This window comes from Miscanthus floridulus, chromosome 9, assembly GCF_019320115.1.
Source record: "Miscanthus floridulus cultivar M001 chromosome 9, ASM1932011v1, whole genome shotgun sequence".
Classification (NCBI taxonomy): Eukaryota; Viridiplantae; Streptophyta; class Magnoliopsida; order Poales; family Poaceae; genus Miscanthus; species Miscanthus floridulus.
The window spans coordinates 37,298,723-37,370,811 of NC_089588.1; the positions used below are offsets into that span (position 1 = coordinate 37,298,723).

The 72,089-nt window shown below is 46.7% G+C and overlaps 2 protein-coding genes and 2 pseudogenes across 2 annotated transcripts; 2 read left to right on the plus strand and 2 right to left on the minus strand.

Moving 5' to 3' along the window:
• Positions 1-1,986: 1,986 nt before the first annotated feature.
• Positions 1,987-17,258, plus strand: LOC136479672 (disease resistance protein RGA2-like; annotated as a pseudogene).
• A 14,965-nt stretch (positions 17,259-32,223) lies between these two features.
• Positions 32,224-44,175, minus strand: LOC136483654 (MEIOTIC F-BOX protein MOF-like). Its single transcript, XM_066480779.1, has 4 exons — positions 43,068-44,175; positions 42,803-42,961; positions 42,560-42,713; positions 32,224-32,681 (listed from the first exon to the last, which is right to left on the minus strand). The coding sequence occupies exons 1-4, from the start codon at positions 43,953-43,955 to the stop codon at positions 32,662-32,664; spliced, it is 1,221 nt and encodes a 406-aa protein (XP_066336876.1). The 5' UTR covers positions 43,956-44,175; the 3' UTR covers positions 32,224-32,661.
• A 1,182-nt stretch (positions 44,176-45,357) lies between these two features.
• On the minus strand, positions 45,358-48,912 carry LOC136481754 (MEIOTIC F-BOX protein MOF-like; annotated as a pseudogene).
• A 4,654-nt stretch (positions 48,913-53,566) lies between these two features.
• Positions 53,567-54,313, plus strand: LOC136479673 (uncharacterized). The gene has a single exon (XM_066477455.1). It carries the CDS (start codon positions 53,567-53,569, stop codon positions 54,311-54,313), a length of 747 nt encoding a protein of 248 aa, XP_066333552.1.
• Positions 54,314-72,089: the final 17,776 nt, after the last annotated feature.

Consider the following 72,089-nt stretch of genomic DNA (forward strand, 5'->3'; position numbering starts at 1 on the left):
GGAATAGGGACTGTTCTAGCTGCCTTGAATACATTGAATGGACGTGAGCATCCAAAAGTTGGGAGGCCTGAGGATAGCGGAAATGGTTCTTTTAAAATTTAAACTTAGGACTATTTTTAATCTCCACTGGAAAAACCATAAATCTTAGTTTTTTCTAGTGTGCTCTACTCTCTAACCCTAATAGAGTTTATTTTTGAAAAAGAAAAAAGAAAAAAACCATAGAGTTTTGCAACGTAGAGCCAAACCAGTTAACCTATACTAATCCAGAAAAAATGTAAAGACCGCACAACAAGTCAAATACATTGTGGAATATTAAATATGGTAGGTAAAGAGAAGTCTAAGGGAGAGCAAAATCGCTAAGATAAGAATGTGTCCAATGATATCAGTTACCAAGACATAACCCCTAATCTATATTTAAGCTCCTTGCTGCTCGTTGGACGATGGGTCAACCTAGAAAGAGTAGGGAGATGGAGGCAACAAATGGCTTGCGTGCAAGCATGTGTGTTTAGGCTAGTGTGGCAGGATACGGTGTCCAAACGACCCTAGTCCATGAGTCATTTGAACATTATTTGATACTTTATAGACAATAATATCATGTTTTATAGTTGGGGGGTCATGCAGTCAATCCTTGATAGATTAGGGGGTTATATAGACTTTTGAATATGTCACGTCAGCAAAACCAATTTTAAAACCGCCTTAGGGAGTTATTTAGACGGTTTTCAATAGTTCAAGGAGTAGAATACCTGGTTTTATAAGTGAGGGGTTGAGGTAGACAACCATCGATAATTGAGGGGGTTAAGGTTGACTTTTTCCAATAGTGTTTTCAACAAGGGCCTAAACTGCAGTTTAAAAAAAAAAGGCCTAAACTGTTTCTTACATGGGCTTTATTTTCGAAGTCCTCGTCTTAGACAGTCCGGCAAGGCGGCAATCTGAATCCTCTGTTCCCTGCGTGGGCAACTTTCCATCTCCTCTGCTCTCCGTTAGCATCTCGAATCCTGCTCCCTGCTCGCTGGGTGCTGGCAGCACGGGCGCCCGCTACCTGTTCGAAGAAATGCTGAAGAACGACGAGGGAGCATCTCATCCCATCTGCACCCTCCCGCGACACGTGCTTTCCTCTATGACTCTGCCAGAGGACGAGGCAGTTTCGACCTGCGCGCCCGCTCGCCGGCAGCTAGGGCGGTCTACAGAATGTGGAATGGAGGTCCACCGTCCGTGCCCGTCCTGGGCGTCACCAATACGGATGGAGCATGGAAGAGGGTCCAACGGCGGACTGCTTGCTGTTTGCGTTACGCAGAAGAGCCAAACTGTGGCACACCAGCCTGCCATTTGTTCGACAGAATGCCTGAGGGCGTGCTTCCAGCAGCAAGAAGACTGCTGCTGCTGCTGCTAGTGGGCGTTAGCGTCCTCCGGGAGGATCCCATACCATCCGGCAACGTCATCCACAAGGTTGTTTACTACAACTATCTGGCTACATCCGTCGATGCTTTAACCTGCTGCCATCTTGTAACTAATGGGAGGTTGTTGGGAATATACTGTATCATTTTATGATACTTCTGCTTGTGGAACATCTGCTGGACTTGGGCTCGTATGGCCAAGCCGCCAAGGAATGAGGGAGATGGGAAATCACCGTGCAAGTGTAAGCAAACCAAAGGCACGTCACAAGATATTCCGTTGTTTTTAAAGTGCAAACTCATGTACATTTGCAGACATTCAAATTGAAGACCCAGAGAATTATTAAGACATGGAAGGGCAAATCTAGAAACATTTGAACATGGACGCGTCATTAGTCCACTACTTTCTATCGACAACAAGTACTAGCAAGAGTAGTGCTTTAGCCTTTAGCAGTGGAGGTGCTGTTCATGCCCCACCACTCTGATGCCCGGGTACAGTTTCAAGCTTTCGTTTGGCAGGATGTTTCGCTTTGCTTTTCTTTATCATTATTGACTAGACTTTTGTTGGCCAGGGAAGTTTCGCTCTGCCTTTCTTTATCATTATTGACTAGACTTGTGTTTGGCAGGGAAGTTTCGCTTTGTTCACAGACTTGTTGAAATGCCTCTTCCTCACTAAAGTTATAGGACACAACTGGCTTCACTTCACTACCACTGGAGGTTTGGAGCTACCAAAGGCACCATTTTTCTCTCTGCTGTCTCGATAAGCTGCATCACCTACCTTCTGCGGCTCTGCATCCGGCATCCTGATTCTCCTGAACCCAGAAGTTCTGTGATTTTTAGAGTGTGAAATGCAGTGTCATGTCTCGAGTTATGGAGTAGAAGAAAGAAGCTGTCTGAGCTGAAATTCGAGGTACCTACTTCGATCCAGCACAATGTCTGATGAATAGTTCTGCACATCAATCTCATGTGGTTTGCTCAGTAACCAAGTCGATTTTTCCCCCTTATGAATCTTATCAGTGAGTTCTGTACATACCAGACGTCTGATTGCCGTTGCTCAGATTTTCTGGAGCCTTTGGTATGCTGATCTTTGACTGTATTCTCACATATATCCTTGTGGTTGGTGATGATATTATACATATATCCCTGTATTTTCTCAAACATGCAAACAGTTATTTCATAACTTTATTTATTCTCTTGTTGACAATTAATGTTTGTACATTAACAGTAGCAGTATCGTAGAAGCTTGTAAAACTAAGTATGACTGTTGGTTGCAATTTCATTCACAGGGACTTCACAAGAGTGTTTATGAAATATGACCGGACTAGAGGCTGCCTTAGCATCTGGACTGCTGAAAGTCGTAGGCAGCAAGTTAGTTCCACTGATTGCCAGTGAATTTGCCTCCATAATGGGTGTAACAAAAGACATCTCTGAGCTGCAAGATATACTTGTGGAGATTACAAGCTGGCTGTTCATAGTTCGTGATAGAATAGAGAGTGAGCCATCCTGTCAATGGATTTTAAATGTTGCTTATGATATCGATGATTTACTAAATGAAGTCTTGATAGAGGCCGAGAAACACAAGATGGGCATCAACGGTGATAACTGTTCTATAGCTGATTATTTCTGTGCAAAACCAAAGTCATTTCTATTCTGACGCAAGGTGGCTCATAAGATCAAGGCAATTAAACATAGATTCTCTGAAATTGTAAAGCAAAGAAGCGATATCACTACTATACTGAATAATTTGCCTTCTTATCAGCATGTTCCAAGTAAAAAGAGGACAAATGGGGAGCTGTACTTGTTGAGCAATGTTGAACAATCGAGAATACCCATAAGGAATCTGGAGAAGGATGGCATCATAACAAAGCTTATAGAATCTAATGAAGGAGAGAATGACTGGATTGTTTCTATTGTCGGGTTAGGTGGGTCTGGCAAAACTATGCTGGCCAAACAAATCTGCCAAGATGACTGTTAGAATAGGCGCCCTAATGGGCTGGCCTTGGGCCAGGCGCCTAGCCTGTTAGGCTGGCTGCCTTAGGGGTTAAGATAGATAGATTATATTGATAAGGCAAGGATCACCGTTGATTGGGTGTTTCTATAAACCCTATTGATCCTTGCCTATATATTATACCCTGTACCGCTGCTAGTCTATCAATCAATTCATGAGACCTATTCGCTCTCATGGTATCAGATGCCTAGGTTTAGGTCTCCTCTTCCGCTACCCACTCCACGCGCGCCGGCCCCTCGCCGCGCTGCGCCCCTCTGCGCGCCGGTACCCACCGTGCTGTGCCACCATGCCCTCCACCCCTCCAGCAACCCCCAGGGCTGGGGACGATCTGGACGCCTCCTCTGCCACCATCCAGGCAGACGTCGTCGCCCAACGCCTCGCCGCGGAGAAGGCCAACGAGGCTGCCGCCGGTGCTCAGCGTCTCGAACGCGAGCGTCAAGCTGCGCGTGATGCTGCCCTAGCACACGCCCTACAGGCCGAGGAGGAGGCCACAACCGCGACTAAGGATCGCGACGCCGTCGCCCAGCGCGCTAGCGAGGCACTGGCGCTCGCTGCCAAGGAGCGGGCAGCCGCTGCTGCCGCCGTTGCTCCGGAACCCTCTGGCGCCGCACCTGGAGGCACTTCAGCGCCGCCACCCGATCTTCAGGCTGCCATGCTGCATCACGAGGCTGTTGCCCTTCTGCAGCTCCATGCTCAGGCTGTTGCGGTCAGCAACATTCGGAACCACATCACCACCATCCTCGACATCGATTCCGGTAACTTCAACCGCTGGCGTGATCAGTTTCTTCGCATCCTCGGCAAGTTCTCCCTCCAGGATCACGTTCGAGAGGAACCTCCAGCCCCAATTCCTCCTGATTGGGCTCGGATGGACTGCGTCGTCAAGTCCTGGATCATCGCCACGCTCACCGACGACCTTGGCGAGATCATCTCCGCCCAGGGCTCCACCGTTCGGCATGCCTGGCTCACCGTCGAGTCGTAGTTCCTTGGCAACCGCGAGGCTCGCTCCATCCACCTCGAGACGTGGTTTCGCAACTTCGTCCAGGGCGACCTCTCCATCACCGACTACTGCCGCAAGCTGAAAAAGATGGCCGATGATCTCACGGCCCTTGGGGAGGTCGTCACCAACCGCACGCTCATCCTCAACGTGATCCGTGGCCTCAACGAGCGCTTCAGCCACGCTGGGACGCTCCTTCGTCGTGCTCGACCGTTCCCCACCTTCCTGGAGGCTCGTGACGACCTCATCCTCGAGGAACTCACCATGGAGACCCTCAAGGACGCACCTGCCACTGCGCTCGCCGCCTCCACCACTCCCAGCCCTGCCCCTGCGTCCTCCGGCACGGGCGCTGGTGGGAACTCCAAGCCATCTAACAACCGTCGCAGCAAGCGCGGCGGTGGCGGCAAAGGCAACAGCGGCGGTGGCCCTCCTGGACAGGGGTCACGCCCCACTGGTGGCGCACAACAGCAGCAGCACCCTGCTGGAATGCAGCAGCAGGCGGCCGGTGGGTGGCCATGGCCCAGCGTCTACAACCCCTGGACCGGGACCATTCAGATGTGGCCAGGGGGACCTCGTCCACCGCTGGCACCCATCCCAGTGCCTCCTCACTTGCAGGCGTAGCAGCAGGCACAACAACACGTGCAGCAGCAGGCCTTCCTCGCCCAACAGCAGCAGCACGCCCTTGCTGCTCACCAGCAGGCCACTGCCCTCCCTGCTCCTGATGGCACTGGACAGTGGGTCGCCCCTGGGTATTACAACCTGGTGGCCGGCCTCCCCTCTTGGGACCCGACGGCCCTCGCCTCCGCCTTCAGCACAACGTCGCTGACCCCTCCTACATCCAACGAGTGGTACTTCGACTCAGGTGCTACTTCACATATGACATCTCAGTCCTCCTCTCTTTCACATGTTCTTCTCCCGCGGTACCCTACTCCTTCATCCATTGTTGTCGGTAATGGCTCTCTTCTTCCTGTCACGGCCACTGGCTCTACAGAGTTGTCTCGTAATTTACGTCTTAATACTATCCTTGTGTCACCACAAATTATTAAGAATCTTATCTCTGTTCGCCAATTTACTACCGACAATAATTATTCTATTGAGTTTGACCCCGCTGGTTGTTCTGTGAAGGTTCTTCCATCTCGGACCGAGATCGTCAGGTGTAATAGCTCTAGGCTGCTATACCCTCTGCGCCTACCCCCAGCACACTCCCTTGTCGCCCAGGCTTCCTCCCCGTTGTGGCATTGGCGTCTTGGCCACCCCGGTCATGAGGCGTTGTCGAAGCTCGCGTTTAGTGTCTCCTGTCATATTCAGGATTGCTCAGAGTTATGTCATGCTTGTCAGTTAGGGTGTCATGTTCATTTGCCCTTTCATGAGTCCACCTCTCGTGCTTCTAGGAAGTTTGATCTTATACATTGTGATTTATGGACCTCTCCAGTTGTCAGCATTTCTGGTTATAAATACTACTTGGTCATACTTGATGATTGCACTCATTATTTGTGGACGTTTCCTTTGCGGCTTAAATCTGACACTTTCAGCACGCTTGCTCACTTCATCGCTCACGCCTCCACCCAGTTTGGTGCCCGGGTCAAGGCTGTTCAGTGCGACAATGGGAGAGAGTTTGACAACTCTAGCTCCCATCAGTTTTTCCTCGCTCAGTGCATCCACCTTTGCATGTCCTGTCCCTACACATTGTCTCAAAACGGTAAAGCTGAACGCATTATTCGCTCCATCAATAATGTTGTTCGCTCACTGCTCTTTCAGGCGTCCAAGCCTCCGTCCTACTGGGTAGAGGCCCTCTCTACAGCCACTGTTCTGCTCAACATACTACCTACCAAGACTCTATAGTTTTCCATGCTGCACCTTGCCCTGTTCGGAACGCCACCAGCATATGATCATCTACGAGTCTTCGGTTGCAAATGTTACCCAAACATGTCGGCTACTGCACCCCACAAACTCGCCCCTAGGTCTGTCCTGTGTGTCTTCCTAGGCTATTCTGCTCATCACAAAGGGTACCGCTGCCTTGACCTCTCCTCCAATAGAGTCATCGTCTCCCGGCACGTGATCTTCGATGAAATAGCCTTTCCCTTTGCTGAGCGCCATGGTCCTAGTGCTCCAGCGGACCTACAGTTCCTCGATAACGATACTATTGACCCTGTGCTCCCTCCTATTGGACCGATGCACAAGTTTTTGTCTGCAGGAACACCACCCTAGCACCGCTGATGTCTCCAGCGCCCCTGCTGGTCCCACTACAACTGTGCCTTGGGCTCCCCTGCCTGCTGATGATGCTGATGATCCACCGGCGCCCGCGCTCTACATTCCACCAGCACTGTGGGCGTCGGGGACACCTACCGCGCCACGCGCGGCCACAGCGTTACCTAGCACGCCTGGAGAGGCCTCCTCGCTCTACATCCCACCTGCCCTATGTGCAGGCACAGGACCCCCCCGAGGTTCCCACCTCTCCGATCGGATCGGGCCTTCACGTACCACTACACGTGTCGACCTCGACCGCTGGCTACTCCTGTACCAGCCATCCCGACACCGCCTACTCCGGCTGCTCCTGCACCGGCCGCCCCTGTAGTGGTCTGCGCAATGTAAAGCAGGAGGGTTTCATCTTCTCTGGGAGCAGTGAGGACCGGAGGTGACGTAAGGTATTGTTTTAGCTGTGTGAAGGCAGCGTCTGCTTCCTCCGACCACTCAAACTTCTCGGATGCTTTGAGCAGTTTAAAGAATGGTAATCCTTTTTCGCCTAGTCTTGATATGAAATGACTGAGAGCGGCCATGCATCCGGTAAGCTTCTGAACATCCTTCACCTTTTTGGGCGGCTTCATGTCCAAGACAGCTTTGACTTTCTCCGGGTTAGGGCGTATGCCGTCGTGACTGACGACGTTGCCAAGTAGTATGCCAGAAGGAACACCAAAGATGCACTTCTTTGGGTTTAATTTCTATTGGAATGTATTAAGGGCTGCAAAGGTGCGTTCGAGGTTGTCAACAAGGGTACATGCTTCCTTGGTTTTGACAACTACGTCATCAACATAAGCCTCGACAAGGTTGTCTTTTATCTCGTCTTTGAGGCAGGCCTATATGGCGCGTTGGTAGGTAGCCCCGGCGTTCTTGAGCCCGAACGACATGGTTGTGTAGCAGTAAGCGCCGAAAGGCGTGACGGACGATGTCTTGATCTGGTCGTCCTTTTTGAGAGTGATCTGGTGATAACCAGAGTAGCAATCGAGAAAGGAAAGCAGCTCGCAACCGGCCGTTGAATCTACGACCTCGTCTATGCGAGGTAAGCCGAAGGGGTCTTTAGGGCAGTGTTTGTTGAGATCAGTGTAATCAACACACATTCTCCATTCATTATTCTTTTTGCATATAAGAACTGGGTTGGCTAACCACTCCGGATGATACACTTCTTTAATAAATCCGGCTGCCAAAAGCCGTGTAACTTCTACCCTAATCGCCTCCTTTTTGTCGTGAGCGAACCGTCGTAGCTTCTGCTTGATAGGTTTGGCCTTGCCGTCGACATTTAAGGAGTGCTCGATCAAGTTCCGAAGTACACCGGGCATGTCAGCAGGTTTCCATGTGAACACGCTCACGTTGCTCCTCAAGAACCTGACGAGCGCGTCTTCCTATTTAGGATCCAGGTTGGCCCCGATAAGGGCCGTTTTGCTGGGATCACCGTTGACCAGCTGGATCATTTTGTGCTCTTTGGACTTGACGTTCTTGCGTGGGGCCTCGAGCTCTGGGATCTCTAGGTGGTCGGCCGGGGTCTTCTTGGCGTCGAGCATGGTCTTGGCCATGTGAATAGAGAGGTCGTGAGCCTCTGCTATTTTGAAGCTGTCATCCTCGCAGGTGTAAGCTGCGTACACGTTGCCCTTGAGAGTTAGAACCCCCTTCTTAGTAGGCATCTTGAGCACCAAATACCTGTAGTGAGGTATGGCCATGAACTTGGTGAGCGCTGGTCGACCAAGGATAGTATGGTAGGTGCCTTCGAAGTCAGCGACCACGAAGTTGACGTAGTCGGTGCAGAAGTGGTCTGGGGTACCAAATTGCATAGGTAGCGTGATCTGCCCAAGAGGAGTAGAGCTCTGTCCGGGGAGAACACCCCAGAACTGTGCCTCGTATGGCTTGAGATCAGCCAGCATTATCTTCAGAGCTGGCAAATTGTTCTTGAACAGTATATCAATGGAGCTACCGCCGTCAATCAGCACTCTGTCGAATTGGACCCTGTTGATACAAGGATCAAGGGCCAGAGGAAAACATCCTGGCTTAGGTATTGCGGCCCATTGGTCCTTTCTGCTGAAGGAGATCTCGTGGTGAGACCAAGGAGGGAGCCACGGATCGGCGATGAGGTTGTTGGTGTTGGCCACGTTCAAGCAGGTGCGGGCGAGTAGTTTGCGTTCTCGTTTAGTCTCGATGGACACTTTGCCTCCAATGATGGTGTGGACACGATCGGTTGGCTTGTCGTACTTGTGACGGGGATCTGCGTCTTCATCATCGTTGTCCTCGTTGCGTTGTTCCCCTGTGTCGTTAGGCTTGTCGGACATATCCAGAGCCTGTTGACACGTGTAGATAGACTTGAGAACATGGCAATTCTCCATGGTATGGTTTGACGTGGGGTGGAGCTGGCAGGGTCCTTTCAGTGCTTTGGCGTAGTCTTCTTCGTAGTTGCGACGTCCGCCACCTTTCTTAACGGTGTTGACCTCACCGTCGTCTTCCCGAGGATGCTTGCCCCTGTAATCGTCACGGCGATTACACCGCTGATTACGCTGGTCGCGGTGGTCACGGGGGTCGTTGCGCTGGTTGCGGCGATCAAAATTGTCATTCCGACCACGGTTGCCGCGGTAGTCGTCGCGGTGTGGGGGGTGGTCGGAGCGTGGAGCCCTTGCTGCTTCTTCGATGATTATCTTTTTAGCATCGTCGGCATCTGCATATTTCTTGGCAGTGGCCAGGAGCGCTGTGACTGATTCAGGTCTCTTGCGGAGGAGCTTGTCCCGTAAGGCATCATGGAAGCGGAGACTAGTGATGAAAGCCTCGATTGCCTCGTTGTCGGAGAATGATGGGACCTTGATGCGCATCTCCAAGAAACATCGGACATACTCGCGTAGTGGCTCATCTCTCCGGTCTCGAATCCGCTGCAGATCATATTTGTTGCCGGGTTGCTCGCAAGTGGTAATGAAGTTGTTGATGAAAGCTTGCTTGAGCTCTTGCCAAGAATCAAAGTAGTTCGCCGGCAAGCTGACCAGCCATTGGTGACCTGCATGGCCAACAGCGACTAGGAAGTAGTTAGACATGACATGCTCGTCAGCCATGGCTGATCTGCACGCGGTTTCGTAGAGCATGACCCATAATTCAGGGTTCTCCTTGCCGTCGTACTTCTGAAGTTTTTCGAGCTTGAAGTTCTTGGGCCATATGACTTGGCGAAGATGCGGAGTAAACTGCTTCAAACCCGGAGGGTCGTGGGCAGTATCATATTCCATACAGCGATAGCTTTCGTGGGATGCACGATCGTTGGCTCTTTGGTTGATGTGATCGCGCAGATCGCGTTCTCCGAGGTAATGGCAGAGATCGTTATTGCCATCACGGCGATCTTGGTTGCCACCCTGATTAACCCTGCGACCATGGTTATCACGGCGATTATCGCGGTTGTCTCGGCGGTTGCCGTCCCAGAAGTCGCGACGGTTGTCATCCCGACAGCGGTTGTCGTCCCGACCACCATCATGGCCACCGTTTTCGCCTTGATGGTTGTCTGATGGGTCGTTGTTGCGCGAACCACGTTGGTTGGGTGGCTGTGATCGACTTGAGTACTGGCGGCTGTGGCTTGATTCGACTGAGACAGATGGAGCCCGGGCTTGATTTACAATCTCTACGGTCTGGGCCATAGCAGCCGTCAGGTAAGCTTGTATATCATCACGAACTGCCTGTGTTTCCGGGGTGTTGGGTAGTCGTTGCATTGTGGCCATAGCAACAGCTACGTTGGCGCTTGGAGTCCTAAAGACCTGCTTGTCCCCCACCCTGTCAAAGGCATTGTTAAGATCGCGTGGCTGGACCCTTATGCGTCGGGCCTCCTCTTCTGCCTCGGCTTCGATTTGTCGGCGATTAAACCGGTCAATATTGCGTGCTTCACGTGCCAGCCTTTCTTGTTCTGTCTCACCGACTGCCGGTGGTTCGTCATTATTGACAACATTGATCAAGTCTCCTCGCCTTGGTGGGAAGGACATGAATCGTGGGTATCCCAGGGCGTGGTCTGGGATATCTAGATCGTATTCAACGCCTTCATTGTCATGATGCTGGAGCTCGGTGCGAACGAAGGCATTAGATGCGATGCCGGACGAAGAGCTTGAGCCACCCTCTTGAACTATGTGGACTGATCCTTCTTGATAATCCTCAATCCGGACCATGTTGACGAAGTTGCGTGGCTTTGGCCGAGGTCGATGTTTAAAACACAGATCCAAGCAGCGTTGTATATTGTACGCGTAGTTGGAGGTAGCATTTCGTAGGCCGTAGGGCTGGGCCTGGTAGTTCTCCGTCGAGGCTTTGTACTCAGAGAGCCAGAGACCCGTCGCGGAGGCTGGCCGGCGACGAGCGGAGCGCCCTTCAGGAGTAGATGTGACCACGAGATCTGTACCGAGTCGTGCAGGACGACCGGCCCGAGCTGGTCGGGTAGATCTGTTGTGGGTAGCGGTTACCTGCTCATTAGGTTGACTTTGAATTGAACTTACCAGAGTTAGGGTTTCAGCAAGTTTGGTGCCAACCCGATCGATGGAGTCGAGCAGGTTGGTGTTGTCGATCTGCTTCCCTTTATAGCGAGGGAGCGGACGACAGGTTGTCGGCGTGGCTGAAGGCGATGCGAACGTGGTCGGAGCCAGATCCACCGTGGTCAGAGCCGTAGCCGATGCAGGTGAAGCAGTGGTCGATGCGGATTGAATCCATGCCTCCTCCGTGATCATGGCGATGAAGTCGTCGGAGCCAGTGGTCTAGGTGATCTGGCCGACGGTGAACGTGAGGCCGTTCGGCGTAGCCACGGAGCCGGAGATGATGACCATCTTGTTCGCTTAGAGAGCAGTACGCACACCCCCTACCTGGCGCGCCACTATCGATGAAATATGGTCGGCAGTCTACCTAGGGGTATGCCCAAGGTAGTAGATTGTCGGTAGACAGATGCGCAAGCCACAAACAAGACGGTGACGCACAAGACAAACACGAGGTTTTATCCAGGTTCGGCCGCCGCGAAGGCATAATACCTACGTCCTGCGTCTGATTGTATTGTTGTATGTCAATGAGAGATGTTTTTTAGAGGGGTCCCCTGCCCGCCTTATATAGTCCGGGGGGCAGGGTTACAGATCTGGAAACTAATCCTAGCCAGTTACAATTGCCATAGGTGTCCGGATAAGGATTCCTATTCTAACCGACCAGGATCTTGCTTGATCTCCAAATCTGCCTTGATTCCTTGCGCGGGATTCCGAACAGGCTGGCCGGGCCGCGCGTCATCTTCTAGTGGACCAGACCCCCTGATCCGGGCTAGCCCAAGCCTAGCCGTAAGGGTATAGGGGTTAATACCCCCACACTACCCAAGGGCGCCGTTGTTGTCACTCCAGTGATGAACCAGCACGCTATGGGCACGCGGTCGAAGAGCAGCTATCGGATGCCTACCGCCTACCACGCCGCCCCCTCTCTGCAGTGCCAAAGACCTTTCGTAGCGCTCTCACTGACCCCAATTGGCGAGCGGCTATGGAAGAAGAACACAGTGCTCTCTTGCAGAATCACACTTGGGACCTCGTGCCTCGACCTCCTCGGGCCAACGTCGTCACTGGCAAGTGGATTTTCAAGCACAAGTTTGAGTCCGATGGCTCCCTTGAGCGGTACAAGGCACGCTGGGTTCTTCGTGGCTTTACCTAGCGGCCTGGTGTTGACTTCGATGAGACGTTCAGTCCTGTGGTGAAGCCCGCTACTGTCCGCACGATGCTCTCCTTGGCGCTCTCTCACAGTTGGCCCATCCACCAGCTAGATGTGAAGAACACCTTCCTTCATGGCAATCTGTCTGAGATTGTGTATTGCCAGCAGCCGTCCGGGTTCAAAGATCCAGCTCACCCGGACTTTGTCTGTCTTCTGAAGAAATCCCTATATGGCCTGAAGTAGGCTCCTCGCGCACGGTACAGCCGGATGGCCTCATTCCTGCTGTCTATTGGGTTTGTTGAAGCCAAGTCAGACACCTCACTTTTTATTTACCAGCGTGGATCAGATACAGCCTACCTGTTGCTCTATGTGGATGACATTGTCCTCACAGCTTCCTCACCCGGTCTTCTTTGGCGGATTATCTCAGCGCTTCAGCAGGAGTTCGTCATGAAAGACCTCGGTGCATTGCATCACTTCCTTGGTATGCAGGTTCAACGAAGTGGTGATGGCCTCCTCCTCTCACAATGATAGTATATGTTGGACATTCTGGAACGTGCAGGGATGATAGAGTGCAAGCCGTGCTCCACTCCAGTTGACACCAATCCGAAGGTTGTTGCAGCTGATGGGGCCCCTGTGTCTGATGCTACAGACTTCCGTAGCCTTGCCGAAGCTCTCCAGTACCTGACGTTCACCCGCCCAGACATTGCATATGCAGTTCAGCAAGTCTGCCTCCACATGCATGATCCTCGTGAGCCTCACCTTGCTGCCCTGAAGAGGATTCTTCGCTACGTTCGAGGCACTCTTCACCTTGGTCTCCTGCTGCGACCGTCTACTTCGACTGATCTTGTCGTCTACACCGACGCTGACTAGGCTGGTTGTCCAGACACTCGCAAGTCCACCTCAGGCTATGTGGTGTTCCTTGGCGACAACCTTGTTTCCTGGTCCTCGAAGCGCCATAACACAGTGTCAAGATCCAGTGCTGAAGCCGAGTATCGCGCGGTGGCCAACGGAGTTGCAAAGGCTACTTGGCTCCGCCAGCTACTTCTGGAGCTGCATGCCCCTCTACGACGCGCCACACTGGTGTATTATGACAATATCAGTGCCGTCTACATGACCTCTAACCCGGTTCAGCATCAGCGCACCAAGCACATTGAGATCGATCTTCACTTCGTCCGGGAGCGAGTCGCCGTTGATGATCTTCGTGTTCTGCATGTTCCCACCTCTTCGCAATATGCAGATATCTTCACCAAAGGGCTGCCTACTTCAGTTTTCACGGAGTTTAGGTCCAGTCTAAACGTGCAGAGTGGCTGACGATTCGACTGCGGGGGCGTGTTAGAATCAGGGTTTACAATACTGGTAAGAAAAAAATTTCGGTCCCCAGCGATAAATACGAAATTTCGGAAATTTCGAAAATTTCGGTTCAAATTTAAATAAATTTAAATTGAGTTTTAAACAAATTTGGCATCATTTCACTAGAAAAACTCTATAATCCATCATCCATCATAAATTTATATAACATCGACGAAATAACATAATATATCACAGAAGTAGAGCCGCGGTAATACAGTGTGCTGACGGTGGGCGAGCTGCATATACTAGTGCCGTCCAATGTGTGAGTGAGAAAATTAAATAAATTTGAAGAAATTTAGGGCTTTGATAAGACTAGATATGGAGGGTCATTTTAGTGTGGTTTGGTGTAATTTTAGAGTGAAAGATGAATTTAACCGAAAAATTTTGACCGATAAAAAAAATTTCGGACCTTAGCGAAAAAGACGATATTTCGCCGAAATTGTAAACCCTGGTTAGAATAGGCGCCCTAATGGGCTGGCCTTGGGCCTGGCGCCTAGCCTGTTAGGCTGGCTGCCTTAGGGGTTAAGATAGATAGATTACATTGATAAGGCAAGGATCACCGTTGATTGGGTGTTTCTATAAACCCTATTGATCCTTGCCTATATATTGTACCCTGTACTGCTGCTAGTCTATCAATCAATTCCTGAGAGCTATTCGCTCTCAATGACAAGATAAAGCAGCACTTCAAATCTACAATATTTTGGGTTCTTGTGTCTGAAGAATTTGATGTGGAAGAGCTTATCGGCAAGCTTTTTGAAACTATCCTTGAGCAAAAATCAGATCTCCATGCCCAACAGCACATGTCCATGCAATTTCAAGCAAATTGAGAGGCAAGAAATTTCTTCTTGTCCTGGATGATGCTTGGCATGATGACCGGCTTGACTGGGAACAATTCATGGTTCTTGTGAACTGTGGAGCACCTGGAAGCAAGATTCTGCTAACTACTCGTGATCAAAAGGTTGCAGAAGCAGCAAAATCTAGGAATATATTCATCCTGGCTTTCTTGTCAGAGGTCGAGAGTTGGACCTTGTTTCTAGAGAATTCTGGGTTGGTGGAGGATGATTTGGAGTCTTAGTTTATACAGGATGGAAAAGAGATTGTGAATAAATGTGGTGGGGTGCTGCTAGCAATCAGAACTCTAGGTGGTGTCCTCTATGACAAGAGGGAAATAAACACTTGGAGGGCCATAAGAGAAAGTAACTTATGGAGTGTTGATAGTATAAAAGACAGAGTGTTTGCATCACTGAAATTGAGCTACTTTCACTTGCCAGATCATCTGAAGCAGTGCTTTACATTTTGCTCTATATTTCCGAAAGGCTATGAAATCACAAAAGACCACTTGATTGCCCAATGGATAGCCCATAGATTCATTAATCCAATGAATGAAGAGCTGCCAGAAGATATTGGAAGTGCTTACTTTGATTCTCTTACAAAACTCTGCTTTCTTCAAGATGCACCAAGAAATATCTTCACTTGTCAACTAGTATACAAGATGCACGACCTGATTCATGATCTCACTCGACAAATTTTACAGCATGAAATGGTGACATCTCTACAGAAGAATGTGGCACCAAACTGTGTTCTCAGATGCCGATATTTATCTTTGACTTCAACTACCGAGAAGGTTTCCAGTAACCTATTTGACAAGGCCCATGCTCTCTATGTCTCTGGTGGTAACATATCTTTTGACAAACCAATGAAGAAGTGTTGCAACATCCGTAGTGTTGTTCTGGACTATACAACTGATACACCATTCCCTCTATTCATACTAAAGTTTGAATTTCTTGGTTACCTAAGGATATGTAATATTAATTGCACGGAATTTCCACAAGCTATCTCAAGCTGTTGGAACTTGCAGGCACTTCATGTTATGGAGTGCAAAGGCTTTTCAACATTACCTGAGTCTATTGGCAAGCTTAAGAAGCTGAGAACTCTAGAGCTGTTGATGGTTAGTGACCTTAGGAGTCTACCTCAATCTATTAGTGATTGTCAAGATCTGCGATCTTTGCAGCTATATTCCTGCAACGCACTCATTGAGATACCCAGTTCCATAGGTAAGATTGAAAAGTTAAGTGTGCTTGATATTGTCAATTGTGTATGTGTGCACAATCAGCTGCAAAAAATTACTTGGGAGCATACAAATATGGATAGAATTAATTTATCTGGTTGTCATAATCTCAGAGATCTTCCAAGTGTCTTTTCTTGTCGTACATTGCGCACTCTGGATCTTACTCGAACCAATATCACCTTGCTTCCTAAATGGGTCACATTAATTGGTACTCTGGAATGCATAAAGCTTCAATATTGCATGAAGTTTGTGGAGTTGCCCAAAGGCATAACAAACTTAAGAAGGCTCGAAGTATTGCACTTAAATGGTTGCTCAAAACTTCGTTGTATGCCATCAGGGTTTGGTCACCTGACTCGTTTGAGATGGCTTGGCCTGTTTGTTGTGGGATGTGGTGGAGATGATGCAAGACAATCAGAGCTTGAAAATCTTGATATGATTAGTGGTTGGCTGAGAATTTGTAACCTCAAGTATCTGAAGGATCCAGGTGAAGCCAACAAAGCTTGCTTGAAGAAGAAGAATAACATACATTCGCTGACATTGAATTGGTCTCGTGAAACGGAAGAAGAATTAGTGTCAGATATTGAAGACCTGAGCGTGCTGGACTCTCTTGAACCACCATCAGGAATTGACTTCTTACAAATTATTGGTTATCAGGGTCCCCATTTGCCATGTTGGATGAGGAAGCAACATGATTCTTCTTGTTTGGAATCCATTATGCCAAATCAAACCAGCCCACCAAAATTCCTTTGGCTAACCGAACTATCACTCGAACTCTTGCTGAACTTGAAGTCTCTGCAAGGACTTGTGGAGTTGCCGTCATTGAAGAACTTATTGTTGATTGGAATGCCTAATTTGGAAGAGCTGTGGATTACAAATGGTTTGGAAACTGGTGAGGAACAGGTAGGAGTGCAGTATTGTTTCCCTGTGCTGACCAATCTAATTATAAAACGCTGCCCAAAATTGTTTGTGAAACCCTGGTTGCTGCCATGCTTGGGGTTGACATTCGAAGAAAGCAATGAACAGCTGCTGTCCCCAGGTAGTTTGTTCTCCTATCTGCCTACACCTCCAGTGTCATCCTCCTGCAGCGTGCTTGTGGCAGTTCCTACTCTCAAGGAGCTGAGGCTACACAGAGTGACGGGCTCAGCATTGGTTTGGCAAGTTTTACAGCACTTCACCTCCCTCCAGCTGCTACACATCGTGGAATGTTCCACTCTTTGCACGCTGCCTGAGGGGATCCAGCACCTCACCTCCCTTCAACAGCTCGAATTGGTAGAATGTGATGCATTGACATTGCTTCCAGAAGGGATCGGACAACTATCTGCACTTCGATCACTCCGTATCTACGGACGTTCTGCCCTTGAATCCCTGCCCCAGTCCATAAAACGTCTTACAGCCCTGCAGACATTGTACGCTTTTGGCTGCCGTGGCTTGACCAAGCGTTATGAGGAAGGAGTGGGGGATGACTGGCACCTTATCTCCCATATTCCTGATGTAACGATGGTTGATATGGAGCTTCTAGCCCAACGTCACAGAGCATATGCATCTATTACCTCTTTGAGTTAGGTGGTATGGGTAATTCTACGTCATCTCTTAGCACTCTTTTACAGGTAATATGGTGATTCAATCCTAATATACATATTCGTTATTACTAAAATGAAATATTACAGACATTTTAGCCTAATAACCCGTATTAGCAACAGCGGCTAAATCATTTCTCACTCTCCAGTATCTTCCCTCTGGCATCAATGAATCTTGATCTCATATCATACGCATGAGTTCATGACATTGGTAATGTCCAACCCTTGGAATGATCTACCTGTTATAGACTTGCCCTTTTTGCAAACATTTTAGGTTAGGTTTTTGTGACTCCTAGAATCACTCAGAAAATAAACTATGGCATTGGATTGGTTTCATATTTGTCAGGAAAATATGTCATATTTTTTTTGGAAAGTTTGAAAATTGATTTTAAATTTAGTAAATCATTTTAGTTTCGAATGTTTAGTTTTTTAAAAGCTTCTGGGTCTGGTGTTTGTGTGAGGTTTCATTTTTATACAAACTATGCTGAAAGTTTTTAATGTTTTGACTAAACCCGAAAGAAAACCGTTGGGGCGTAACTCTCCTAGCGACGCGCTATATCGGAACCCGGGTATGGTGTTAAATGGGTAAGGGCCGGGTCGGCACCCCTTTGGTGACGCGCCGTGTCGCGATCTGGGCATGGTGTCAAGTGAGTAAGGATCGGGTCGTCGCTTCCTTAATGGCGCACTACATCGGCGTCCGGGTGTAGTAAAAAATGAGCAAGGGTCTTCACATTTGAGTCGACGGGTGCGAAGGGTAAGGAAGCTAGTCGAACCAACTAGGATCCGTTTAGGTAGTTGGAATGTAGGGTCGCTTATAGGTAAGTTAAGAGAATTAGTTGATACCGCGACTAGGAGGCGTGTAAATATATTATGCGTTCAAGAGACTAAATGTAAGGGTCAGAAGGCGAAGGAGGTGGACAATACATGTTTCAAGCTTTGGTACACAAGGACAGTCGCGAATAGAAATGGAGTAGGAGTTTTGATTGATAAGAGCCTCAAGAATGGTGTGGTGGGAGTGAGAAGGCAAGGAGATAGGATTATCTTAGTCAAGCTTGTCGTTGGTGATATGGTCTTGAACGTAATTAGTGCGTATGCCCCCCAAGTAGGCCTCGACGAGAGTGCTAAGAGACAGTTCTGGGAAGACTTAGAAGGCCTGATTAGAGTTGTACCTAGTAGTGAGAAACTTTTTATAGGAGGAGATCTTAAAAGACATGTAGGTACTACAAGCGCAGGTTTCGAGGCAGTTCATGGAGGTTTTGGGTATGGTAGTAGGAATCAGGAGGGGGAGAAAGTTCTGGACTTCGCGGTAGCTTTTGACCTGATGATAGCCAACACTTTCTTTAGAAAGAGAGAATCTCATCTAGTGATCTTCAGTAGCGGACAACACTCTAGCTAGATTGACTTTGTCCTCGCAAGAAGAAAAGACAAACGAGCATTTTGGGTTGCAAGGTGATACCAGGGGAGTGTGTTGTTTCTCAACATAAGCTTTTGGTGGCAGACTTTCGTTTTCAGGTGCGTGCCCGTAGGGATAAACAAGCTAAGATTGAAAGAACAAAGTGGTGGAAACTGAAAGGGGAGACGTCAGAGGTATTAAGGGAAAGGGTTATCAAAGAGGGCTCTTGGAAGGAAGAAGAGGACATAAACAACATGTGGGAGAAGATGGCAACCAACATTCGAAAGGTGGCCTCAGAGGTGTGTGGAGTAACCAAAGGAAGTGGAGGCGAGGCTAAAGATACTTGGTGGTGGAACGAGGAAGTCCAAAGGGCTATTAAGGAGAAGAAAGAATGCTATAGATGCTTGTACCATGACAGGAGTGTGGACAACATAGAGAAGTACAAGGTGGCAAAGAAGACTGCAAAGCGAGCTGTAAGTGTGGCAAAGGGTAGAGCGTACGAGGATCTTTATCAACATTTGAGTACGAAAGAAGGAGAGAAGGACATTTATAGGATGGCTAGGGTTCGTGAGAGAAAGACAAGGGACTTCAACCAAGTTAAGTGCATTAAGGATGAAAGGGAGCATCTCTTGGTGAAGGAGGATGAGATCCGATATCGATGGCAAGAGTATTTTGACAAATTGTTCAATTGTGAGAATATGGACACAACCTTTCAGTTGGATGACTCTTTTGATGACACCAATAGACGCTTTGTGCGGAGAATCCAAGAATATGAGGTCAGAGAGGCATTGAAAAGGATGAAAGGAGGTAAGGCGATGTGACCCGATGGTATCCCAATCGAGGTGTGGAGATGTCTCGGGGACATAGCTATAGTATGGCTAACCAAGCTATTCAACCATATTTTTCGATCGAACAAGATGCCTGACGAGTGGAGGAGAAGTATATTAGTACCGATCTACAAGAATAAAGGGGATATTCAAAGTTGTACTAATTACCGGGGAATTAAGTTGATGAGCCATACTATGAAGCTATGAGAGAGAGTTATCGAGCATCGCTTGAGAGCAATAATGCGGCTCTCTATGAACCAATTTGGTTTCATGCCTGGAAGGTCAACCATGGAAGCCATTTTCTTAATAAGACAAGTTATGGAGCGGTATAGGGAGAAGAAGAAGGACCTACACATGTTTTTAATTGACTTGGAGAAAGCTTATGATAAAATACCAAGGAATGTTATGTGGTGGGCTTTGGACAAACATAAAGTCCCAACGAAGTACGTCGGGCTCATTAAGGACATGTACAACAATGTTATGACTAGTGTTCGAACAAGTGATGGAGACACGAATGACTTCCCGATTAGGATAGGACTACATCAAGGGTCAGCTTTGAGCCCTTATCTGTTTGCCTTAGTGATGGATGAGGTCACAAGGGACATACAAGGGAACATCCCTTGGTGTATGCTTTTCGTGGATGATGTAGTGCTAGTTGATGAAAGCGGGACAGGAGTGAATCAGAAACTGGAGTTATGGCGGAAGATTTTGGAGTCCAAAGGTTTTAGACTCAGTAGAACTAAAACTGAGTATATGAGATATGACTTCGGCACAACAACTCGGGAGAAGGAAGATATTAGTTTGGAAGGTCAAGTAGTACCTAGGAAGGATACCTTTCGATATTTAGGATCAATGCTACAGAGAGATGGGGATATTGATGAAGATGTTAGCCATAGAATCAAAGCAGGGTGGATGAAATGGCGCCAAGCATCTGATGTCCTATGTGACAAAAGGGTACCACAGAAGCTAAAAGGCAAGTTTTATAGGACGGTGATTAGACCTGCTATGTTGTATGGTGCAGAATATTGGCCTATGAAAAGACGACATGTTCAACAAATAAGTGTCGCGAAAATGCGTATGTTGTGTTGGATTTGCGGTCATACAAGAAGGGATAGAGTTCAGAACGATGATATATGTGATAGATTAGGGGTAGCACCAATTAAAGAAAAGCTTGTCCAACACCGGTTGAGATGGTTTGGACATGTCCAACGGAGACCTCCAGAGGCACCGGTGCGTAGTGAAACCTAAGTCAGGATAGTAACGTGAAGAGAGGCAGAGAAAGACCGAAGTTAACTTGGGTAGAGGCAATAAAAGGAGACTTGAAAGGATTGAATATATCCAACGACTTAGCCTTAGATAGGAGTGCTTGGAAAACAGCTATTCACATGCCTGAACCTTGATTGCTTCTGCTGGGTTTCAACTCTAGCCTACCTTGTTTGTGACTTAAAAACTTTGTTGTTGTTGTTGTACTATGTTTAATTATCTATAGAACCAAATTTACAGGTCTCACAACCTTTGTTTGGTTGCTGAATGCTTTGGGCCGTTAGTTTATTCTCCAAATTTTCCTTGCCAATATGTTGTTTTGAATTATCTTCAGGACATATACAGGAATAAAATTCATGGAGGCATGCAGTTACTCAGGATTCAGGATCCAGCCTATCTTTGTCCCTCGTAGCACATTATACGGCTTCCTTTAGTTTAAGATAAGAATCTCCTGTGGAGATTTTGCTTGCTTTGGAATTATAAATCTACCCAATCCATCAGCAAGGAGGTAATGGATTTACTATTTGCCTTTTTGTACCATACTACCATTTGCTTTTGGGAATCCTTCGCATGAGTTAGGTATTGAAGAGAGTATTTGCTATGTGGCAGGCCCACATGTAATGGATGCAGTTTAATGAAGTGGACTAACCTTGTGTGCATCTAGCATTTACTCCTTGCCTTCCAAGAGAAGGGAAAGAGCTCTCAAGCCAATGATTCAGACTCCAAACAAGAGAAGCTCAACAATAAAACAGGAAGAGCCAGCAAGATAGAAGAGGAGAAATAAAGGGAGAACAAGGTGGCTGGAGAGGAGACCAAGAATGAGATCAAGTGGGGCTCATCCTCAAGATTGTGAAACTCTAAATCCGCAATTTTGGTGCCTCCAATATTTTCTTCGGAAAAAGTCCATTTTTGGCCCTCCAACTATGGTTGCAGTTTTATTCTAGCCCTCTAACTCGAAAACCAGACACACGCAGTCCCTTAACTCTCAAAACCAGTTAAAATTGGCCCTCGCGCTCATTCGACCGCGGTTTCCGCACGGTAAACCCGCCCCGACCCCGCCTGTCAGGCCTTTCCCTCTCACTGCTAGGTTAGGACCACCTGTCATCCCCCTCCCTCTCTTCGCGGGCCCCGCCTGTCAGGCCTTTCCCCAACCTCCCGCCGCATCCTTCTCTGTTTGACTGAGCAGCCAGACGTGGCGCGCCCTCATTGGGTGCGTGACGTGGCCAAGCACTCCGCATTGGCTGGCTGGCTGGCTTATATGCCGCGGCCTTCGAATCCTTGCCCGTCCTCATCCCTTCGGTAGAAAGCAAATGAAAGAAAGAGGGCGAGAGAGAAGAAGGGAGAAATGGGGAAAGAGAGCAGATCAGAGGGAGTGAGAGCTCGGCGGCGCAGGGCGCCGGCGGTGAGGTGCCGAGGCGGCTGCGCCGGGCGAGGGCGGAGGGAGGCAGGGCGCGTGAGGGAAGATGGGAGGAGCAGAGCAGAGGTGGGAGAGGGAGATAGCAGAGCAAGCAAGCGGAGAGCGGCCAGAGCAGGGCACCAGGCGGCGGCGCTGTTCGGCGGCGTCGACGGCGCTCTGCCCCAGTGCGGTCTGGCTGGGTGGCCTTGGTAGCGCGAGGTGCCGAGAGGAATGGAGAGGCAGAGGAGGAGAGGCGAAGAGCAGAGGGGAGTGCGAGCAAGGCCATGACGGTCCTTGTCCGCGCGTCGAGAAGAGGAGGGAGCTCGGGAAAAGAAGAGCAAGCCAGAGCCCGAGCTCGATGGGAGCGAGGATGGCGAGCTCAGCAGCCATGGCCGGCTTTTATAGCCGAGGAGCGGCCACAATACGGCGGTTCGGCGGGGAAAATATATCCGGTGTCGCCGGTGGTGAGCTGTCGTTCCTATCCTCGCGTGTCTGGGTCGTCGTCCGAGTCCGGTCGCAGCCGCGCCGCCGGCCACCGTCGCGGCTGTGACGTGGCCCCAGTGCGGCTGCTCCCCGGCGTGGGCGCGGCCGACCCAGGCGCAATCGGGGGGAGCCCGGAGCAGGCTGGCCACGGGCACACGCGACGCGGCCGTGCTACTTGCGGCTCTACGATAAAGCGGCGCAGATGAGCGAGCGAGTGGGGACTAGGCCGGCGGTGAGGAAGGTGAGCGCCACTCGCCGTTGCCACTCGCACATGCTGGCCCTATGTCTGCAGCGAACGCGCGCCGCTACTCCTCCGTCGACCCGCGCTGCCTCTTCCTCGGTGGTTAACTGGTTATGGCGTCGGCCACGGACCCCACGCAGCTCGTGGTGAGCCGCTGAGCTCTCCCCAATCCCGCCCATGGTGCCACCGCTTGCGCCGCTGCCGGAAGCTCCGGTGACCCCCGTCTCCGGGCACTGCCGAGGCAGGCCACGAGCGCCCCTGCGCCACTCCCCGACGCACGCACCCGCACGCGCGAGCGCGTAGCCGTACAGGGCGGGAGGTTGGGGAAAGGCCTGATAGGCGGGGCCCGCGAAGAGAGGGAGGGGGATGACAGGTGGTGCCAACCTGGCGGTGAGAGGGAAAGGCCTGACAGGTGGAGTCGGGGCGGATTTACTGTGCGGAAACCGCGGTCGAATGGGCGCGAGGGCTAATTTTAACTGGTTTTGAGAGTTAAGGGACTGCGCGTGTCTGGTTTTCGAGTTAGAGGGCTAAAATAAAACTGCAGCCATAGTTGGAGGGTCAAAAAATGGACTTTTTCCTATTTTCTTCTATCTTTGGTGATGTCCTTCAATTCTCTAAGCCAGCAACACTCAAATATTATTGGTGTTTTCAATGTATGAATGCATCTTATCGTGTTCTAAATGTATGTGATTGGCTTGGTTTTGTTGTTTTACCCCAATTTGTGGCGTTTCACTACAAGAAACATGACCTTATGTGCTGAATACGTTCTGACAACAGAGCTATTCGTCATTGGGTCGTTCCATTTTGTAGGGATCGTTATGGCTAAGTAACGGAAATTGTCACAAATTAGTCCAATGGCCTATTGTGATGAACATTTATTCATACGAGGCCAGCCAGCAACAATCATAAATTTTGGTATGTCAGGTTTTTTCAATACACAAAGAAAATCTTATACAGTTTGAAGTAACTAAAACTACGCCTCTTCAACTTTCAAGTAAATTAGTTAAAGAAATATAACTTACATGCATTGTTTTTTCAAATGCACTTCTCAATTCTAAAAAAAAAATGCACTTCTCAGATTATTAAATAAAACCACCAAATAAGCATGTAAGTTGGCTATAAATAATCTATAAAAACGATAATTTTGCATCTCACCATCACATGGGTGAGCATTTGTTTGTCCCTAACTCTACTTTATCTCTCCTTTGTTCAAATTTGATATTATGCCAGTTTCGAGTTCAGCCAAACCTTGACAAAATCTCTATCCAGCTCACAAATTAGTCCTTGGACTGAATATCAGATATCCCCGTGGGCTATTTTCCTTTTCTTTGTTTCTCCTTTGTCTTCCCATCACTCTAGACTAATCCTACATTGGTATGGATGTAAGTGGGCTAGCCCGCGACCCGTATATAGGTTTAATTTTATTTGTTTTCAGCGGCAACCCACAAAATTAAGCCTATATATGGCGGCTTCACAGGCTAACCCACTTGCATCCCTACCTATTGGCCTAGCTTGCTTTCCCTCTATCTTCTCAGCCCGAGTGATGTAGGGAAGGAAGCTGGGTCAGACATTGATTTAGTCCAATGTGGAGGAAAGATGAGGCTTTTAGGTGAAGTAGGTTCATCCCGAGATGAAAATGAAGTCAGACCGAAAAGAGAAAAAGAAGAAAAGATAAATTATATGAGGCATTCAAGCTGAATTGTTGCCTGGTTTGCCACACAACGAGACACGTCCATTCCCAACCAACATCATGACCTGCTCATGTAACATCATGTTGCTAGTTGAGGATGAGCGTGTCTCATGCTGCACCATAGTTGATCTATTGGTTTTTCTCCTATGGTGCAGCCTGGGCTGTCTGTTGGCTGCTAACTCTTATGTCCAGGCAAACAAACAATCCCTTTGCAGTATTGTCCAATGCTTGGTTCATGTTGTCCAGTGCTTGCTTGAATAAACCCCTCTGAGTTTTTATTGTCCAGTGCTTGCTTGATTTCTGCCTTCATCTTTTCTGACTCTTCCAGTGCCACCGGCGATTCTTTATGACTGTCAACTTGAAAGAAATCTGAGGCCAACATCTTTATTTGGCAGTGATGTCTTTGATGTTGGATGGATTAGGATGCAGGCCATCTAGTTTGCTTCCTGCATCTTCTCCTGGTGCCCAAACCAAATTTAACTTTGGTTCAACACTAGAGTCTTGGTACCATCCATCCATAACACACTAAGATCATCCGTAGAGTCTTGGTACCATCCATCCATAACACACGTTCATCTCCTTGCATCCGAGTAGGTACCATCCATCCATAAACATGTTCATCTCCTTGCACATCCTGTGCCATTAATTTGGTTTGGTAATCTCCTCATCTCCTGTAACCGATGAGCCATAATGCCATGAATCCTTTGCATATTGTAGGAACTGAAGCTCCAGGAATTTTCTGGAATGGAATACATTTCTCTCTATCTCAGTGTATACATATACACACACTAATGGGCTAGGCCCAATACATATATATATTACATATAGCCCAACACTCCCCCTCAAGATGGATGATAGATATCTATCATTCCCATCCTGCTACATGCTATATTACATTCTTTTGCTCCTAAACCCTTAGTAAGACAATCTGCTATTTGACCTCCTGAGCTAACATGACTCAACTGAAGAGTACCATCATCTAGCTTCTCTTTAATGAAGAAGCGATCGATTTCTACATCTTTTGTTCGATCGTGCTGAACTGGATTATTGGCTATGTTGATAGCCGACTTGTTATCACACCAAAGCTTCAATGGTCCTTTTCTTAGCACATTTAACTCTGACAGAAGACTTCTTACCTACAACATCTCACTTACTGTGAGTGACATTGCTCTATATTCTGCTTCAGCTGTCGAACGAGACACAACTGACTGTTTTTTGCTTCTCCATGATATCAAGTTTCCTCCAACAAAAACATAATAGCAAGATGTCGATCTTCTATCATCAAGGCAGCTTGCCCAATCAGCATCGCAATAACCCTCAACATTTAGATGTCCATGGCTCTTGAACATAAGTCCCTTTCCAGGGCTACTCTTCCGATAAACAGCATCTAAATGCTCACTTGTTGGATTGTGCATATATCGGCTCACAACACTCACAGCATAGGAAATGTCAGGTCTCGTATGGCATAAGTAGATAAGCTTTCCCACAAGCCTTTGGTATATCTCTTTATTCACTGGATCACCTGATTCAGCACATAACTTGTGGTTTGGATCAATAGGTGTTGTTGCAGGTCGACACCCAAGCATGCCTGTCTCACTGAGTAAATCTAATACATACTTTCTCTGTGAGAGAATTATACCTTTTGGAGATCGAGCAATCTCAATGCCAAGGAAGTACCTGAGTTGACCGAGATCCTTCACTTCAAATTCCTTGCTCAATTTTTTCTTCAGCTTTTTTATTTCTTCTTCATCATCGCCTGTAAGAATGATATCATCCACATATACAGCTAGGACGACGATCTGTCATCCGGAATGTCGGTAGAAAACAGTATGATCCCCATTGCACTGTTTGTATCCCGTATCACCTATCAAACCATGCTCGTGGAGACTTTGAGACCATATAGAGATTTCTTCAATCTACAAACCTTCCCGATAGTCTTAGATTGAGAGAAACCAGGTGGAATCTCCATATACACCTCCTCTTGAAGATCACCATGCAAGAAAGCATTCTTCACATCCAACTGGTGCAAGGTCCAGCCAAAGTTTGCAGCACATGAAATCAATGTTCTTACTATACTCATCTTTGCCACCGGTGCAAATGTCTCATCGTAATCAATTCCATATGTTTGACTGTATCCTCTAGCAACCAATCTTGCTTTATACCTTTCTACCTTTCCTTCTGGATTTTGCTTCACGGTAAAAACCCACTTGCAACTAACAGCTTTCTTCCCAGCAGGTAATTGTACAAGATCCCATGTTTTGTTCTTTTCAAGGGCTCTTAACTCATCTAACATGGCCTCACGCCATTTAGGGTCTTGATTTGCTTCTTTCCAGTCTTTAGGAATAACAATAGACTGCAATGATGCAATAAATGCTCTATATGTAGGGGATAATGATGCATAAGAAACATAGTTACCAATGTCATGCTCAAATCCGTACATTGATGGGGGCACACCAGCCTTAGCTTGTGGTCCTTTTCGTAATGCTATGGGCAAATCATCTAAAGTAGAGTCTTCAATCTCAGTCTCCGGAGCCGATGACACATCAACAGCCTCTTGAGAGGCCGAGGAAGAATGTTCATGAGTTGTTGGTGTTGCTGTTGTGGGAACCTCTTCCTGAGATTTATACTTCCTCCTTGTATACACTTTCAAGGGACCCTTATATCGTGGGTTTTCAGCTCTAGAATTATCCTCTTGACATAGAGTTGAATCCAAGCCACTTTCCTTCTCTCCCATTATTGGTTGGGAATTCGAGCCCTTAATCACCACTTCCATTTTCTTTAGATTTTGCACAGTTGGAATAGATATCACATCATTTTTCTCCCCTGTCGATTAACTTCATCTGATTCAACAGAGTCAAACTTTGACAAAAAATTCAGATCAGTCTTCTCTCCATAGAAGGGCACTGATTCCCTGAATGTCACATCCATGCTAACAAACAAGCATCGCTCACTAGGACTCCCAACATTTGTAGCCCTTTAGTCCTGAAGAATACCCCACAAAGATGCACTTTATAGCACACGGATCCAATTTTCCCACTGAGGGTCTGTGATCCCGCACAAAGCATGTACATCCAAAGACCTTAGGTGGAACCACAAACTTATTTTCACCTAACAACATCTCACAAGGAGTTTTCATCCCAAGTATTCTTGATGGGGTACGATTGATGAGATATGTAGCTGTCAACACAGCTTCACTCCATAGGAATTTAGGCACATTCATAGTAAACATCAGTGAGCGAGCAACCTCCAAAATATGACGATTTTTCCTCTCAGCCACGCCATTTTGTGGAGGTGTATCAGGGCATGTGGTCTGATGCAATATACCATTTGTTGATAGAAATGAACTGAATTCCTTGTTCACATATTCAGTCCCATTATCTGTTCTTATTGTTTGAACCTGAGCATTGAATTGAATCTTCACAAGTGCGCAAAAATCTAGAAAGCATTTCAACACCTCATCTTTGTGCTTCATAAGGTATACCCATGTCATCCGGGAAAAACAATCAATAAAAGTGACAAAGTATTTCATTCCACTAATAGAAACCACAGGACATGTCCAGACATCTGAATGGATCAGCACAAAAGGTGACACATTCCTGATGCCCCTACTTACATAAGATGGCCTTGTGTGTTTTGCAAACTCACGGGCATCACAAAAGAGTTTGTTTTTATCCACCCCACACATTACATCAGGAAAGACTTTATACATTTTGTCGAAGGACAGGTGTCCCATTCTACAATGCAAAAGCATCACCATAGATTCCTTTTCTCCAACAGCTGCTGCTAGGACAGTACACAAAGCATCATTTGTCCCTTCACGGTCCATGTACCACAGCCCACTATGCCTGGTTGCACTCCCAATATTCCTCCCTATTCGTCTTTCCTAAATTAAACAATTTTCCTTATCAAGAATAACTTGGCAATCCAACTGATCAACTAGAGCATTTAATGATATAAGATTGACTAGAAAGGCTGGCACATGCAATATTGATGATAATTGGATATATGGAGTGCACTGGACTGTGCCAACGCCTTTAATGGGTTGTGATGTACCATCAGCAGTTTGTGTAGTTTCTTTACGTGTGGGGGGATATTGCATATATGAAACAAACTCACTCGATGTGCCTGTGACATGCTTTGATGCCCCTGAATCTAGGATCCAATTTAATTTTGATATTTGAGTTGGAATAGATGCATGGGCATAATTACCTTCATCTATATATGCAAAGTTGATGAAGTTGCCACTAGGGGCCTCCTGGACTTGATCTTCAGGTCTTCCACATTTTCCTTTCACATGCCTCAGTTCTTCAAGGTCCACTGATGAAGCTTCGCTTGCCTTCGAAAATTCCTCCTGTGTGCCCGCTACATTCGCCCTGTAACCACCTCTACCTCCATGGCCTCTACCACCTCTTAGAGCACCCCTGCTACTGCCTCTTCCTCTTCCACTATTGGGCTTAAGTGGCTTGGGACAATCACGAATCAAATGTCCAAGGTCACCACAATTGAAACACCTCCTGTCCTCTTTAACTCCTGTTGCTGCAAAGATGGGAGTAGATGGAGAGGAGGAATTTCCTTTCATCACATTTAGCCTAGACTCCTCCCGTGTTATAGCGCCTATAGCCTCCTCAAGGCTAGGAAGACTAGGCTGATGGAACATAGTAGAGCATCTACCCTCAAACTCTGGATTTAATCCCCTCAAAAATTGTATGACTCGTTTTTCTTCTATCCACTTCTTCACCCAAGCAACACATTCAGAGTGTGGTAATTCGATGGGTTTTAGATAATCAGCATCAGCCCATAAGCCCTTTAACTCAGCAACATAGTCTGCTACAGATCGCTCCCCCTGTTTGAGATCATGGAGGCGATCTTCTATTTCAACCATCAACATCACATTACCAATCCCAGAATACATCTTCTCCAAAGATTTCCATATCTCAGCTGCACTTATTATTGTATCAACAGTACTAGCAATGGCTGGAGTCATAGAACTCAACATCCATGCTGCTACCAAGGAATTAATATCATCCCATGTACTCCATTCAGGACTACATTTATTTTCTGGCTCAGGTGATCCTCCATTTACAAAACCTTCAAGCCTTCTCGCTTTCAACAGACGGAGTGCCCTTCTGGACCAGGCCAAATAATTTTTGGTGCCCTCTAGCTTGATATCATTTGGCATCAATTCTATCTTCTGGACTGGTTCCATGTGAATCACAGCATCCTTACTCGAACTTGGAGCCTCATCCTTTTTTGCAGCAAGTAGTTCTACCAATTTTCCAAGCACTTGCTCAATTCCTTGATTTTCCCCCATGATTTAATGTTGCCAGGGCCTTCTTCTTGTAGCTTCCACAACTGAAGAACAACAGAGCAGGATAACAGCAGCTCCAATGCCTTCTGCACCTGCAGTTCTTCTACTGAAGAGACCAAAGAACAGAGCACTGCAATCTCCCTCCAATAGCAGCAGCTCTCTGCCTTCTGCAGTCCAGCTCCTCACAAATCCACTCCTAGGATGTACACCGCACACACCCCAGGCAACAATTCCTTCTGCAACACAACAGCACCGGAAGAGCAAAAGCACACGCACCTCAATCTCCTCAGAACTTGCCTCTCCTTCCAGATCCCGTCCAGCTGCTTCCCGTGCTGCTACTTCTAGCTCTTGCTTGCTTTCTCCTCCTCCTCCTGCTGCTGCTGCAGCTCCCAATCCACACACAGCACAAGCTTGAGCACACGCCTCTCCACCGCCCCTTCCACCACGCAGCGCCAAGTCGCCCGATGTGCACGTCAGCGGCACCAACTCCTTCCCAGCGGCAACCTCCTGACCACCAGCCTCAGCCTCCTCACCGCCGCCCTCGCCATCACTGGCCTGGCTCCGACACCATGTAGGAACTGAAGCTCGAGGAATTTTCTGGAATGGAATACATTTCTCTCTCTATCTCAGTGTATACATATACAAACACTAATGGGCTAGGCCCAATACACATATATATATTACATATAGCCCAACACATATCATCAGTTTTTGTGAGAGGGACCTCTGGGCTCTAGCGTTCTGTTGCCATGCCTCCACCCACTGCTCTCCTCCTGTGCTATAAAATCAGTCTAAATTCATGGACAATACCATTCCAGATTGTGCTATACTGCTCTCACTTTGTCTCTCCACCTTTTCCTTTTGCAGCTTCTGATCCTACATGAGTGTTATTCAGCTTCGGTGATGCTTTCTTATGATTCTCATTTCCATCCCCGATTAAGCTGTAACTATTGAGGGTTTCAGTCGTCGATCGACGCGTCAGTTGTGCTCTTGCACTCTTGCTCTCACAGTTGGCCCATGCGTGTTTCTAGAAGTACCACATACTCCTTGGCAACCAGATCAAGTGCTAAGTGAACACTAGGTGAGTTTAATTTGTAATACATGATGACGGATGCATCGCGCTATTGACGCCATCACCGAGAAGCTTCTGCACATCGCAGGCATCAACACCAGTGAGGCATTCCTTCATGTCATGAAAGCTCATGCGTCATTGAAACTAAAAAAGCATCCAGCATTGCTCAAGGTTTTCAGTAAGGTTAAAAACGGACGGAAAAAATCCCGTTCCGTTTTCTACTTTCTTCCGTCCGTTTTCGTTACCGAAACGGGAAATGGGTTTTTTCGTCCGTTTCCGCGAGATCCCATTTTTATCTAGAATTGACCCGTATTTATTCTGTTTTTTCATCCTGTTTTCAATCTATGTAAGATATATCTAGAAATTGATATGTTCATAAACCTACTAATCACAAATTATGCATGTTAACATGTTAACACATGGTATACTAGTGAATATTGGACCGATAATTTCGTATGTGTATATTATTTTGTGACTTTGTTCATGTATACTCAAGAATATTTTATCATGTTATTCTAACTTATTTTTCCGGCTCTCCGTCCGTATTTGTGTGTTTCTGTATTTCCGTATATCCCCATCCGTTTTTAATTCCGTTTTTTCCCGAACCCGATCCCGTTTCCGCTAAAAACATAGAAACGGAAATGGGAGAGGAGTTTTCCCGCCCGTTTCCGTCCCTAATTTTTTGGGATTCTTACCTAGGGTGGCACAGTGTTTGACACCAAATGTCTTGCGTTATTTATTTGCCGCAAATTTAGAAGCCCATATATACTTATTATAATTGTAGCAGATGAATTTAGTTATCAAGGACTAATATATCTCTAATTTTCACTATACGGGTTGCCTTAAATACTTTAAGTTTTGTTATAGAAAAAAAATTCAGTCTTCACCATAAATTATCCGGTGAATAATTGGTAACCATTCAGAGAAGAATATATTTTCATCTCACTGTGTCATATTGCACCAATTTTCTTTCGTATGAAAATATCATGGGTGGACATTCGGTGTAATTGACTTTTCGTATTTTTTTAATAGATGACATGCATGTGAACATTGGACATATTTTAATTCCACAATTTTTTCAGCAAGGTTTCCACTTTCATCTAACAACCATCTACATTTCAACATCTAATTTCCGCAGCAACGCGCGGAGAATACATCTAGTTTCATTAATCGAACAGGGCAACTAGAGAAGTCGGGAGATTAAATGGAAAACAGGAACCTACATACAGACACAAAACTCCAAACTTTTAATTAAGTCAGAACTTAGAACATCATTGGACGCCTTTTTTCCATATCAAAGTTACAATCCATGGCCATTAATAAGTACAAGGTCACATATCTGCCTCATTTAGGAAGAACAAGACAATAGGTATGCACATAACAAGATACATACAACTGGGTTGATCTGGCATACAACCAGGAAATGAACAGCTAGACACCTTGACCAAGCTGTGCTCAGGAAAGGTTGCAAGAAACAGCGCAGCACGGTAAACCAGGTCCAGCAAGATAATAGGAACAACTAATCACTGACTCTTAAGTTGGCATTACACGGATAGAACTGGGAAACAATCATAGAGACAAAAGGCACCATGCTTACTCAATTGGCAGATAAGAGCTTCCCCCGGATGAAACTTATCATTAAAACAATCCCAAAGGAAGAAGCCAGCATTCTTAATGTAATTAAGTGGCAGAAGATCAGTCTTCAGCTTTAAGCTTCTATTCCACGAAACTAAAACCTGTACAAAATTGAAAAGCATAGTAAGTGCCAAGGTGTATCATCTGACAAATTATTGAGAGGTAAAAAAGGCAAGTAAAGATGAGACGCAGGAAAGGACTAGCATATGAAAATTTCACTCGACTAAACTGTAGCGAACTGGAATATTCCAAACCTGTACAGCTAAAATGTAGCTACAGTAGAATCCTTAATAAATTACTTTCTTCATTCAAGGGCATGCCATCTTGAGGACATTGGAAGTCTTTCACATGCAAATTTGAATTTGACCTAAATAAGTATCTTGGTATACTATTGTGTTTTTGACATGCAGCTTTGAATTTTAACAAAATAAGTATCATGGTATATAATTGTGTTTTTGTTTTTGACATGCAATTTTGAGTGCCACCTTTTAAATAAAATATGTTTGCACAGAATTGTAAAATGAGTGACCAATCTAAACATTATTTTATATATTTATAGATGGAGGCAGTATTTTCATTAGTTTTGAAGTAACATCTTCACTACAAACACAACTAGGATGAAAATCAAGATATTCAATAGAGGCGGATAGCCCTTAATGCAGAATTCATAGATGATAAGGTGGATAGCAAAGCTGAGAAATTAAAGTACAACAACAACAGCAGCAACAACAACAAAGCCTTTAAGTCCCAAACAAGTTGGAGTAGGCTAGAGTTGAAATCCAGCAGAAGCAATCAAGGTTCAAAGCATGTGAATAGCTGTTTTCCAAGCACTCCTATCTAAGGCTAAGTCTTTGGGTATATTGTATCATTTCAAGTCTACTTTTATTGCATCTACCCAAGTCAACTTCAGTCTTCCTCTGCCTCTCTTCACGTTACTATCATGGCTTAGGATTCCACTACGCACCGGTGCCTCTGGAGGTCTCCGTTGAACATGTCCAAACCATCTCAACCGGTGTTGAACAATCTTTTCTTCAATTCGTGTCACCCCTAATCTATCACGTATATCATCATTCCAAACTCGATCCCTTTTTGTATGACCTCAAATCCAACGCAACATACGCATTTCCGCGACACTTATATGTTGAACATGTTGTCTTTTCGTAGGCCAACATTCTGCACCATACAACATAGCAGGTCTAATCGCCGTCCTATAAAACTTGCCTTTTAGCTTCTGTGGTACCCTTTTATCACATAGGACACCAGATGCTTGGTGCCACTTCATCCACCCTGCTTTGATTCTATGGCTAACATTTTTATCAATATCTCCGTCTCTCTGTAGCATTGATCCTAAATATCGAAAGGTATCTTCCTAGGCACTACTTGACCTTCCAAACTAATATCTTTCACCTCCCGAGTAGTAGTACCGAAGTCACATCTCATATACTTAGTTTTAGTTCTACTGAGTCTAAAACCTTTGGACTCCAAAGTCTCCCGCTATAACTCCAGTTTCTGATTCACTCATATCCGGCTTTCATCAACTAACACTACATCGTCCGCGAAAAACATATACCAAGGAATGTCCCCTTGTATGTCCCTTATGACCTCATCCATCACTAAGGCAAACAGATAAGGGCTCAAAGCTGACCCTCGATGTAGTCCTATCCTAATCGGGAAGTCATCCGTGTCTCCATTACTTGTTCGAACACTAGTCACAACATTGTTGTACATGTCCTTAATGAGCCCGACGTACTTCGTTGGGACTTTATATTTGTCTAAAACCCACCACATAACATTCCTTCGTATTTTATCATAAGCCTTTCCGAAGTCAATAAAAACCATGTGTACGTCATTCTTCTTCTCCCTATACCGCTCCATAACATGTCTTATTAAGAAAATTGCTTCCATGGTTGACCTTCCAGGCATGAAACCAAATTGGTTCATAGAGACCCGCGTTACTGCTCTCAAGCGATGCTCGATAACTCTCCCATAGCTTCATAGTATGGCTCATCAACTTAATTCCCCGGTAATTAGTACAACTTTGAATATCTCCTTTATTCTTGTAGATCGGTACCAATATACTTCTCCACTCGTCAGGCATCTTATTCGATCAGAAAATATGGTTGAACAGCTTGGTTAGCCATACTATAGCATTCCCTGAGGCATCTCCACACCTCGATTGGGATACCATCCAGTCCCATCGCCTTACCTCCTTTCATACTTTTCAACGCCTCTCTGACCTCAGATTCTTAGATTCTCCGCACAAAGCGCCTATTGGTGTCATCAAAAGAGTCATCCAACTGAAAGGTTGTGTTCGTATTCTCACCATTGAACAATTTATCAAATTACTCTTGCCATCGATGTCGAATCTCATCCTCCTTCACCAAGAGATGCTCCCTTTCATCCTTAATGCACTTAACTTGGTTGAAGTCCCTTGTCTTTCTCTCACGAACCCTAGCCATCCTATAAATGTCCTTCTCTCCTTCCTTCGTACTCAAATATTGGTAAAGATCCTCGTACGCTCTACCCTTTGCCACACTTACAGCTCGCTTTTCAATCTTCTTTGTCACTTTGTACTTCTCTATGTTGTCCACACTCCTGTCATGGTACAAGCCTCTATAGCATTCTTTCTTCTCCTTAATAGCCCTTTGGACCTCCTCGTTCCACCACCAAGTATCTTTAGCCTCGTCTCCACTTCCTTTGGTTACTCCACACACCTCTGAGGCCACCTTCCGTGATGGATAAGTCTCTATGGTTTTTTTGTGGGGCTGCAGCTGTACTCCTTGTGGCTGCAGCATCCTTGACTGGTCCTTGTGGTCTTGCTGCCCAAGGACAGCACAACACCCTTGACTAGCATCTTAGCATCTAGGACAGCATCTTGGCACATGCTTGACTGACTAGCAGCATATAAATATGTATCCCCAACCCCTCAGGTTGGTATGGCATTTGGAAATAAACCAGAAAATTGCTCCACCTCCTAGTGTCATCCTCTCTCGATGAGAGTAAAAATTCTGCTACTACCAAGAGTACGAATTCAGCGACTAACAACTAGTATCAGAACCGTATTATCCTGTAGCCTGAGCATCTCTTGCTCATCTTCTCTCAGCCCCACAATAGCCCCAGCTGTTGGCAGCAGCAGCCCTCTCCCCACACAGCAGCCCCCGGGTAGCGCGTCATGTCCACAGGGCAGTCTCAGCGCTCGGTCGCCTCGAGCACGCAGCGTCGGCAGGAGGCCGAACTTGCCGCGGCAGAGGAACGCGAGCGGGCGGCGGCAGAGACCGCTGCGGCGGCGGCAAGGGCGTCGAGGCTGGCAGCGGCGGAGCTGGCAGCAGCCAGAGCGGAGGCGGAAGCGGCGGCGGCGAATGCAGCGCGTGCGGCGGCAGCGGAGGTCGAGGCTCTGCGCGGCAGCATCGACAGCTCCATTTCCGCTGACGACACCGCCGACGTGGACCTCGAGCTACTAGAGAGGGAGGCAGCGCGAGCGCGAACGGCACAGTGGGCAGCCGCGCACGCCCACGAGCATGGCGGCAGCCCAGACAGGCACGGACGCGCTGGCGGCGCTCCTGGAGGAGGCGCGCACGGCAGTGGCGCTCCTGGGGCAGCCGCGCACGCCCACGAGCGTGGCGGCAGCCCAGACAGGCGCGGACGCGCTGACAGGGCTCCTTCAAGAGGCGTGCACGACGATGGCGCTCCTAGAGGAGCCGCGCACGCCCACGAGCGCGGCGGCAGCCCAGACAGGCACGGACGCGCCGGCGGCGCTACTGGAGGAGGCGCGCACGGCGATGGTGGCGGATGGGTCGATGGAGAGCACGGCCTTCACAGGCAGCGTGGCTCTCTCCCCGGATCGGTACCGTGGTTACCACGGGCTCCAGGCTGTCGTCAGGGACGTCGGCCCCGGCGGTGGGTGGCCTACCCTCACTAAGACCAACTACGTCGAGTGGGCTGCGGTGATGAGGGTAAAGCTCCAGGTGCGGCACATGTGGGAGGCAGTCCGGTACGGCAACGTCGACTACGACCTAGATCGACGGGCGCTGGATGCCCTCATCGCTGCAGTCCCGCCCGAGATGCAGTTCTCGCTTACCAACAAGCAGACTGCCAAGAAGGCTTGGGACGCCATCGCTGCAGCACGCATCGACAGCGACCGCGCCCGTAAGTCCACACTACAGGCACTTCGCAAGGCGTGGGAGAACCTGGCCTTCAAGCCAGGTGAGGACGTTGATGACTTTGCTCTCCGTCTCAACACTCTGTTGCAGAAGATGGTGCAGTTCGGCGATGACACCTACGGCGAGGAGAGAGCTGTCGAAAAGCTCTTCCGCTGAGTCCCCGAGAAGTACAAGCAGATGGCTCGCTCGATCGAGTGTCGGCTGGATCTCTCCACGATGTCGATCGAGGAGGCGATAGGTCGCCTCAAGGTCGTCGATAGCGATGAGCCACAGGCTCTCTCGAGGCCCATCACCACTGGCGGGAAGCTCCTTCTCACTTGGGAGCAGTGGCTTGCCAGCCAAGGTGACCGGAAGAAGGGGGAGCCTTCTTCCGCGACAGGTGGCCGCAAGCCGCGCAAGGCGCGCAGAGACGCCCAGGCCGGGGCGCGAGGACGTGCCAAGGGTGATGCCCGCGGAGGCGCCAAGGGCGGCGCCGCCGGCAGGTACAAGCCGGCACAGGACGACGCCTGCCGCAACTACGGCCAGCTTGGCCATTGGGCCAAGGACTGTCGACAACCACAACATGGCCAGGCCCACATCGCACAGGCGGAGGAGTCGGCTTTGTTCATGGCACAAGCAAGCACCGAGCTACCTCCAGCGGCACCGGCCGCAGCGGCTCTCCTCCACCTTGACGAGCCAAAAGCACACGCCCTCCTCGACGACGGCTCCGGCAACGACAAGACTGACGGGTGGTGCCTCGACACCGGCGCCACCCATCACATGACCGGTCGACGGGAGTTCTTCACCGAGCTTGACTCTAGCGTCCGAGGCTCCGTCAAGTTTGGGGATGCCTCCGGCGTGGAGATCAAGGGCGTCGGCTCCGTCATCTTCACCGTCGTGTCTGGTGAGCACAGGCTGCTCATCGGAGTCTACTACATCCCCGCGTTGAGAAACTCTATCATCAGCTTGGGACAGCTGGATGAGAACGGTTCGCGCGTGGTGGTTGAGGATGGAGTCATGAGGATTTGGGATCGCCGTCGTCGCCTTCTTGCCAAGGTATCCAGAAGCGCAAATCGACTCTACGTCCTTAACGTGCAGGTGGCACAACCCCTCTGTCTCGCTGCTCATCGGGACGACAAGGCGTGGCAGTGGTAGTGGCACGAGCGTTTCGGGCACCTTCACTTCGAGGCCCTGAAGCGGCTCAGTGCCACGGAGATGGTGCGAGGCCTGCCGTGCCTCGACCATGTGGAGCAGCTCTACGACGTCTGCGTGTTGACGAAGCAGAGGCGACTCCCCTTTCCCCAGCGGGCGAGCTTTCGAGCCAATGAGAGGCTCGAGCTTGTGCACGGGGACTTGTGTGGCCCGGTGACAGCGGCCACACTGGGAGGACGACGCTACTTCCTGCTGCTCATCGACCTCTCCCGCTACATATGAGTGATGGTCCTCGGCAGCAAGGGAGAGGCTGTGGACGCCATCAGGCGCTCGCAGGCTGCTGCGGAGGCGGAGTGCGGTCGCAAGCTGCGCGTGCTGCGCATCGACAACGACGGCGAATTCACGGCGGCTGAATTCGCGTCGTACTACGCTGATGACGGCATTCAGCGCCACTATTCCGCGCCGTACAGCCCACAGCAGAACGGCGTCGCCGAGCGGCGCAACCAGACGGTTGTGGGGATGGCTCGGGCCCTTCTCAAGTAGAGAGGGATGTCGGCTGTCTTCTGGGGAGAGGCGGTGGTGTCGGCCATCTACATCCTCAACAGCTCGCCTACCAAGGCGCTCGATGGCAGGACGCCGTTCGAGGCTTGGCATGGGCGCAAGCCGGCGGTCTCCCACTTGCGGGTCTTCGGCTGCCTCGCGTTCGCCAAGGAGCTTGGCCACATCAGCAAGCTTGACGACAGGAGCACTCCGGGAGTGTTCATCGGCTACACGGAGGGGTCGAAGACCTACAGCATCCTCGACCCGAAGACACATCGTGTGCGCACGGCGCGCGACGTTGTGTTCGACGAAGGGCGAGGATGGGCGTGGGACAAGGCGGTGGACGACGGCTCGGCTCCGACGTACGACGACTTCATTATCGAGTACGTCCACTTCGAGGGAGCTGGGGGAGTAGGCAGCTCTTCTTCGGCGAGCACGTCTACCCCAGTCCCCGAGCCTCCACCGACCCCGGCGCCTGTTACTCTGACAGCACCACGCTCTCCAACCAGGACCTTGGCTGCGATGAGTCCTTCGCCGGCTCCACCACAGCCGGCGCCGGCACCGCCACGCACTCCAGCACTGACAGGCACCTCTCCGGGCACGTCTACTCCAACACCAGCTCGTGTCGAGCACAGCCCGGTTGAGCTCGCTACTCCGCTCTCACGACGAGGAGCGCATCGACGCGTACCACGACGGTGAGCCGTTGCGGTACCGTACGATGGAGAACCTTCTCGGCGACCAGCCGGTGCCGGTGCCTCACGACTTGGAGGCGCAGTGGCACCTTGCGTGACGACGGCGAGCCTCGGTCGTTTGCAGAGGCCGAAAGACACGCGGCATGGCGCGCCGCGATGCAGTTGGAGATGGATGCGGTCGAGAAGAACCGCACCTGGGAGCTTGCTGACCTTCCTCGTGGTCATCGCGCGATCACTCTTAAGTGGGTGTACAAGCTGAAGAGGGATGAAGCCGGCGCCATCGTCAAGCACAAGGCTCGCTTGGTGGCACGAGGTTTCGTGTAGTAGGAGGGGGTCGACTTCGACGACGCTTTTGCTCTCGTGGCACGGATGGAGTCCGTGCGACTCCTCCATGCGCTAGCTGCCCAGGAGGGCTGGCGTGTTCATCACATGGACGTCAAGTCGGTGTTCCTTAACGGCGACTTGAAGGAGGTCTACGTGCACCAGCCGCCGGGATTTACGATCGCCAGCAAGGAGGGCAAGGTGCTCCGCCTGCGCAAGGCCCTCTATGGCTTGCGGCAGGCACCTAGGGCGTGGAATGCCAAGTTGGATTCCATGCTAAAGGGGATGGGCTTCGAGCAAAGCCCGCACGAGGCGGCCATCTACCGACGGGGCAGTGGAGGAAATGCTCTGCTGGTGGGTGTCTACGTCGACGACTTGGTGATCACCGGCACCAAGGATGCGGAGGTGGCGGCATTCAAGGAAGAGATGAAGGCCACCTTCCAGATGAGTGACCTGGGGCCTCTCTCCTTCTACCTGGGAATCGAGGTGCACCAGGATGACTCCGGGATCACACTTCGACAGACCACCTATGCCAAGCGCGTCGTTGAGCTAGCTGGGCTCACCGACTGCAACCCAGCTCTCACTCCGATGGAGGAGAGGCTGAAGCTGAGCCGCGACAGCACGACGGAGGAGGTGGACGCTACGCAGTACCGGCGTCTTGTGGGGAGCCTTCGCTACCTCGCCCACACACGGCCGGACTTGGCATTCTCCGTCGGCTACGTTAGTCGGTTCATGCAGCGACCGACGACGGAGCACCAGCAGACTGTGAAGAGGATCATCCGCTACGTTACAGGGACTCTCGATCACGGCCTCTACTACCCTAGGTGCCCTGGGGCGGCACACTTCGTTGGGTACAGCGACAGCGACCACGCCGGCGACATCGACACCAGCAAGAGCACGAGCGGGATCCTCTTCTTCCTCGGTAAGTGCCTCGTTAGCTGGCAGTCGATCAAGCAGCAGGTGGTGGCCCTATCCAGCTGCGAGGCTGAGTACATAGCGGCCTCCACCGCTTCGACTTAGGCGCTCTGGCTCGCTCGACTGCTCGGTGATCTCCTCGGCAGACTCTAGAGCGGTGGAGCTCAGGGTGGACAGCAAGTCCGCTCTGGCCCTGGCAAAGAACCCCGTGTTCCATGAACGCAGCAAGCACATCCGGGTGAGGTACCACTTCATCCGAGGCTGTTTGGAGGAAGGGAGCATCAAGGCGAGCTACATCAACACCAAGGATCAGCTTGCGGACCTACTCACCAAACCCCTTGGGAGGATCAAGTTCCTTGAGCTCTGCTCCAGGACCGGGATGGTTCAACTTTCCCACAAGACGACGCACAAGACTTAGGGGGAGAATGATGGATAAGTCTCTGTGGTTTTTTTGTGGGGCTACAGCTGTACTCCTTGTGGCTGCAGCATACTTGACTGGTCCTTGTGGTCTTGCTGCCCAAGGACAGCATAGCACCCTTGACTAGCATCTTAGCATCTAGGACTAGCATCTATGACAGCATCTAGAACTAGCATCTAGAACAGCATCTTAGACTAGCATCTTAGCATATGCTTGGCTGGCTAGCAGCCTATAAATATGTATCCCCAACCCCTCAGGTTGGTATGGCATTTGGAAATAAACCAGAAAATTGTCCCAACTCCTAGTGTCATCCTCTCTCGATGAGAGTAAGAATTCTGCTACTACCCAGAGTAAGAATTCAACGACTAACATTCCAAATGTTGGTTGCCATCTTCTCCCACATGTTGTTTATGTCCTCTTCTTCCTTCCAAGAGCCCTCTTTGATAACCCTTTTCCTGAATACCTCTGACGTCTCTCCTTTCAGTTTCCACCACTTTGTTCTTTCAATCTTAGCTTGTTTGTCACTACGGGCACGCACCTGAAAACGAAAGTCTACCACCAAAAGCTTATGTTGAGAAACAACACTCCGCTGGTATCACCTTGCAACCCAAGCATGCTCATTTGTCCTTTCTTCTTGCGAGGACAAAGTCAATCTGGCTAGAGTATTGTCCGCTACTGAAGGTCACTAGATGAGATTCTCTCTTTCTAAAGAAAGTGTTGGCTATCATCAGGTCAAAAGCTACCGCGAAGTCCAGAACTTCCTCCCCCTCCTGATTCCTACTACCATACCCAAAACCTCCATGAACTGCCTCGAAACCTACGCTTGTAGTACCTACATGCCCATTAAGCTGAGAAATTAAAGTAGTCAAATGGAAATGGATTTGGGTATCGCATCTTTGCATAGAACTCGTCTACTCTCATAACGGTTCAAACAGCACTGGATACAGCTTTCTAAGATTGTGAAAACAGATTCAAGGGTCCAAAGTATCATAATGGTTAACCCAACAATAAAAAAATAAAACGAGGGAAACAGATAAGAATATTCTACTAAGATACTCATACTCTAGTGAGTGTGAGGGAGAGAGGCAGTGAGGGGGGAGAGACACCCAATGAACAAAGAGGGTATTATCAACGGCAACATATCATGTGCAAACCAACCAACCTGTGCAAACTTAGAAACTACCAATCAGGACCACTGGATGTTGATCCAATGGATGGGGCGAGGGGATTTAAGCGCAAAAAAATCCCACCTCTCACCCCATTCATTGGATCAGCATCTAGTGGTCCTGATTGATAGTTTCCAAGTTTGCACAGGTTGGTTTGCACCTGATACGTTGCCATTATCAACTAAACTTCTGAAAGTAACAGTTAACACAACCTAGAAATTACATATACAGCAGGAGCTATTAAAAAACAGACATTAGGACATATTTGCGTTATGGTACAGAAATAATTAACACATTATACTACTGCTCTGCCCCAAAATTAGTGCACATGTTTTCTTTCTCTAGCTGAGTTCATTCACTTTCCTATAGAAGTTAGGAGTTACTTTGTTGCTTTCTCTTTCCCACATACAGAGGCAAACAATTGTAATGTGGAAGCATGGAGAATGAGTCTATGTGTCCAAACACATGTGAATAAAATGGATCTGGTATTTTCCACTTCCCATCACCAAAATATGGTGCAAGACTTTCATTTCCACAATAACTTGGTATACCCAAATCACTGCTTTAGTAACTAACATAGAGTTTCTTCATTGCTTGCCACTTTAATTTACATGAGAGTGTTGCTAGCTAACTTACTGATGTTAAGTTTGCTCAGGAACTTCAAAACTTTAAGAACGTTTCCATCAACCCCTCCACAAACGATTTTAACTCCGTTAAGGTGTGATGATATGGTTGGTGGTAGCTCCTTTGGATTGAACCTTCCTTTCATTCCCACACAATCTTCCTCCATCTGCATTATCATAAAGATTTCACCAAGATCAACTGACAATCTACATAAAGTTCTACGACGCAACAGTTGCCAATTTAAAAAATGTTTACCTTGAAATATAGAAAAAGAATAAGCTCCTCTAAAACTGGTGAATGTTGAAGAATACATGCTAGTGGATGCTCATCAGGAACACACCAATTTTCATTGAGAGTCAAAGACTTCAATTGATTAAAAGTAGGGCAAAGTCTCAAATCCCTTCTGAAAATGAACTGGACATATAGCAACTAGATAAATCAATAAATCTTTAATATATATATAAACATGATGTTTGAAAAAAGATGAACATGAACATGATGATTTGAGGTCAAAGCATACCATGTCAGGGAAAGCTATCAACACCAAAGACTTTGCTTGAGACATACCATGCAAAATCACAGAGGCGCTGTCATCTCGTATGCAACCTCCGCAGCTCTCATCACCACAGTCCCCATAGTTAGAGCGGCTGCAGCAATCTTTACAAACCTCACAGATTGCAAGAGAAGACTTAACCAACAAGGGCATTTTCTCAAGTACAGGAGTCCTGCCAGCAGTGACTTGTAGGAACAATGAAGCAAGATTCGGGGCAAGAATTCGAGCTCGGGAACTCCGGTTGAATGTGGCTCTTTTGATACTTAGATGCCTTAAGGACAAGGATGAGATCCTTTTGGCATGGTTGAAGCTGCAATCTTTAATCTGTAGATCTTGCAACTCAGGACATCTCGAGAAGTCAAGAAAATCTTCATTAAACACTAGGCCGCGAAGCTCTAGCTTGGTCAGGTGCCTGGAGGCGAGGGGTGGGTCATCCGGCCGAAGCCGAGCATGGGTATCCCCAAGGAAGCTGAGCCGCAGGATCTGGACATCGCACTGCACGGCGTACCTGACCCAGAGCCTCACGTGGCGAACGTCAACAGCGGCTCCGGCGACCTTGAGCTCAAATGTCTCCAGAGGCGAGCTTCCACGGAGGAGCAAGAGGCTGTCCACAAACTCCCGGACCTCCTCGAAGGGCACCGGCGCCTTCCCGTCGGCGCCGACGATGCGTAGTCCAGGGGCTGACTTCCAGAGGTGTAGCCAGCGCTGGGCGAGCACGCATGTCTGCACGGCCTGCTGCGCGGGGAGGAAGGAGAGGACGTGGCGCAGGATTTCGTCTGGGAGGGCGCCGATGCGGTCGCCGCCGCTCGCCGGAGATGCTTGCCACGCTCCCTTGGGCGCTTTGCCGGTAGGCATTCCGGCGGCCGCGGGGAGGATGCGTAGCTCCGCAGGGCAGGAGGCGACGGCGGCGAGATGCGAGATTTGGGGACGGGTTTTGCGGATGGCGGCGCGGACGAACTGGGGCGGCGGTGCTGCTGGGGAGGTGCTGGTTCGTGGCTACTGTAGCTAGGGTGGAGCCATGTCTGTGGCGGCGGCGGAGGCGGAGGCTGCCGGGACTGGGAGGCAGGGTTCCGTGACTCGGTCCAAAATGACGGATGCATTTGGGTGAGGTCCCAAACAATATTATACCGATTAGAAATTTGGAATAAATATTAATTTGTGGACAAGTCTAGAGTTCAAACAACCTATACAAGTTCTTTATATATTCAATAAATATAGAAGTGCATACTTATCGAGTTGTAATTCATTTGTTTCTTTTTTATGCCTTTTGATCAAATTTCAGTTAAATACTAGCTAAATCAAAATATTTTGACGGGTAAAAACGATTGAATCTTGGTCCGAAATTTTTGAATTTATTTTTACTATTTGAATGCCATAAACCTGCTGAGCGGTTGTAAGTAGGGGGAAAAAATCTATTGCACTCGTCGACTGCCATCGGCTTAGGCTCTGTTCGGCTACCATTATAAATCAGCTTATCAGTCATGACATAGTATTTTTCTCTCCCAACAAATTAGTCGTAAAAATCAGCACAAGCGGCTTATAGACCAGCCGAGCATAGCCTTAGCTGGGCTATGTGGAGAATCCGGCTGGCTTGATGAGCATTGGACTGTGCATTGCACCATTGGCACAAATAAATAATTTTTATTATAATTTTTAATTTGATATTCCTAATTATAATTTATATAGATATTTATTTATTTATTCTCCAAATATTTTTTATAGTTTTTTCAAATGTTTTCTTTGTTATTTGCATTTTACATGAACTCTTTATTTGTTTATAATCTTGGTCTGATACGGATTTTGCTCCATCACTTCATTTTCATCTCTGTAGATTTTCCCTTCCTCTAATCTTCTGTTGTTGAGGTCCACGGATGAACTAGTATCCCCATCTGTGTAATAAATAAATAAATTCTAGAAGTATATAAATAAAATACTAATTAATATGATTAGCCATATTAAATTAAATAAACTTAATATTTACATATCATTAATAATATTAAAACCACATTAGCCATAGATAACTTCTAAATAATGATACATATCATTTGTTACATTAAAATTATTTTCATTTACATAGTTAATTAGTCATAATCATAAAATTTAGATGGTTTCAAAATAACTTGTACTTTGGGGATACAAATAATATCGGATATTTCACATTTTTGTCGAATATGGATGTGGAATTGGATAGAGAATAATCTTCAAAAACAAAAACGGATACATCCATTTAACATCCATATTTAAGTCCAATACGAAAACGGATGATTTCAAAAAGAGAAAGGCTTCTCTTCCAATCCTGTTGATCAGATTGTGCAGACCAGAGATGACCTTGATCCCCTCTCTGCACCTTTCACCACCACTGATATTGATGAAGTCATATCCATATTTACACAAAAACGGATATGGATATCGGATGTTTGGGATATCTGGACATCCACATCCATGCATGCTACTCTCCCGATCTGCACGACGAGGCGTTCACCGTGAGGCAAGGTTGCAAGAAACCGTATAGTATGGTAATTAAACCAGATCCCCAGCTACATTATCAGAACAACTAATTATACTCTTAAGCTGCCACTACAAGTTCAACTGAAAAACAAATCAGATAAAGGCAGCTACTCTCTTGGCGATATCTATGCTTCGTCTGATCAAACTTACCAGTCCAGCTACATAAATGAAACAGCTAATTACGAGAAGTAATTCTTTAACTTGGTGCAACAAGTTCAACTGTAAATATTGAATAGTGATATCCTGTTGTCAGCAATTCCGCTGATGCAGCTTAGTTTCCTCACCGAATGAGGTACCGGTGCTCCAAGATCCGTCTTCAGCTTGAGGCTTCTATTCCTAGAAAATAAAACCTGTACAGATCGAAAATCAGAGTCAGTGCCAAGGGGTGTCATCTGAGAAATGGTTGCGAGGTAAAAAAGGGAGTAATTAAACATCAAACACGGGAAAAGACTAATGTATACAAACTTCAACTGACCAAACTGTAGCAAACTGGAATACTCTGAAAGCTGGATTGTTGTACAACTAAAGTGCAGCATTAATAGAAGTTTTAGTCAATTACTTCCTATGTTCAAGAACATGGCATCTTTAGTACATTGGCTGGTCTTGATATGCAACTATGGAGATTTCACCTAAATGCTACATTATTGTGTTTTTTACATGCAACATTGAGTGTCGCCATTTAAATAAGATATGTTGGTACAGAATTGTAAAACTACCGAGTAATCTTAAAGTATTTTTATATTTCTAGGTGGAGGCAGTATTCCATTAGTTTTGAAGTAACATCTCCCAGTAACACTACAAACATTGCTAGCAAGAAAATCAAGACATTCATGACAAGCAGATAGTCCTTAGTGTAGAATTCTAGCTGATAAGGTGGATATCAATGCCGATAAATAAGTTAATGTATCCAAACAAAAACTGATTTGGATATCACATTACTGTCTATTTGCATCCTTGCATAGAACTTGGCTACTTTCATAACTGTTCGACCAGCACTATGTGTGTCCTAAAACTTTCTAAGATGGTGAAAACATATTCAATTGCTCCAATGTGTCATGATGATTAACCCAGCAATAAAATAATGAAACAAGGGGAACAAATAAGAGTACTTTATGGAAGACATTTATACACTAGTTATGTACAGATTCCCAACGAACAAAGAAAAGGTTATCCACTGAACTTTTGAAACAAAATACTTAACAGTTAGCACAACTCAAAAATTACATATACAGTAGGAGCCATTCAACGAAATCTGACATACTGACATTTGTTTTATGGAACAGAACTAATCAGACTAGTTATGTACAGATTCCCAACGAACAAAGAGAAGGTTATCCACTGAACTTTTGAAACAAAATACTTAACAGTTAGCACAACTCAAAAATTACATATACAGTAGGAGCCATTCAACGAAATCTGACATACTGACATTTGTTTTATGGCACAGAACTAATCAGCAAGCAGCACATTGTGCTGCTGCTCTGCAATGCCAAAAAATGTGCAACATGTTGCTTTCTCTTTCCTACATACAGAGGCCAACAATTTTTATCAAAAGCTTGGAGTGTATATACAAACACTTCTGATTCGTGAACAAAATGGATCAAATGGTACTTTCTGCTTCCCATAACCAGAATGGCAGAATGCAGTGCAAGATTTTCATTCCCAGAATAACTTGGCATACCCAAATCACTGCTTTAGTAATTAACATGGAGTTTCCTGATTGCTAGCCACTTTGATTTTCCCCATATTTTAATGTTAGGCCAAACAGCAAAAAAATAAAAAGGATAAGAATGTTTCAAGGCACTAGCTAACTTACTGATGTTAAGTTCACCCAGGAACTTCAAAACTTGAAGAACTCTTTCGTCAACCGCTCCACATCTGACTGCCACTCTCTTAAGGTGTGCTGATATTGTGGGTGGTAGCTCCTTTGGACTGAACCTTCCTTTCATTATCACATTAAGTTCCCGCATCTGCAGTGTCATAAAGAGTTCACCAATATCAACAAACAATCTACATAAAGTTCCACAATGCAACAGTTTCCCATTTAGAAATACTTTACCTTGTAAATTAGAACAAGATAAAGCTCCTCTAAAACTGGTGAATGTTCAAGAATATGTACTAGCACTTGTATATCAGGCACACACCAGTGTTCATTGAGCTTCAGAGACTTTAATCGAGTAAAAGTAGGGCAGCATTTCAAATCCTTTCTGAAAATATACTGGACAAGCAACATCAAGTTGATCATTAGATCTTCACTACAATCATGATGTCCAAAACAAGCTGAACATGAACATGATGATTTGAGGTGTAAGCATACCGTATCATCGCTAGCTCCCAACTCTAAAATCTTTGCTTGTGATAGACCATGCAGAAGCACGGAGGAAGTGTCGTTTGGTATGCAATTTTCGCAGCTCTCGTCACCACAGTCCTCATAGTTAGAACGGCTGCAACAGTCAAACTTCCCCCAGATCACAGCAAGTGCTAAAATCAACAAGGGCATGCTCTCAAGTACAGGAGTTTTGCCATAGCTGAGTTGTAGCTCCAGCTTAGTGAGATTGGGGGCATGAATACGGGTTCGGGAACTGTGGTTGAATACGGCTCCTGTGATTTTTAGACGCTTCAAGGACTGGGACGAGATTCTTCCCGCAAGCACGAAGGAGCAGCCTTCAGTCTCTAGATCTTTCAACGTGGGACACCTCGAGAGGTCAAGGAAGTCGCCATTGAACGCGACGCCGCGAAGCACCAGCTGGTCAAGTGCATGGAGGCGATGGGTGGGTCCTGCGGCCGGAGCGAGACCGAAGCATGTTTATTCCCATGGAAGCTGAGCCGCAGCACCTGGACTTTCCACTGCCCGGCGTAACTGACCCAGAGCCTCACGCAGCGAACGTCAATGGCGGCGCCGTCGACCCTGAGCTCAAATGACTCGAGAGGCAGGCTTCCACGGAGGAGCAAAAGGCTGTCCACGAACTCCCGGGCCTCCTCGAAGGGCAGCGGCGCGTTCCCGTCGGCGCCGACTATGCGCAGAACAGTGGCGGACTTCCAGAGGCGGAGACAACGCCGGCCGAGCACGCAGGTCTGCACGGTCTGCTGCGCGGGGAGGAAGGCGAGGATCCGGTGCAGGAGCTCGTCCGGGAGGGCGCCAATGCGGTCGCCGCCGCTCGCCGGAGATGCTTGCCCCGCTCCCTTCGGCGCTTTACCGGCAGGCATTCCGGCCGCCGCGGGGAAGATGCCTAGCTCCCCAGGGCAGGAGGCGACGGGGGCAAGCTCCAAGATTTGGGGACGGGGCGGATTGGGGTTTTGCGGGTGGCGGCGGAGGCTGCCGGGGCTAGGAGGCCGTGAGTCCGTGACTCGGTCCAAATGACGGATTGCATTTGGGTGAGGTCCCAAACAATATTGGTCCTGTTGGTTTCGCTAAGAAAAAACAAGCCAAAACCTATTTCTAATGTGTTGCGAAAGAAAAACACAATTTCAGTAAAAAATAAGCTGAAAAATACGGATTATAAGACAAATAAACATAGCCTATACCGATTAGAAATTTGAAATAAATATTAATTTGTGGACAAGTCTAGAGTTCAAACAACCTATACAAGTTCTTTATATATTCAATAATATAGAAGTGCATACTTATCGAGTTGTAATTCATTTGTTTCTTTTTTATGCCTTTTTTTTTATCAAATTTCAGTTAAATTTCTTAAGCATAAATATTTTTTATTATAATTTTTAATTTAGATATACCTAATTATAATTTATATAGATATTTATTTATTTATTCTCCAAATACTTTTTATAGTTTTTCAAATGTTTTCTTTGTTATTAACATTTTACATGAACTCTTTATTTGTTTATCAATTTTGTCAACACGTATAGAAATCAAATTTTGTTATCTTAATTTTTATTCAAGTTTACTTATCAGAGTTTGAGGCTTTTTTAGTTTCTCGAACTGTTAGATTATCATAAACCCCAATAATGTAATACTAGTGATTGTTTTGTCTCGGCACCTAGGGTTTCCCTAGGTGGCTCGATGAAAGGTCCTTGTTGGTTTTGGTAATTGAGTGACAACCTAGGTGTACTAATTATGTTTATGTGAGATACACAGGTGATTAGTCCACAGGTACATGTGTATGAGCAACATATGCCATGGAGGTGAAAATGGCTTGGAGATGTTGCAAAGCTCACACATGTGATGATGAAGGAGCTTATTGCACATGAGATATGACATTGAGTCATGTGATCAAGGTGGAGAAGATCAAGACAAGACTTGGCTTGATGGACCGGTTGCAAGCGTGAAGGGTAAGTCAAAGGCTTTGGAGTGATGGACCGCGTGGCGGTGAAGCTTGAGCAAGACTTGGCGCCGATGGACGATAGCAACGGTGAAGAGCAAGTAGAGTCAAGATCGATGAACCAATATGATCATGTGATGATATGAAGTGGATCATATCATTATTGATCGTGTTGGTGCATGTGTTGCATCGACATTGAAGGAGATGGAATGGAATGCGCAAGGCAAAGGTATAACTTAGGGCATTTCATTTCACCGGTCATAGGTGTGTAGAGAAGTTTATGACCGGGTTTAGGATAGATGGCCGTACTATCAAGAGGGGCAAACTTGTTTGCATATCGGTCATCTAGTGCCACTCGAGTGATCTAACTTTGCATTGTCGCTAGGATCGAGTGGCGTGGCAAGTTGAGTGGCTAACATCCTTTGGGAAATGATTGTGAAAATGCTAACACACATACACATGATGGTGTACACTTGGTGGTGTCCGGTCGCAAGCTCGGCGGGATTCGGCGTTTTCGGGAAAATGGAGTGCCTATTTTCTATTGCGCCGGATGCAAATTCTTGGTGGTTGGCTCTTTGGAGCAAGGATGAAGAAGTTAGAAGTGAGAACGAGTTAGTCGCGAAGATGCTGGCGTCGGTCAACTGACCGGACGCTGGATCTGTATGCACCGGACGCTGGCAGGCTGCGTCCGGTCAGGCTGACGTACGATGACGCAGAAGCTGGAGAGTGACCGGACGCTGGTGCTGCGTCCGATCGCGTTCGACCGGACGCGTCCGGTCATGCTCGGGAGCTTACTGAAAACGACCGGACGCTGAGGGTCCAGCGTCCGGTCAGTTGAAGCTGCTGCGTCCGGTCAGGTCAAGTGACCGTTGGAATCGGGACACGTGGTCGTCTGCGGGCGACCGGACGCTGAGGTCCAGCGTCTGGTCAACACGACCGGAGCGTCCGGTCGGCCCGACCGTTGCCCAGTGAAGGGGTAACGGCTAGTTTAGCCCTTGGGGCTATAAATAGAAGTGGCCCTCGGCCATGGCTGGAGTGGAGCACCTTGGGGGACTTTGTGTCTATGCTTGAGAGTGCTTAGGAGCCCTCCATCTCACACATACTTGATAGTGATCATCCGATTGTGTGAGTGAGCGATTCTAGTGCGATTGCATCGTGAGGTTGCATCGAGTGGCACTAGGTGATCGAGTTGCAAGCCAGTGGTGCTTGTTACTCTTGGAGGTTGCCACCTCCTAGACGGCTTGGTGGTGGTCTCCGTCGAAGCCCGCAAGAAGTTTGTGCGGTGCTCCGGAGAAGAGCTTTGTGAGGGGCATTGTGCTCGCCCCGCGGGAGCCGCGAAGAGCAACTCTAGTAAAGCGAGACGCGAAGGGCGACAAGTGGTCCGGCCGGGTCAAGTGCTAGAGCTTGTGGTAAGCACTCCACGTGGGAGAGTGTGACTTGCGAGTCACCACTAGCAAGAGGACCGGCGGCAACCTTGAAGCTTGTCTCAACGGGGACTAGCGTGTTGGCAAACACGTGAACCTCGGGAGAAAAATCATCGTGTCAACTTTGTTCTTCCTGTTGGTTTGCAACCCCCTTACACAAGCTTGTAATTACTTTCACATACATTGTGCTTGTGTAGTTGCTCTAGTAATTAGTTAGCTTGTGTAGCTCACTAGTTACCTTCTAGCTTGTGTAGCATAGAAGTAGCTCCCTTGAGTGACTAATTTGGTTTTAGTAACCTTGTTAGTCACATTGCTTAGTTTGTGTAGCTAAGTATTTGCGCTCTCTAATTAGGCATTGGTTGCCTTGTTATTGAGCTTTGCTAGTGAGCTTAGTTGGCTTTGTGCTTTTGCTTACTAGCATGTGTAGGAGCTCCCTTGTTGCTTAAAGTACTAGTGGCATAGGTTTGTGTGACCTTGCTCCTAGAATTATTTAGGAGAGCTCTAGCTAGCCCGGCACCTTAGTTGCATAATTAGTATCTTTGCAAGGTGTTAGTAAACATATATAGAGGGGTGTTGTCTTGGCTAGACCGATTGTTTTTATTCTGCATTTATATCGGTTAGCCGACGCGATTAATTCTAGAAAAGACTATTCACCCCCCCTCTAGTCCGCCATCTCGACCCTTCACTCGAGCAGGGGTGTTGTCAGGTCCATATGGTCTTCTTCCTCCCTCCCTTCCTTCCTCCAATTCCATTTTCGATCCTTCATTGGGGTCGGACCTAGGTTCTCCCAGGATTGCTGTCGCCATGACACGATCTGATCCATCCTAATTTGCACCGAGTGTCCACCAAAAACCAAAAAACCCTAGTCCAATTTGCTAGCCGGTTTAGTCCTTGACCAGATCCCAAAAGTGCGGCGTTCCAGGGGTAGGTGATGATGGAGGGGGTAGAGGGGATGATGAAGAAGTTGCAGTTGTCGAAGGAGGAGAAGAGAAGCATCAAGATCGGGTCGGAGATGGAGGCTAGAGGGAGTAATCAGCCAATTCAGGTTGTGGTGAAGTTGTTCTCGAAGAAGGGAGTCAGATCCGATGTCTTGGAGCAGACGGTGGGGTGGATCTGGTGTCCAACAAAAGGAATCATCTGTAAGGATCTCGAAGAAAACATTTTTCTGATCTCCTTCAACCAGGCATCGGGGAAGAAAAGGGCGCTTGAGGACGGGCCATGGATGATCTCGAAGGAGCTATTGGTGGTAACAGATTTTGATGAAACAAAGTCCCTAGACGAGGTTGATTTCTCCATCATTCCAATCTGAACAAGGGTGGAGCGCCTCCCTATGGGACTGATGAACCGATCTACGGCTCGAGCTATTGGAGATGATATTGGCGAGTTCATGGAGGTGGAGGCTGATGGCGGTGAACTGGTGGTAGGTAGAAGTCTCTGACTTAAGATCCGTATGGACATTCGTAAGCCTTTGCGCTGTGGCATTACCGTGGATCTGGGAGGTGACAAAGGAGATCGCTGGTGTCCCATATCCTATGAATACTTACCTGACTTCTGCTATGTGTGTGGGCTCATTGGGCACGTTGATTGCGCGTGCTCCACGAAGTTGGGGAAGGATGAGCTTGTGTTGTACAGTAAGGAATTGTGGTTCATGCCACTACGCAAGCCGGGGTACAATGCACAGGAGCAATGCAGTGTGCCTTCCGGAAGGAGTGGGGGTTCAGGATTCTAGAGGGGTGGCGGCTCTGGTAGTTGGGGTAGTGGGAGCAAATCGTGTGCTGATGGCCCCTCATGGAGGTGAGATTTGGGGAAGGAGAGTGGAAAGAAGCTAATGGGGAAGAAGGGCGAAGAAGAAGAGGTGACGAGCCCGATGAAGGAGATCTAGGTCAAGGAACGGGGACCTAGTTTGGTGTGCACAAAACTATTCCCAATGACGCTGCATGGGGAGGTGAACAGTGAGGGCATGTCAATAGTACCATGTAGATGCCACTGGTTGCACCTATTACTACGGAAAAGGATGGGGAGAAGGATAAAGCACCGCGTAAATTCAAGAGGCCTAAAAGAGATGAGCAGAAGGGAGAGGCGACCAAGAGCACAGGTGAGAAGCTAAAGAAGAAAAGGAGCGGAGATGATTTGATGGAGATAGAACCGGCTAAAATGAAGGATGCAAAGAAGGCCAAGTGTGGTAGTACTGATGGGGTGGAGAAGCAAGCTGCAACTAATGAAGCGAGGCTATCGAAACAGCCCTACAGTCCCAATGAAGATTATTGCTTGGAACTATCGTGGATTGAGGAACAGCGCGACAGTTCATGGCCTTCTAAACGCTCAAAAGGAGGACCCCGACATTCTCTTCTTGTCTAAAACCAAGATGGACAGGGTGAGGATACAAGGCTTTAGGTGGAAATTGGGGCTCACAAACATGATGTCGAAAGGTTGTTATGGGAAGTGTGGTGGATTAGCAATCTTTTGGCGGTCAGGAATTGATTTGCATGTGTGGCAGATTTCGCGTATGCACATCGATGCGGAGGTAAAAGAGGCAGATGGTTTTGTGTGGAGGCTCACGGGCTTCTATGAGGTGTCAGCGACTAAGAAGAAGGTGTTGTTATGGAAGGCGATGTGTACTCTAAATGCAATGAGGCGCTGTCCATGGCTCTGTGTTGGTGATTTCAATGAGGTGCTAGTGGAGGGCGAGAAGGAAGGAGGTCCTAAAAGGAAGCACATCTACATGGATAGTTTTAAGGAAGCACCGAAGGATTGTGATCTAAATGACCTAGGATTTGAGGGTGACCCTTTCACGTGGCGAAATAATAGCCATACCAGCGAGCACTACATCCGTGAGCGACTGGATAGGGTTTTGGCTTATGGAGAGCGGATCGCAAGATTTCCACTCTACCGGGTGATAAATGGTGAACCAAGACATTCAGATCATCGTCCCATCATCATGGATACAAATTCACTAGTGAGGAGGGGCAACCAGGGGGAGACAGCATGTGTTCTATTTTGAGGCGAGTTGGGTGGAGGAGGAGCAGTGTGCTGTCATTGTGGAGAACGCGTGATGCACGACTATAGAGGTGTCTAGGGAGAGGGTGGAAGGGGTGTTGCGCAAGGTGGCTAGTGATCTAGGTGACTGGAGTAAAAATGTGCTAGGAGATTTGGAGAAGCGCACACTACTAGAAATATCCACTTCTATGACAAAAATCTTAATGACAAATCCGAAATCGTCATAGAAGATCGCTTTTTATGACGAATATTTCTGTTTCATCATAGATCAGTGGTGACGATCCTGCAACCCTCCCTTTCTATGATGAAATCAGACATCATCACAAAAATGTCATAGAAGAGCGCATGGTTTTGTCATAGATCACTCGCGCAACTCAACTGTGACGATCTCCTTTAAAACTATGACGAACAGGGCTTTGTCATTGAACTAATTACACATCTATGATGAACAATATTCGATCAGTAATGAATGGCTTTGTCATAGATCTCCACATGGTATTTTTTCCATCTGGCGTGTGCCTGTGGGACCTACAGGTACTCATCCGTGACGCTTGCAATTCGTCATAAAAGTCTCTGCTCGATCATATCTCTATGCGACGTGTACCTATGGGACCCTTCTCCATCCGACATGTACATGTGGGACCTATAGTTACTCATCCATGATGCTTGCAATTCGTCATAAAAGTCTTAGCTTCATCCTTTCTCTATCTAACGTGTATGTGCGGGACCCTTCAACATTCGACCTGTGGGACCCGATGGCTTACATGTCACGTGTACCTGTGGGACCGTTCTCCATCTCCATCCGACTTGTGGGACCTGATGGCCCATCTCCATCCGACCAGTGGAACCCGATGCCTTGCGTGTCACTTGACGCTTGCAATTCATCATAAAAGTCTCTGCTCAGTCTTTCTACATCTGACCTGTGGGACCTAAGGCTTACGTGTCACGTGTACCTGTGGGACCTTTCTTCATCTCCATCCAACCTATGGGACCCAATGGTTTGCATGTCACTTATACCATGTGGGCCATCGAGGTTTAATTTCTCAAAAAAAGGTTTGATACCTAGGAGTCGAACACGGGATTTGGATCCAGAATTGGAGCATCTTTACCATAGCGCTAGACGCCTAGCTATGCTGACATCTCTTTGGAGTCACTATAGTATCCTATTTGTTGTGTGGATGCCCTACAGGTTGACCTAAATTAGATATATCCCCTACAAGTGGAAACAAATTTGTGCCTGCTGGACTTACGGCGGTGGCGGCGGTAGAGGAGGCGGAGGCAGAGGACCCCGATCTACTGTGGTGGCTCAAGCATCCTTTTGGTGGCATGGCGGGGCTCTCTCGGTGGAGCATGGTGGCATTGGCATCTGTGTCATCAGGTGTGTGTTGCGGCAGAGGCGACTTGCAATCGAGCCATGCTAGTTCATAGAACAAAGGTATGAGTACCTTCTTCTATGATTATAGGACTCCATTTTCTATACACGATAAAGTAAAGAACACAAAGAAAGGCTATTCTATATGAATTTTAATTGAAATCAATGCTTTTGTCACACAAAATAGAAAATCAGACTGTCCCATAGTATGATATGAACAAATGCACAGATTAGTGCTCTCAAACACTGTATGCTTGGTTCTAATGCTTGTTTTGCCATTGTCCACCCAATGGTCGAAACTCTAATGGCCTTTGCATACTTTTGCTGCAACAGATAGATAGATCCAGGATTCCTAATGGGAGACCATTCTCACTGACGTTCATTGCAAGAGTTGAAGAGTTCATGGATATGGTTAAACAAAAATACCCAGAGCAAAACATCCCTTGCCCATGTACACATTGTCTTAACCAGGTGGTTAAAACTTGATAGGAGATGAAAGACGACTTACTTATACATAGAATGTCACCCACATACACCACATGGATTCATCATGTGGAAGAGGGAGGAGGTACTGACATTATAGAGCCATCAGATGTGCATGGATCTCATCATGATGGTTGGATTGCGGAGGAGGAGGAGCAGGAGGACGGGGATGATAACATATTACCAGATTTTGATGATTTAGTTCAAAACCTATTGACATCTGAAGAGCGGGCTAGAAGAGTCCTAAAGTTTGAAAGAGTGTTGGATGAGTTGAAGCAATCAGTTTCTTCTAGATCTACCTTCTCAAGATTCTCCTTCCTTGTCAGGTTGCTCTATATCAAGTCCCACTATCGAGTTAGCAACAACTATTTTGATGCACTATTGGTGTTGCTGTTAGATGCATTCCCTAGTAGCAACGTACCAAAATCATGTGAGGAGGCATGCAAATATATTCGAGAATTGGGACAAGGTTATGAAAGTATCCATGTGTGCAAGAACAACTGTGTGTTGTTTTGGGGTGATCGTGAGGAATTGCAAGCATGCCCAAAATGCAAAAAGTCTAGATAGGAGGATGCAGATGGTAGCAGGTAGGTTCCTCATAAGGTTTTGAGGCATTTTCCTCTAATACCAAGGTTGTAGAGGATCTTTTCTACTCAAGGAACAGCAGCAGACGCCGAATGGCGTGAGACTAAGCGAGAGAAGAATACCGTTGAAATGAGCCATCCAACAGACGGGGAGGCATGGCAGGACTTTGATAGAAAGCACAAAACTTTTGTAGATGATCCAAGGAACTTGAGGCTTGCCATCGCCATAGATGGTTTCAATCCATTTGGCAACTTTAGCTTGACATATAGTATGTGGCCTATTCTTGTAACGCCTCTGAACCTGCCACCATGGGAATGTGTGAACCCATCGAATTGCTTTATGTCTCTACTGATCCTGGGCCCAACCTCTCCAGGAAAGGATTTTGATGTATTCTTGGAGCCTCTTATAGAAGAACTGAAAGAACTATGGAAGGGTGTTGACACTTTTCATGTACTACATCCTGATAAGAAGAAAGGCTTCACTCTGCACGCTGCCGTATTTTGGTGCATACACAATTTTCCAGCATTGAGCACCTTGTCAGGCCGAACTACAAAAGGTTATTATGCATGTATTTATTGCAACAAAAATCCATTGTCAAGGAGCCTAAGAAAGAAGCTAGGCTACCTTGGACACCATCGTTACCTTCCTAGGGATCACCCATAAAGGGAGAGCTTGGATTCTGATGGAGAAACTGAGGACCGAGATGCACTGAAAAAGTTCACCTTATAGGAGGTCCTTGAGGAACTTGAGAAGGTTAAAGATGTTTGCCTAGGTAAGCACGGTGGAAAAAGGAAATGAAAGTGTGGAGAAGAGCCAGTGATTTATAATAAAAAAATTGCTTGGTGGGGGCTACCATATTGGAAGGACCTATTGTTGCCACACAATCTTGATGTCATGCACATTGTGAAGAACATATGTGAAAACATTCTTTGGACACAACGAATGCTAGGCTAGATTTGCATGATATGAACATAAGGCCTCAATATCACGGCGTGCAGCAAGGCACCTCGCTTAAATTCCTAGAGGCTCACTATGTCATGACGGAAAAACACATAGCAGAATTTTGCAAGTTCCTTAAAGGCGTCAAGTTTTCAGATGGTTATGCAGCCAACCTAGCAAAATCCATAAGTGTAGATGGTACCAAGGTAATTGGCAAGCTAAAAATGCATACTTGCCATGTCCTTGTCCAGAGGATCATACCTGCAGGTTTAAGAGGTTTTGTTCCCAAAGATGTATATGAAGTTGTTTCAGAACTTGGGAACTTCTTCAGGCAACTATGCAGTAGAACTCTGAGGAAAGAAGTCATGGAAAAGCTAAAATGGAACATCCCACTCATCTTATGCAAGCTTGAGAAGATTTTTCCACTAGCCTTTTTCGATGTTATGGTGCACTTGGCTATCCATCTACCTGACGAGGCACTTCTTAGAGGGCCCATATAGTATGGATGGATGTACCCAATAGAACGGCGACTGGGCACATTGAAGAATTTATTAAAGAACAGGGCCAGGCCTGAAGGATCAATTGCGGAGGCTTACTTAGAAAGTGAGACGTTGGCATTTTTGGGAGTGGTTCATGGATGATGTTAAAACAAGATATAACCAAGATGACAATATGTCACATGATGGGCCAGCGCATGGTGAGACCTCTGTTTTCATGCATGGTGTCAAGCCCATTGGCTAGATTAGGGTGAAGGACATCAAGGATAAAGCCAAAATCAATAAGCTAGCTTGGTATGTGCTTAATAACTACGATGAGGTTAGACCATATGTGCAATAAGTATGATTTTTTATATGCTAATTTGTTGTTTCCTATATTACATACAAAATGTTACCAATAATAATGCTTATATGTGCTACAGAATATACAGACAAATTTTAGAGGAACAAGAAGCAAGTGATGATGTTGATAGTAGGCTAGCAGCAGAGTTTCCAGCGTGGTTTAAGTCTCATATACATGATTAGCATATTTTAGTTCTGTTAGGCCGATCATTGGCAGAATTATACGGCAACTTAGTGGTGATGGTGGTTTCATGTTTGTGTGCAGATCGAGGAGCTGCGTAGAGAGAAACCAATAGAGGTCAGTGAAGTTTTGTATGCACTGTCATGTGGTCCTAATACCCGAGTTCGGGTCTATGCAGTTTGCAGTATTAATGGAGTCAGGTATAGCATTGAGAGAAATCCCTGCATACATAGAACAGTGGTGTCATGACTACCGTCACACATGAAGGCCAATCAGTGGAATTTTATGGTGTCCTTAGAGAAGTTATTCAGTTGATGTATAACTCCAGTGTATAAAGCCATAGGACGGTGGTTCTTCTACGCTGTGATTGGTATAATCTAGATGGCACTACAAAGTTTGTGGTCATTGATGATGATGGACATTTCAGATCCATCAACATTAAATCATTCTGGTACAAGGATGACCCATTCATTCTCGTGACACAGGCAAGGAAGATTTTTTTATCTATGGGACACCTCCTTGGGCAAAGATTGGCGGGTCGTGCAGAAGTTCAAACATAGGGATATGTATGATGTGAATGAAATAGAGCCTGCAGTGCACCAACATGATCACTGTTCTGACAACGAGCATGAAGTCATGCTAGGTGATGATGATCAGGTTATGCACAAAGCTAGCCATGATGGAGAAGGCACTATCATTGAAACCAATTTAGAAGACCTTCTAAGAGATAAGAGTGAAGCAGTTGGCATACTTGAAGGCAGCGAGTGTGAAGATGAGGATAAAGATGATACTGGAAACCAGTATTGCAGTGATGACAGTAACTGTGGTGGCAGAGATCACATGTCTGGAGGTGATGATGACTTGTAGGATATTTCATGTATAATCTTTGGGAAAACATGTATTCTAAAGCCACACTTTGCTTTGGATTTTTGGCTTTGTATTCTGAACATGTTTGATATGCTCAGTTATTATAAACTTGTGTTATAAACTTGTGCTTCAGCGGACACATAGGTTTTGTCCACCGGGGTCAGTACCACACTATGTGGACTATCTATTATGTACATGACTATTCCATTCAACTGCAACTAGTACTTGTTATAGGTTCATATACAACTGCATAAACCATTGACATAAAGCATTCCTTTTCACACAACATGCTTCAACCACTATGGTGAGATCATTAATCAGTTCGACCAGCATGCCAAGTATGTATACTGATACGTGTCTAGTTTACCAAACTGAGGCACAAAGCAACCCTTGCGCGGTTGCCAATAGTGAATTGAATGTAGGAGGAAAGTCTCTACAGTTATTTCACTCTAAAAACATAGTCACAACAGTCTTGGGGCAAACTGGAGGGTGAAGAGGAATTGCTTTTGTAAGTAATTTCTCTTGGTTGGTTTGTAGAGGCATGCAAGCAGCTAGCTAGAAATGGCTACACTTTATATTATCCGATGAGAGATTAAATGGACCGTGGTGGACTTTCTGGCGTGTGCAGTTGAAAGCATCTAGGCCCCTAGTTGGATTTCAGTGATTAATGAAAATACATGATTACTATGACTAATGTGTGTTTTACAGAGGCAATTAAGTTAGGTCATGGTAATGGAGATCGATTGGGCTGTCATGGTGGTCATGCCCCTACGATGGAAATCATTTCGGTTTTCAAAGGATGGATGACAAGGTTAAGGATTGACTAGTTCTAAGTGTCGATTGGAGTTGAAGAGACACTTAGAGTAGTATAGGACTTTGTTTTTCCTTTGGTCGTACTATTAAGGGGGTATGGACGGGTAGCTTGACCTAGGTGAGTCTAGTGAGTTAGGTGTGGTGCACACTTGCTAAACCTAGCACTAGGTAGCTCCTAAAAAGCCCTTAGATCCATTGGAGCAAACCTCATTCACGTATGATCAAAAGTTGGAAGTGAATGGAGGGTCAAATACTGATCGGACACTGGCTTCGGTTTGACCGGACGCTGGCGCAGAGTCCGGTCAGTTCATTTGATCAAGGTGAAGTTGTCTGGAAGTGATCGGACGCTGAGAGGTGAAGTGATCGGACGCTGAGTCCCAGCATCCGGTCAACTACAGTAAGGTTCCAGAGAGGGACAATCATGACTAGATGTGTCCGGTCAATGTTGACCGGATGCTGAGTCCCAGTGTCCGGTCGACTTCAGTAAGGTTCCAGAGAGAGAAAATCACAATTGGACGCGTCCGGTTAGTGCTGTCCTGACGCTGCCCAGCGTCCGGTCACCACTTAAACACTAGAGTTCGGGGAGAACTGACCGGAGCGTCCGGTCACCCCGCAGAGGCACATAACAGTTCGTTTTTCAGCCATGCTTATAAATACTTCCTCCATTCTTGTGTGGGGGTACTTTTGCTCATTCCAACAACTGAGAAACACCTTTGAGAGTGCCAAGAAGAGCAAGGTCCTAGTGAGGTGATTGAGATTTGAGAATCCCAAAGAGAGCCCTCATTAGTGAGATCAAGAGTAGCAAAGTGTGCATCCACCCTTCTCATTAGGCTTGTCATGGTCAAGTGAGAGTTCATGCTTGTTACTCTTGGTGATCGCCATCACCTAGACGGCTTGGTGGTGATTGGGAGTTTGGTGATCATCCGACAGAGCTTGTGGATGACCTAACTCAAGTTATGAGCGGTTGTGGGTGATTCACCGCGATGGAGTGTCGAAGAATGAACCCGTAGAGAGCACTTGATCCTTGCGCGGATCAAGGGGGAGCTACATCCTTGCGCGGGTGCTCCAACGAGGACTAGTGGGGAATGACGACTCTCCGATACCTCGGCAAAACATCGCCGCGTTCCTCCTTCTCTATTTACTTTGAGCATTTACTTTGAGCAATTCAATTCTTGTCATTTACATTCATAGAATTGCCATGCTAGTGTAGGATTAGAACATAGGTTGCTAAACTTTTGTGCAGTAGATCAATAGATACACTTTCTAGGCATAAGGGGTTAATTGGGCTAACCATAGGACTTAATTATTGCAAAGAAATTTAGAATTAGCCCAATTCACCCCCCTCTTGGGCATCTTGATCCTTTCAATTGGTATCAGAGCCTCATGCTCACATATTTAGGCTTAACCGCTAGAGAGAGATGTCTCACGGGGATGGACCTCCTCCTATCTTTGAGGGAGATGATTTTCTATATTGGAAAATTCGCATGGAGGCGTACTTAGAAGCTCTTGATGTTGGAATACTTAGAGCCACCTCACAAGGCTTCCCAAAACCTCAAGATGCTACACACCTACAAGGCGATGAGGTGAATTACGAGAAATAAAATGCAAAGGCTCGAAACACCATCTTTAGAAGCCTTTGCAAAGATGTGTTTAACCAGGTGAGGAACCACAAAGACGCCCATGCACTATGGTCGGACGTTTGTGCTCTCCATGAGGGAACAAAGAGTGAGCGTGAGGAACGCTATCATCTTGTCATGAAAAAGCTTAACTCTTTTGAGATGCTTCCCAAAGAATGTGCTAATGAAATGTATTCATGCTTGAATGTTCATGTAGAGGAAGTCAATAGGCTTGGACTCACTCAAATGCAACCATCTGATGTTTTAAGAAAGATCTTGAGTGTCCTCCCCATTGACAAATATGGACATATTATGACCGTGCTTCATCAAGGTGATCTTTCCACCGCTACACCAACACAAATCTTAGGAAAGATCAATGCTCATGAGATGTATATGCACATCACACCACAAGATGGCTCATCCTCTACTAAGAAGAGAGAAAAACACTTAGCATTCAAAGCTAGCCAAGAGAAGGGCAAAGCAAGGCTTGAGTATGAGAGCTCAAGTGATGATGAAGTTGATGATGCAAGCCTTGCTCTCATGGTGAAAAGAACTACCAAGATGCTAAAGAAGCTCAACAAGAGTGGCATCAAGTTCGATGGCAAGAAGAAGTTCTTCACAAGCTCTAGAAGGAAGCCAATCTCTGAGATGGATTGCTACAATTGTGGAGAACTTGGTCATCTAGCACATCAATGCACAAAGCCCAAGAAAGACAAGTACAAGAACAAGTACAAGGGCAAGAAAGATGACTCAAGCAACAAAGAAGAAGATGAGAAGAAGAAAAACAAGCCATACAAGAAGAGAGATGGCAAGAAGAAGGACTTCTACAAGAAGAAGAAAAGTGGAAAGGCATACATCGTCGGTGATTGGCTCACGGATATTGATTCATCTAGTGGCTCATCCAATGATGATAGTGACAATGAGAAGGTGGCTGTCATTGTTATTGACTCTTCATCATCTTCACTGCCACCACCACCATCATCCCCTACACACCTATGCCTTATGGCCAAGGGTGATCGCAAGGTATCAAATGATGATAGTAGTGGTGATAAACATGCTAGCAATGATGATAGCGATAGTGATGATGATGAATATGAATCACCTTCTTATGATGATCTTGTTAAATTGCTAAATCAATACACTAAGATCATTAGAAAGAGTAGAGCTAAGAATGAAAAACTAGAGGCTAAGAATGATTCACTTTTAGCAAAATGTGATATAGCCGAAAAGGCTAGTGTTGAGCTTAGAGAAGCAAATGATGCTATATCATCCAAACTCAAGGAGCTCAAATCTTCTAAGAAAGAGCTTAAAGATAAACATGATAAACTTGAGGGGATGCACAAAGAGCTCATCACTAGCCACAACAAGCTAAAAGAAGAATATACTACTTAAGATTAATCATGATAATCTTGTCATTGCTCAAGAATTTCTATCCCATGAGCCACATGATGCTACTAACAATGTTGTTAAGATTGATATAGCTACATCATGTGATGATTTGATCGTTGAGAGCATTAAGCAAAGTTCTAGTAGCAAGGGCAAGCAAGTGGTTGAGGCCGATGATTATGATGAGTTTGTCAAGCTCAAGAATGTCAATGAAAAGCTCAAGAAAGATCTTGAAGAGCTCAAGACCACCAACGCCATAGTACTTGAGACTAGTGATCATGATGGTGACTTGATTCTTGAGAATGAGAAGCTCAAAGAAGAGAACAAGAAGCTCAAGCAAGAGAAAAATAATGATGCTCTCAAGGAAGAGAACAAGAAGCTCAAGTTGGAGAAAGAGCATCTCAAGATTGGATTGAGCAAGTTCACAAGAGGCAAGCATCTTCAAAGTGAGCTACTAATGAACACCATCATGAAGATGGATAGAAGTGGCATTGGGTACATGGCAAACAAAGAGAAGAAGACTCAAGCTCAACAACAACAAAAGCCAAAGCCAAAGAAGTGTTTTGAATGTGGACAAGAAGGCCACTTTGCCCATGAGTGCCAAACTCCACCACCACAACCCTTGCCCAAGCATGTTAGACCTTTTGCCTTCAATGCTCATTACATGCTTAGAAAGGATTCTAGTGGGAAGATGAAAGTCATGTTCTTAGGATCTCCCAACAAGAATAGGCCTAAGAAAATTTGGGTAGCAAAGTCACTTGTTGAGAAGGTGAAGGACCCTCAACAAGTTTGGGTTCCTAAAGCTTGATCGCTTGTGTGTAGGTGAACTACAAGATCGGTGGAAGTCATTGGGTTATTGATAGTGGTTGCACACAACACATGACCAGTGATCCTCGTATGTTCACCTCACTAGATGAAGAAGTAGATGGACAAGAAAGAATCACATTTAGAGATAATTCTAAGGGCAAGGTTAAAGGATTGGGCAAAGTGGCAATATCAAATGATCATTCTATCTCAAATATGCTCTATGTTGCTTCATTGAGCTTCAACTTGCTATCCGTTGGACAATTATGTGATCTTGACTTCCAATGCTTGTTCACCGAGAAGGAAGTTGTTGTATCTAAGAAGGATGATGATCAAGTGATATTCAAAGGATTTAATACAATAACCTATACTTAGTGGATTTCACCTACGAAGATGCTAACTTGAAAACATGCCTATTCACCAAAACAACACTTGGGTGGCTATGGCATAGAAGACTTGCTCATGTTGGGATGAGCTCACTCAAGAAGCTAATGAAGAATGATTTGGTGAGAGGGTTGAAGGATGTGAAGTTTGAGAAGGACAAGCTTTGTAGTTCATGTCAAGCCGGCAAGCAAGTTGCAAATACTCATCCAACCAAAGCTTTCATGTCAACCACAAGAGTGCTAGAATTCCTTCACATGGACTTATTTGGACCAACAACATACAAGAGTTTAGGAGGAAATCATTATTGTCTTATGATTGTTGATGACTATTCAAGATACACATGGGTATTCTTCCTTCATGACAAATCCGAAGTTGCATCTTGCTTCAAGAAGTTTGCCAAGAGAGCACAAAATGAGTTTGAAGTGAAGCTAAAGAAGATAAGAAGTGACAATGGCAAAGAATTTGACAACACAAACATTGAATCCTATTGTGATGAAGTTGGGATCAAGCATGAGGTCTCCGCAACATATACTCCTCAACAAAACGGTGTAGTTGAGAGAAAGAACCAGACATTAATCACTCTTGCAAGAACAATGCTAGATGAGTACAACACCCCTGAAGCTCTATGGGCAGAAGCTATCAACACTACATGCTATGCATCCAACCGCCTATTTCTTCAAAAGTTCCTTGATAAGACACCTTATGAGTTGCTCAATGGGAAGAAGCCGGAGGTCTCTTTCTTTAGGGTGTTTGGTTGCAAATGCTACATCTACAAGAAGCGGCAACACCTAGGGAAGTTTCAAAGACGTTGTGATATTGGTTTTCTTATTGGTTACTCATCAAAGTCTAAAGCATATAGAGTATTTAATCATGCCACTAGCTTGGTTGAAGAAACATATGATGTGGAATTTGATGAATCTAACGGCTCCCAAGGAGTACATGAGAATCTTGATGATGTAGGTGATGAACCATTGAGGGAGGCTATGAAGAACATTTTGGTTGGAGACATCAAGCCTAAAGATGATGAACAAGTGATTAATCCACCTTCTTCATCAAATGTGCCACAAGATGGTGATAAAAGATGGGAGACTAGAAAATGAAGACACTCATATCTCCCATGATCAAATGGTGGTACAAGCACAAAATGTTGATGCTCCACAACCTCCTCTTCAAGTGGTCAATAGAAGAAACACACCTCTACTACAAGATCATCCACAAGATCTCATCATAGGGAGTCCATCAAAGGGTGTAATGACTTGCTCACAAAAACTTGCTTCATTTATTGCACATCACTCTTTTGTCTCTTGTTTTGAGCCTACTAAGGTAGAAGAAGCTCTTCGAGATCTGGATTGGATAAATATCATGCATGAAGAGTTAAACAACTTCACCCGCAATGAAGTTTGGACTCTTGAAGAGCGGCCAAAAGGTGCAAGAGTCATTGGAACAAAATGGGTGTTCCGCAACAAGCAAGATGATCAAGGCGTAGTTGTGAGGAACAAGGCAAGACTAGTTGCAAAGGGGTTCTCTCAAGTTGAAGGTTTGGATTTTGGAGAGACCTTTGCACCAGTTGCAAGACTAGAAGCCATTCGTATCCTTCTTGCATATGCATCACATCATGACATGAAACTATTTCAAATGGATATGAAAAGTGCATTCTTAAATGGCTTTATTAATGAACTAGTATATGTTGATCAACCTCTCGGGTTTGAAGACCCTAGATATCCTAATCATGTCTATAGGTTGTCCAAGGCGTTATATGGGCTTAATCAAGCCCCAAGAGCTTGGTATGAGCACCTTCAAGACTTTCTTATTGAGAAGGGCTTCACCATTGGGAAGGTCGACACCACACTATTCTCCAAAAAGCTTGATGGGCAATTCTTCATTTGTCAAGTGTATGTTGATGATATCATCTTTGGATCATCAAATGAAGATACTTGCAAAGAGTTTGGTGAATTGATGTTGAAGGAGTTTGAGATGTCGATGATTGGAGAGTTTACATTCTTTCTTGGTTTTCAAGTCAAGCAAATGAGAGAAGGGATTTTCATCTCTCAAGAGAAATATACGAATGATCTTCTCAAGAGATTCAAGATGAATGAATGTAAGCCAATCAAGACACCAATGCCAACTAATGGACATCTCGACCTAGATGAGGGAGGTAACACGGTTGATCAAACTCTCTACCGCTCTATGATTGGTAGCTTGTTATATTTAACCGCATATGGGCCTGACATCATGTTTAGTGTGTGTATGTGTGCTAGATTTTAAGCTAATCCTAAGGAAACTCATTTGATTACCATTAAAAGAATCCTTAGGTATCTTAAGCACACACCAAGCATTGGACTTTGGTATCCCAAAGGAGCTATATTTGAATTAGTTGGCTATTCCAATTCAGATTATGCCGGTTGCAAAGTTGATAGAAAAAGCACATCTGGAGGGTGCTATTTATTTGGTAGATCACTTGTGTCTTGGTCCTCCAAAAAACAAAATAGTGTGGCTTTGTCCACGGCCGAAGCGGAATACATTGCTGTGGGTGCTTGTTGTGCACAAATTCTTTACATGAAACAAACTTTGCTAGACTATGGTGTAGTTCTAGAAAAAGTACCTCTTTTGTGCGATAATAAAAGTGCGGTAAAACTTGCAAATAATCCAGTTCAACTCTCGCACCAAGCACATAGATATTCACCATCACTTTCTTAGAGATCATGTTGCAAAGAATGATATTTCATTAGAAGGTGTAAGGACCGAGGATCAATTGGTGGATATCTTCACTAAACCGCTTAATGAGGCGACCTTTTGTCGATTGTGGAATGAACTCAATGTTTTTGATTTTAGTAACTTCACTAAAAAATGAGCTTGTGTTGTCCCTTGCATTGCATTGTAATATACAACATGTTTACTTTTTATGGTAATGCATATAGGGCTTGTCTAACATGGTTAAGATAACCGCCAAAAAGCGTGTGAAGAAGCTTAACCTTGGATCAAACTTGACAAGCAACTAGACTTACTTTCAAGTATTGCATTGCATATGCATGAATGTTGCTTTGTTGTTTATCTTTAATTGCCCTCTTATTGCCTATTTTCTTAAAAAGAATTATAGCCTAAGGCAAAATATTTTGAAAAATTTGAGGGTTTGAGAGAGGTCACTCATATCAGTCCCAATTGGTGTTTATTTAGATCTTATTGGAGTTGGGACTTGATTGGGAACAGGCAGCATGAAGGACTTTGAAGGTTTGCTAGAAAAAGAGTGACCGGACGCTACACCGAACTCTGATGTCCAGCATCCAGTCAGTTCATAGGAGGTGAACTGCTACTGAGAAGGAGTGACCGGACGCTGAAACAGTGTTTTCCCAGCGTCCGGTCAGTTGGTGATCTAGCATCCGATCGATCGAAGACAAAGGAGACTGCTTGCACCGGACTCTAGCTGCGTCCGGTCGGGGTTCATCGGACACGTCCGGTCACGATTCTAGGGGTTTTGGACCTCTCTGGAATCGACCGAATGCTTGGTGGCAGCATCCGGTCGCTGCCACCGAAGCGTCCGGTCAGTAGAAAACGTGCGGGAATAAAACTCTTTTCTCCGTTTCCTTTTCTACTCTATGGGGGCCACTATAAATCACCACGCGCGTTGACCTAACCCTATTCTGCATCATTGTCGCGCTGACATCACCTGAGCTGCCGTCTCTAGCTCCGTCGCGCCATCCTCTGCAGCTCGCCTAGCGCCACCACACCTACGCCCTGCTCCCGCTCGCTACGCGCTGCCTGCCCACAGCCTTGCCGCCCTGCTCGCGTCAGTGCCGCCATGCTTCTCCACAACACCAGTCACGCCTCCCCTGCCCGTAGCTGCGTAGCCACTGCCATGCCCTGCCTGTGCTGCCGCTAGCGCCGTGCCTACTTGCGCCCTCTGCTCCACGCAATCAAGCCGCATTGCTCACTGCTAGCACCGCCATTGGATTTCCACAGGCCAATCCATGTCAGCAAGCGCACCCTAACCCTAAAATTCCTGGTGGTTCCCCGCGTGTCATTTCCTTGCTTTTCGAATCGCTGGTTCATCAGGTAGCAAGCCCTTGGTTCAAATTTCACACCTAATTGCTTGCTTTCTTAGGGTTTCGTATCTCTAAATGAATAATTAAAATTATTTGTATACCCTCTATTCTATCGTGCAACAAGTCGGTGCTGTTGAGGTCCTATTTGCTATTATCAGTCAACTCAGGGCCAAGCTCATGAGTACAGATCGAGGCCAAGCCTTGGAAGTGATAGTTGGCAGTTGATTCTTGTCAGGGCAGTTTTTCCTTTTAGCTTCATCAGATGGCTCATGTCAAGAATGTCGGAGGAGGTCCCAGTGATCAGAATCCAAGGCCCCCGCCTTGCCAGCCTACAGATGCAAAAGGCAAGGCGAGGAAGAAGCTAGTGACGAGGAAGCACAAGTACCCTGATGCAGATACAGCAAGAGCAGCCGCAATTGCAGAGGCCACAGAGCGCGTAGAGAGAGGAGGTGCTCAGAGTGGTGTTGTTATTGTAGATCAGCTTTCTCCATCTACGAGGGCTGCACTTGAGTAGGTTGAGTGCCGTCATGGTGGTCCAGCTAGGACCCTCATGGTTGGAGGATGGCGTGTCACTATTGATGAGAGTTAGTCTCAGGGGGAGCCTCAGCCATAGCCACAGCCAGTAGAGCAGACTTAGGAGGGAGAGCAGGCCAAGGAGATAAAGCAGGCACCTCAGCCACAGCTTCGCCGCTCTGGTCATACCCATGCTCCAGTTACACCAAGGTTAGAGACATAGCGGAGGGGTTCTTGTCCATCGCCTAGACCACAGGGTCTGCCTCCAGTGACTCACTTGGATTTGAGGGCCATCACGGCCAAGCAGGTGAAGCAACTTAGATTTGTGGACTTTGAGCAGTGGCTTTCACCAAGGTGGGATGAGCGTGCTTTAGAGGGTTTCTACACACCTCTGCAGGAAGATTTTTATAATGCATATCTTAATAGTGGGGCAATATTCAGAATTCAGAGGGTGTGCAACATTGTGACCATTGTAGCAGCAGCTGGAGAGCATATTCGCCCCTACCTATCTTACCTACTAGGGCTGATAGATTTACTTGGATGGACAGGACTATATGTTCCATCTTGGGTCCATCAGTTCTATGGTTCACTCTGGATTAACCTGCAGCACAGATTCATACACTTTGCATTCAGAGACAGAGATTATAGGTTGATGAGCACTAGGGTTAGAGAGATACTTAGGCTTCAGGAGCAGCCTGTCCGGTTACATGAAGTTTGCTATGGATAGACAACTCCCCCTAGACGCCCTCATGGCGGTATGGTGCCCCCTATAGATCTAGTCCACCATTGCTTCATAAAGCCATTCGGTGAGGGGTCTAGTAGGACGCCCAGTGATCTCACTCCCACTACTAGAGTGCTTGATGCCGTTATGAGGAGGACACTGCTTCTAAGGATGGGGTATCATGAGGGCTTGACTCGCATACAGTTATGGTTATAGAACACTCTGATGTAGCAGACAGTGTTTGACATTTGGGATCTCCTTCTATTAGAGATGGAGGATACTATTGCAAAGGGGTTCAGGGGTCGCAGGCAGCTGCCATATGCTCATTGGATTACATTCCTAATCCACAGGGCAGTTACTGTGAGGCCACCAGAGATGCTGGCAGAGTAAGTGGTGCTACTATAGAGTTCCCTGCATACAACATGACTTAGATGATCCAACATAGTGCAGTGAGGACACCTAACTAGCCAAGTCGATGTCTAGAGGTGCCAGAGACTATAGCTCAGCAAGATGAGACCATCAGGAGCATAACAGCTATAGAGGAGGAGCAACTTGATGCTCAGCAGGCGGGAATTATTGCGAGCAACCCCAGTGACAGCTCAGATGATGACTACCAGCCTATTCCTCAGATGCCTCCACGATGACATGACCATGAGGCCAGTAGCTCTAGTTCAGCTCCATCTGCACCGTAGACTGACCTTGCTCTACTTGCCATACTTGAGCAGATGAGACAGGATCAGGGTCGCCAGGCTCAGGAGACAGCTACCACTTTTGCTCAGTTTCAGACTAGGCAAGATGAGTTCCAGCGATAACAGCTGGTGATCCAGTAGCATCAGCAGGCTATACAGCAGCAACAGGCCATGCATCAGCAGCAGCTTCTCATACAGCAACAACTACTTGGGTTTATGCAGCATGTAGTGACAACTATTGGGGCTCCATCTCCATAGCCTTCGCCCTAGCTAGGTCAGCCTACCACCACTTCTATGACTCTAGCTTTATAGCCTAGTGGGCTTCAGAGTCAGGGACAGCCACCAGCATAGTTTGCTTCACCTACAGAGCAGGTGTCCTAGTGGTTTGCCTCGCCAATGTTAGCGCCACAGTTCACACCTCTTCAGACGGGCTTCACACCAGCTCAGACTTCCTCACTACTAGTGCCAGATACCTTAGTCTCCAGGAGCCTTGGAGCGACTTTTAGTGAGTTGACAGGGCAGCCTACTCTACCATATTTACATGTCCTAGGTCCTTCTATAGTTGTACCAATTACTGGGACTACAGAGACGCTCCCTTCTTTTGTTGCATCATCAGAGCCGCCTGCTTCAATGATACCTACACAGTCTACGGCCGCTCCAGTCCCTGATCTGACCCAGACCGCTTCAGCATTGCTTCTAGCTATAGGGGGTCAGACAGCTCAGAGCTTAGGGTCAAATGATGATGGCACACAGTTCTAGCTCGCTCCTTGTACCTCAGCGCCCGACTCGTCTGCTGTAGCCCCGCCGACCGACCCTTAGGTTTTGGAGTTTGACGCCAAAGGGGGAGAGGGATCGAGTATGTTAGACTTAGGGAGAGCGACTTAGGTGGAGCTTAGTATTCTATTATATTTGGTTTTTATGTGTGATACACTATTATGCATTCGTGTGTTTACTTTTATGCATCAAACTATATTTATGTGATAGCGATATCTACGTGATCGTGATATGTGACATGTGTGCTCTCTACTTTGAATCTCTTATATGTCATATCACTAGTGTTATGCTCATTTGCTTTGCTTCCATGTTTTACTCCGATGCAAATGAGCTTTATTACTTGTACTCATGCTTATTTCATATCTTTTGAGTACATCATGTTGGCTTGGGTCATATAAGCTTGCCTAACTCTTTTGTTCTTATTGTCAAAAGCTTATATGAACCAAGCATGTTAAAAAGCTCAACTCTTTCACATACTCGAGGTGGTATTGTCATCAATCACCAAAAAGGGGGAGATTGAAAGCATCTAGGCCCCTAGTTGGGTTTCGGTGATTAATGAAAATACATGATTACTATGACTAACGTGTGTTTTGTAGAGGCAATTAAGTTAGGTCATGGTAATGGAGATCGATTAGGCTATCATGGTGGTCATGCCACTATGATGGAAATTGTTTCAGTTTTCAAAGGATGGACGACAAGGTTAAGGATGGACTAATTCAAAGTGTCGATTGGAGTTGAAGAGACACTTAGAGTAGTTTAGGACTTTGTTTTTCC

Excerpts from the sequence above, each read along its gene's own strand:
- LOC136483654 (XM_066480779.1), bottom strand. The coding sequence starts at position 43,955 with ATGCCTACCGGCAAAGCGCCCAAGGGAGCGTGGCAAGCATCTCCGGCG. Across the intron at positions 42,714-42,802 it reads TTCTTTTTCTATATTTCAAG|ATGGAGGAAGATTGTGTGGG; the intron begins GTAAACATTTTT and ends ATGATAATGCAG. Across the intron at positions 32,682-42,559 it reads CCTGAGCAAACTTAACATCA|GTTTTAGTTTCGTGGAATAG; the intron begins GTAAGTTAGCTA and ends AATTTTGTACAG.
- LOC136479673 (XM_066477455.1), top strand. The coding sequence starts at position 53,567 with ATGAAGATTATTGCTTGGAACTATCGTGGATTGAGGAACAGCGCGACA.